At 40.9% G+C, this 72,089-nt stretch overlaps 3 protein-coding genes across 3 annotated transcripts; 2 read left to right on the top strand and 1 right to left on the bottom strand.

The window, feature by feature from the left end:
* The first annotated feature begins 9,593 nt into the window (after nt 1–9,593).
* Nucleotides 9,594–13,103, top strand: LOC120026117 (serine/threonine-protein kinase TAO3-like). The gene is made up of 8 exons (XM_038970938.1): nt 9,594–9,725; nt 10,845–11,081; nt 11,282–11,410; nt 11,528–11,731; nt 11,897–12,136; nt 12,357–12,569; nt 12,675–12,857; nt 12,942–13,103. The coding sequence occupies exons 2-8, from the start codon at nt 10,896–10,898 to the stop codon at nt 13,101–13,103; spliced, it is 1,317 nt and encodes a 438-aa protein (XP_038826866.1). The 5' UTR covers nt 9,594–9,725; nt 10,845–10,895.
* Nucleotides 13,104–24,540: 11,437 nt separating this feature from the next.
* On the top strand, nt 24,541–27,935 carry m17 (IL-6 subfamily cytokine M17). Its single transcript, XM_038971355.1, has 3 exons — nt 24,541–24,646; nt 25,058–25,206; nt 27,062–27,935. The coding sequence occupies exons 1-3, from the start codon at nt 24,589–24,591 to the stop codon at nt 27,536–27,538; spliced, it is 684 nt and encodes a 227-aa protein (XP_038827283.1). The 5' UTR covers nt 24,541–24,588; the 3' UTR covers nt 27,539–27,935.
* Nucleotides 27,936–40,374: 12,439 nt separating this feature from the next.
* Nucleotides 40,375–63,605, bottom strand: tescb (tescalcin b). Its single transcript, XM_038971091.1, has 8 exons — nt 63,335–63,605; nt 57,899–57,968; nt 57,560–57,640; nt 57,007–57,146; nt 41,443–41,504; nt 41,237–41,344; nt 41,081–41,128; nt 40,375–40,756 (listed from the first exon to the last, which is right to left on the bottom strand). Exons 1-8 carry the CDS (start codon nt 63,396–63,398, stop codon nt 40,679–40,681), a joined length of 651 nt encoding a protein of 216 aa, XP_038827019.1. The 5' UTR covers nt 63,399–63,605; the 3' UTR covers nt 40,375–40,678.
* Nucleotides 63,606–72,089: the final 8,484 nt, after the last annotated feature.

Genomic DNA, 72,089 nt, shown 5'->3' with positions numbered 1-72,089 from the left:
GTGTGGGTCCTTCCCCCCCCATTCTCTTCTCTCATTTCCCTCAAACTCTTGCCTACTTGACCCAAATTGACCCTAAAGGACTTGGCAAATGTTTCTGATGGTGGCACTGTTGCCCTGCATTTGCCTTAAGCCTTCAAGTTTGACAGGTTTATGCTAAGAACCCTGTTTAAATACATTAGAGATATACTTGATGTGTGGTCCAAAATCTTATATTCATTGGTGTGGGCGTGTTGACCGATGTCAGAGGCTACAACGTCCAGTCATCCACTAACAGGAGTTGAAACCCTCTCAGCTGGTACACTGTGACAAATCACGTACACAGCATTTGGTCAGTAGAGACAGTGAGCAACATCGATGGATACCTCCAGCCTGAAAACATCTAATGGTACTGTAAAACCTCCGATTTTAGCTGAGGCTGTTAAATGTGTTGATTATGACACCATTTTATTTTTTTCTATTGTATTAATTAATTAATTTGAAAGACAATGCAAGTAATCTACTCTCAGAATTTTGACATGACAGTTTTACAGTGGTCTGCAAACCAAAATATTTAAATGTAATCTATCCTGTACTTGTACTAGGTGTCACATCCTGTCATTGGCCTGTCATGTAATGTTCTGTTGTCTGATATCACTGCAATTCAGAAGAACCTGAAGTGCAGATGAATGGTTTAGTACTTACACTTAGGGAATGTGACGACTTCACCCAAAGCAAGGTGACACAGATACTTTTTCTGCCTTTGATGTCAGTTATCATAGACACTGGCCCATTGTTAAGTCACATGTTAATTGTGGTTCTATACATTAGGCCTAATGTAAATATGACGATTTACCTCAGGTACTGGAAGAAAGAAAACGATGTATGGCTACAAGACTTGTGTCCAGAAGAGCAGAAGAGGAGTGGGGCTTGACCCAGACAATCCTATGTTTGTTGTATCAAAGGAAACTCTTCATAGTGCCTTCAGCCCCATAGGGGTTCTGCTACTGATAGAATGTGCAGTGAAATCAACAAATAGGGATTAACACCCATAAACCACTGGACGCCCCAGGAGTGCAGTCTGTGTCAGCTGAATATCATGTTTGCATTAGTTATCCTTTCCAAATATGACTGACTATTTCTGTCAGTGTAAGAATCCATAAGACCTTTGGAACATTGCCAAGGTGCGGCCGTTTCTCTCTCAGGCTGATACAGAGAGACTCATCCATGCTTTTATTACAAGCATGCTTGACTACTGTAATGCTCTCCTGTCTGGTCTACCTTAGAAAGCCATTGGTCAACTGCAAAACATACAGAATGCTGCAGCACGGGTACTGACCAAGACCAGACGGAGAGCACACATTACACTGGTTTAAAGGTCTCTGCACTGGCTGCCTGTGAGTTTTAGAATTCATTTTCAGATTATTCTATTGGTTGTAAATCAATCCATGATTGTGCACCCCAATAGATGCCAGACATGCTTTTAAAGTTATGTGCCCAGTAGGTCCCTCAGGTATTCTGGCAGTGGCCTTTAACTATCCCAAAGCAAAACTGTTGACATTTTTAAAAGAGATCTTAAAACACACCTTTTTAGCTTGCTTTTCCTTAGGGTGCTTTTTAGTCGTTCAGTTTCTTATTGTTATTCTTTCCTTTTTTAATCCTCTTATGTTTGTTGTGTAGTAAATACTTCAGTTTTTATTTTCATTGTTTTTATTATTTTGTTGCTATGAATTACATTGTGTTCCTGTCTGAAATGTGCTGTATAAATAAAGCTTGATTTGATTTGATAATAACTTGCATTAGGCCTATATTATGAATGAAAATAAATATGTACATTCTCTCTGCTAGACAAGACTAGGCTTACTACATTTGTTATAAACATATGTATGCAAGCACATGTCTTATTAACCAAAAATACATATCCTTTTGGACATGTTCTGCAGCTGATTTTCCAGGTGATTTCCCCAGTGTCAAGTTACTGTAAGTAGAAAAATGCAGGCCTCTTTTGATGGACTAAAGCCAGGGTAACCCAATTTTCAATTACTTTCCTTACTGTGATCCCAGTCAATAAAACTAATATCATATGCTTTAAATGTCCATGCAACCTTGGAGTTGTGGTGTGAGAGATGTATTAAGTGGGGCTGATGGTGTTGGAATTTGGTGCAGCACTACTGGCAAAGCAGTAAATATCAGAGGCATGGGTTGCCTTGTCTTACCCGCTCTAAATTCTAACCCTCATGTCTCACATATATATAACTGATCCCTTGCAGTAGAAAGTTCAAGATCGTATCAGTTATAGAACTAAATAAGCTAGTCATTTACCCCACCCATCATACTTTTCTATCCATAGTATGTGACAAAATGTGTTGGCATGATATTAAAAAGGGAAAATCCAATTATGGTTGATAGTGAGGCATGCTTTCCTCAATTGAATGAATACATCTGTACGAGCCACAATCTGTAAGATTTCCAGTCACTCCTTGATTTTTTAACATGACTTATGTAATGCCACAAGGCATCCATTGGGCTGGATATTTAGTATCATGTGTGTATAAGTGATTTAAATTAGGTAGACCTTGACCTATTTTCCTGGTCTGGGAGTTATAGTGTTCCTTGGTTTGGGATTTGAAATGAGAGAAGCTTGCTGATTATGGTTTAATGAGAAGTTATAAAATGCAATACCCAGGCCAGTGTTTCTGACAGGGGTTTTCATCATGGACAATGAGGGCTGCCAAAAACAAAGGACTAATGTAGCAGATGAGTGATGCTGGGTATATAATGTAAGGATAAAGCTCAGCAAGTAAGGAAGGGTTGACAACTAAATTAGCAGCACACTTTGACCAGGCAGAATAAACTGTTGTTTTTCTTACGGAATTAGTTCCAGTTAAATATACAATATTATAGGTTACAATATTTTCCACAGCTTACGTAGACCTAAGAACCACTACAAACATTAATTCTTTAGTAAAATTATATTTTAAAGACATTTCTATCTTATTATATGGCTTGTTTTTTTTTAAGGCAAATAGCACGGCAACAGAGATCCAACATTGACACCTGCAAATACAGCCTGGTCTCATACACTAGACGTAACATAGTAAACATATGGTTACATGAGACAGATGGTTACCTAAGGCAAAAACTGAAGTAGGGTGGTTGGTCAGGATGGATGGGTGAGCGCAGTGAACGTTTAGCAACCCAAAGGTTTCAACTACTTAGTACTTTTTAGCTTCTTTGCAACTACTTAGCATGTTAGCTAACCCTTCTCATAACCCTAACCTTAACCCTTTTAGTTAACCCTTCCCCTAACCCTAACTCTTTTAGCTAAACATTCCCCTAACCTTAAGCAGCCTGGCAATCTCGAGCGCCAGAGAAGGGAAGCGGGAGCAGGCGTGACACATACTGTACCATACGAAACGAAACATAAACATATTATGCTAAATGGAGTATCTCGGATTTACATACATAATAATACAAAATGCTCTGCGACCAGGTTGGCAAATTATATTTGCACTTTTCACACCAAAGTACATTAATCTCTAGGAGACAGAACACATCTCCTTCCTGAGCAGTATTTACATTTATTTAACTAGGCAAGTCAGTTAAGAACAAAATCTTATTTTCAATAATTGCCTAGGAACAGTGGGTTAACTGTCTGTTCAGGGGCAGAACAACAGATTTGTACCTTGTCAGCTCGGGGATTCGAACTTGCAACCTTTCGGTTAATAGTCCAATGCTCTACTAAGCTACTAACCACTAAGCTACCCTGCCACCCCGGTATAACGGCTGCGTGGTCCCATGGTGTTTATACTTGCATACTATTGTTTGTACAGATGAACGTAGTACCTTCAGGAGTTTGGAAATTGCTCCCAATGATGAATCAGACTTGTGGAGGTCTACAATTTTTTTCTGAGGTCTGGCTGATTTCTTTTGATTTTCCCATGATGTCAAGCAAAGAGGCACTAAGTTTGAAGGTAGGCCTTGAAATACATCCACAGTTACACCTCCAATTGACTCAAATTATGTCAATTAGCCTATCAGAAGCTTCATTTTCTGGAATTTTCCAAGCTGTTTAAAGGCACAGTCAATTTAGTGTATGTAAACGTCTGACCCATTGGAATTGTGATACAGTGAATTATAAGTGAAATAATCTGTTTGTAAACAATTGTTGAAAAATTACTTGTGTCATGCACAAAGTAGATGTCCTAACCGAGTTGCCAAAACTATAGTTTGTTAACAAGAAATTTGTGGAGTGGTTGAAAAATGAGTTTTAATGACTCCAACCTAAGTGTGTGTAAACTTCTGACTTCAACTGTATAAGGAAATATATACAGTATATATTATATATTTGATCTGTTTCCCTTGTCTTTGTGCTTGCCTCCACCTCCCTCCAGGTGTCACCAATCTTCCCCATTATCCCCAGTGTATTTATACGTGTGTTGTCTGTTTGTCTGTTGCCAGTTCGTTTTGTGTCGAGAAACCCACCAGCGTTTTCCCCTTGCTCCTGTCTGTTCTAGTTCCTGTTTTCTAGTTTTTCCCGGTTTTGACAATTCTGCCTGCCCTGCCCTGACCCTGAGCCTGAGCCTGTCTGCCGTTCTGTACCTTGCCACACCACACTGGATTATTGACCCCTGCCTGCTCTGACCCTGAGGCTGCCTGCCATTCTGGACCTTTTGCACCCTTTTTGGATTACTGACCTCTGCCTGCCCTTGACCTGTCATTTTGCCTGCCCCTGCCCCTGTACTAGTACTAAACTTTTGTTACTCCAGCTGCTAATCCACAGTTATTTTGTAAAAAATAACCGTGGATTAAGTTTTATCACAAGCACATACAGGTTAACTGCCAAATAAAGGAAACACCAACATAAAGTGTCATAAAAGGGTGATAGGTCACTACAAACTGCCAGAACAGCTTCAATGCGCCTTGGCATAGATTCTACAAGTGGACCTAAACCATGCCAGGAAAATGCACCCCATGCCATAACATATACTTTGTATTAGGGCTGTCCCCAAAGAAAAAGATTATTGGTCAACTGAGAGTCGTCTGTTCTTTCGACCAATCAAATTTTAAAACGTGTTTTTTTCCATATATAGACACATCCTATGTGTTTTTATCAAATCAACTATATGCACTGAGCTTGTCTGATGCTTTAAGCACACTGCTTGATAAAATAATTAAGACACACAAATGACTACAGGGAGTTTGACTTGCTGCGCCACGTAAAAAAGAAATGACAGCGGGTGACGGTGTGACTAGCACCCGTTGTCTCTCTTTGCTGCAGCGACCACCACAGAACATCAACAGTATTTATCGCACTGTTCGTGTTGCTGAAGATGCAACATAATTACAGCCATTTATGACTGAAAAGTTCCATTACCATAATCCCTGATTTCGTTTTTTGTTTAGGAAAAACATTCCCAATTCCCTCAACCCTTGCTCTCTTCAGGTGAAACATGTATGCATCACGTTCACGGGACCAATATGGCCTGAGCCATAGCCTATCATAATCACATCAATAAATTGGTTATAACAAACTCTGAACACCATAACACACGTGACAGCAAAATGGATGCAGAGGACGTGACAAATATACGCGAAACGGGGGAATGTTGACTGGTTGCTCAGGAGGTAAAGGGGAAGTCAGATGTGTGGAATACATTTGACTAGTTGTGGAAAATACTGGAGATCAAGAAAAATAAGTTAAGGAGCAAGCACTGCGTGCACATTATGTGTGCCAAACAGGTGCTGTCAGATTACAATATAATTTTTCTGACCGTTTGGAACAATGTAAACAACACTAAAGAGTGTGCAAAGCTGTCATCAAGGCAAAGGGTGGCTACTTTGAAGATTCTCAAATATAAAATATATTTTGATTTGTTTAAAACCTTTTCTCAATAGGGGGTGCTGTTTGCACTTTGTAAAAATTTCGTTCCCAAATTAAACTGCCTCGTACTCAATTCTTGCTCGTACAATATGCATATTATTATTACTATTGGATAGAAAACACTCTCTAGTTTCTAAAACCGTTTGAATTATATCTGTGAGTAAAACAGAACTCGAGTTGGAGCAATCTTCCTGTCAGCAAGTGAGAAATCTGAAATCAGCCAGGCTGTTCTGAGGTCAGTTTATTAATTTGCATGTCTTCTATTGGTTGAGATGCACTGCATACGCCTTCCCCTGGATGTCAGCAAATAGTGAGAATTGGAATGGAGTTGCTAGGCAGATCTGAGGCCATATAAATGGACTGGGAACGTGGGGTCCTCTCTTTCCTTCATTCGCCATGACGCAAGACAGACCTCAGGATGGCGTTCTAGAAAGCTCCCGTTATAGCCCTTAGATATATCCGGCTCTGATTTTATTCGATATAGGTGTTAAAGACATCATAATGTTGTTATTTTAAACCGAGTTATATCAGTTTATATCAGTATATTGGGATTTTCGGATATTTATTTGTGCTGCGTTCTAGTGAGTTGGGCACGTCTGGGCCACATGGCTAATGTTTACTGCTAATTCTAAAGTTGAAGGCGACAATCTACAACCGAGCAACGATTCTTTTGGACAAAGGACAACTTGCCCAAGATTCTGATGGGAGCTCATCAAAAAGTAAGAAGTATTTATGATGTTAATTCGTTGTTCTGTTGAAAAATGTAAAACTCATATTCCGCCATTAATTTCGGTGCGGTCTCGCTTTAACGCACGCTGTATGTCGTAGTAACGTTAATTTAAAAAAATCTAACACAGCGGTTGCATTAAGAACTAATGTATCTTTCATTTGCTGTCCAACCTGTATTTTTTAGTCAAGTTTATGATTAGTTACTGATTAGATTAGGTGCCTCTCCCAAGATTTCTCCCGACATATTGTTGGCAGCTTGGCTACTATTCTCATTGTATAACCACGATTTGTGCCGCTAAATATGCACATTTTCGAACAAACTCTATATGTATTGTGTAATATGATGTTATAGGACTGTCATCTGAAGAAGTTTGAGAAGGTTAGTGAAAAAATTAATATCTTTTGCTGGTTTATTCGTTATTGCTATTGTTGGCTTGAATCAATGCTGTTGTGTGGTTGGCTATTGTAGTAAGCTAATATAATGCTATATTGTGTTTTCGCTGTAAAACACTTAAAAAATCTGAAATATTGGCTGGATTCACAAGATCTTTGTCTTTCATTTGCTGTACGCTGTGTATTTTTCATAAATGTTTTATGATGAGTATTTAGGTAATTCACGTTGGTCTCTGTAGTTATTCTAGTTGCTTTGGTGAGAGTTGTGATGGTGGCTGCAATGGTAAACTATGATTTATACCTGAAATATGCACATTTTTCTAACAAAACATATGCTATACAATAAATATGTTATCAGACTGTCATCTGATGAAGTTGTTTCTTGGTTAGTGGCTATTTATATCTTTATTTGGTCGAAATTGTGATAGCTACCTATGCAGGAAAAAAATGGTGGAAAAAAAAGTTGTGTCTTTTGCTATCGTGGTTAGCTAATAGATTTACATATTGTGTCTTCCCTGTAAAACATTTTAAAAATCAGAAATGATGGCTGGATTCACAAGATGTGTATCTTTCATCTGGTGTCTTGGACTTGTGATTTAATGATATTTAGATGCTAGTATTTACTTGTGACGCTATGCTAGGCTATGCTAGTCAGCTTTTTTACTGATGGGGGTGCTCCCGGATCCGGGATTGTGACCAAGTAGAAGTTAACACTTTTTTGGTTACTACATGATTCCATATGTGTTATTTCATAGTTTTGATGTCTTCACTACTATTCTACAATGTAGAAAACAGTAAAAATAAAGAAAAACTCTATATTTTTGACTAAGCTTGCTCAGCCTATTCATGCAAATGTTTTATATATAATGTTTCACAATATTAAAGTATTGGACTCTGTTAAACATATAGGTCATAGAAAGTAGTACCAGCAGTGTGACAGCTTCTTCAGAGGTGGTTGAATAAGCTCAAGCCTGATGTCAGGTAACAAGTTATAGGCATGGAAGAGGAAAGGACTGACTTAAAGAAGATCTAAAGGTCTGGTCAGGGAACACAAACATGAACATGACAGTTAAAATAAATAGTGTTTGAGGTAAGGATGACATTTTACATTTCAGTCATTTAGCAGACGCTCTTTTCCAGAGTGACTTACATTTAACCAGTGCATTCATCTTAAGATAGCTAGGTGACCACATACTGTTCTCCTTGCAGTTCCTATCATGGGCTTTTTCAGGAGCATACCTTATTCTGACATATTAATAGGTTACCCATTTAGATAGAGAATTAGAGGACTGTTTGCTTGGTTCTTAGCTCTACTGCAGTTGACTGAGGATGTTGACTTGAAATGCATTCTCTTTGATCAGTGCTATGATTGTGGGTCACTGAAACCCCCTTTTAGAAACTGTTATCCTACACTTTTGACCCATCCAGTGGTTTGTTGTGACAAGCTTTGTTACTTGGGGCCTTTACATGCTCCCGGTAGTAATTTAATTGGCCATTTATACGACAAACTGAGTCAGTGAGAAACATAATATGAAATTTCAGTATGTAGAGTAATTGGTAACACTGTATAATCATTTAATGAATAAGCATTCATACATATTATACATATTTATAAATTGTGTATCTAAAATGTCATTATTTGCAAACATGTATAATAATTTAGAAACATTATAAGAATCCCAATTCATAAGCAATTATGGCATATGTAATAATTTATGAAACATGTATAAGCTTATTCATGAAAATTATAGTAAAGGGTAATCAAGTAATCTTTACAGTAGTTTACCTATTAGCCAGTCTTCTGAACTAGTATTCATTTTGAATCGTTTTTACAATACTACTATTCTATGACTCTTTTATAATGACCTTGTTGTTTATTCAGACATTTTTACAAATCTGTATCTAGAATCAACAAGATTCGAGCAAATTGATTAATTTAAGGAGGCCACACCAGAAAATGAATGTAATGTTCAGGATTGGTATCATTGTATAGCATCCATCCAGTATTTGAAACGTTGTAGTGTTTGAGAGATTAATGGAAGACACTAGAAACAATTAATTGGAATATACACAAATTATCGAGCTGATTAGTATTGTCATAGGAGAACAATGCCTTGGATGGATCTGTGTTTGATTTGCATATTTTCACAGATCACATAATGTCCTCATGGGAATACAGGAAAATGATCACCGCTCCTAATCATTTTATTTTATTTGGAGGTAGGAGAGAAGGAGTGCAACCATTTCTCTTTAACATTTTCCTCCTCTTCTTCTTGTCTTGATTGTCTGTGATAGGCATGGCATAATTCACCCTTCCCACCGGATCCATTTGGTTCCTCCTCCTCAGGAAGTGGAGACGCCAGAGACAAGGACTGCCTTCAGCTGCTGCCTTTCTGACGGTGCCTGCGATCGCTCTGCGATGCCCTGTTCATTTCTAGCGAGGAGCTGCAGGCAGTAGCGAGAGACCACGCAGGGGAAGGATGCATTTAAAGCAGGATGTGTGCTGGATGCTGGGAGACACGGCAGCGATAGCAGCAGCAGCAGCGAGCACGGAGGGCCTGGGAAGCGCCCACCCCCTCTCTCTTCTCCTTTTCCTCCCCCCCTGCAGGACCATGCTTGCGTGAGGGATGAGGCTGTGCACAGGGACGCCAGGCCAGAGCTGCGGCCTACTTCTTCTCACAAGAGCCGGGCTCTCGACTGCAAGATCTGTGAACGCTTTGCCACCATCAAATCAGCATCTTTGGTAGGCAGGCTCCCTCTCCCGCTGGGAGGGTCTCTCTCTCCATCCTCTCAGCAGCCCATCTGTAGCCATGGCAACCGGATCCCGTTAATAAGTGTCGTTTTTTTCCATCCTCAGGTTCCCCCCTCTGCTTTCATGTGTGTGTAATCGTTTGAATTGATATCAAATCTCTTTCTATATCTATTTATCGTGATGTGTTTTTGGTTATTGATTTACAAGCTGTGTGTGGACGTACCTTTAGCATTTTCATCCCAGAATAGTAGGCCTGCAAAACAGGCTCATACCTATTGAGCTCTCCATTTGTGGCTACATACAGTATGGACGTGACAGATGTATTAGCATGAAGAACACCACATTGACATTCAAGACACCCTTGTTATGTTCATGTATGTAGCTATTATAATTGATGATGCATGTGCTATGTTACTAGCATGAAATCTGAGCTGAGCAGCCATGATCATTTAGTGAAGAGGAGCAATGTGCATTATTTCCTGCCCTGGCTAATACTATCCACAGATACTGTACCTAATAATCCTCAAGAATGTACACCAATTAACAACTGCGCGTGTTTGTGTGTTTGTGTCTGTGTGTGCATGTTTGTATGTGTGAAAGTTATGAAAGAATTTGTGACAGGTGGTCATAGAGGCCATCTTTAGTTATAATTGATTGGACTTTACACATGTTGGACTAAAATGCTAATGAGAATATATTTAGTAAATTCTGGAATGAATTTACTGTAGTTATACTACATCAAGGGTGATATTCAGAGACTGTGATCTAGACTACGCACAACTACATAGAACCAAATGAATACTGCAGTTACCCTTAGGTGTACAGTACATAGTCTTTGTGAGGTCTCTCTTCTCTATTTCACTTAAGGTATTCTTGCAAAGATAATAAAATATGTCAAGTTATGTGTCAGATTCACAAAGGACATTGTTCTACTGTATTTTACAGTCTATTACTGTGAGACTAGGGTACTCGTGTTTCTCCCTTTGTAAGTCCATATTTAACGATATAGTTCAGTACATTTTAATTGTACAGTAGGTATCTCAGGCCCTCTTGCTTTTCACACCTGACTGTTCTCTCTGTACCCTCTGACCCCCTGACCCCTGTGTCCAGGTCACCAGGTAGATCCAGGAGCATGAGCAGGACTCTGCGCTGCGGGAGCAGATGTCTGGGTATAAGCGCATGCGGCGGCAGCACCAGAAGCAGCTGATCGCCCTGGAGAACAGGCTGAAGGCGGAGATGGACGAGCATAGGCTCCGGTTGCAGAAGGAAGTAGAGACCCACGCCAACCACACTTACATTGAACTGGAGAGACTAGCTAAACGGCACACCGTTCACACAGACAAAGAGGTGAATAATGATGTTGCATGGTAGGACAGTAGGTCTTGGTTGCTGTGAATGAAAATGTAAACTGAAGATGTTCCAGCCCCTTGATTAGATTGCATCTGTAGCATTTAGCCCTTTCAGCATAATGTCAGAATTTTAAACAACACATCGAAGGGAGGAAATAAACAAAATAAATCTTGGACATTTCATATGTTCCCGTACAGATAAAGGCAGCTACAGCAGAGGAGAAGAGGATCCAGCAACAGATCATTGCCCAGCAAAAGAAGGAGCTGACCACCTTCGTGGACAACCAGAAAAAAGAGTACAGGCTCTGTAAAGACAAGATCAAAGAAGTAAATGCATAAATCATTTACAAATTTTCTCCCCTTGGTCTGTGATTAAACTGTTTGCATTTTCCATGGATTCCATGCATTACCCATTAAGCCCGGGTTCTTATCTGGATGTTGCAGGAGATGAATGAGGACCCCAGTACGCCCAAGGAGGAGAAGCAGGAGCGTCTTTCCAGGCACAAGGAGATGGTGCAGCACTCACAGGCTGAGGATGAGGCCCACCTTCTGGACCAGCAGAGGCTGGTCTATGACAGGAGCTGCCGTGCTCTGAAACGCAGGACACTGGTCAAGAGGCACGAGTTTGAACAGGAGCAAATGAGAGAGGTACAGTTCCTCTCTGATATTTAGTTTGCCAATGATGCTGATAGAATTGCCTCTAGAATTGTCACCCCAACCTCTTTTGTTAAATGGCCTAATTTGCATTGTAGAAGTCTGAAGTACTGTATATTCAAAATGAAATAAGGAGATGAGGAATATGTCCCACCCCAGGAGCTGAATAAGAAGAAGACCCAGAAGGAGATGGAGCAGGCCCTGATGATCCGACAGGACGAGTCCACTCAGGAGCTGGAGCGCAGGCAGCTGCAGACACTGCAGAGGCTCCGTGTTGAGCTGATCCTCCTACAGCATCAGACCGAGTTGGAGAACCAGGAGGAGTACAACGGCCGGCGGCAGAGAGAGCTGCACAGGAAGCACGCCCTGGAGCAGCGGCAGCAGCCCCGGAACCTCAAGGTGCATAGAATCTATACTGCAGCTGTTGCACTGTACATTTGGTTTAGTAAGAGCCAATGATACATCATTGTGTGTCTGCACATCTAGGCAAAGACCCTTGAATTAAAGTCGCACCCCTGGTCAGACTGAAGCTCAGCCGGTAGTCATAACCGGCAAAATGATTGTTTCTTACTGTATGTTTCTTACGATTGTTTCTTTCTTTCTATTTGTCCTTCTGGAGATGTTGGAGATGCAGATCAAGAAACAGTTCCAGGACACGTGTAAGGTGCAAAACAAGCAGTACAAAGCCCTGAGGAACCATCAGCTTGAGGTCTCTCCTAAGAGCGAGCACAAGGCCATCCTAAAGTCACTGAAGGAGGAGCAGACACGCAAGCTCGCCGTGCTGGCCGAGCAGTACGAGCAGAGCATCAACGAGATGATGGCCTCACAAGCGGTAAGGGCACTACTCACCCTTAACCTCCAAACAGCCACACAATGCTTACTGGTACATGTCTTTTTTAACCCTCTCTCTCTTTCGCTTGTCTCTGTGGTCCCCCAGATGCGTCTGGAGGAGGAGCAGGAAAGGGAGTGCCAGGCGTTGAAGCAGCAGCTGCAGCAGGAGATGGAGCTCCTGGATGCCTACCAGAGCAAGACCAAGGCCCAGACAGAAGGCCAACACGAGAGGGAGCTGCAGATGCTGGAGCAGAAGGTCTCCTTACGCAGGGCCCACTTGGAACAGAAGGTATGTTTTGGTTACGTGGTAACACAAGCTCACCTCTTTAAACTGACCACGTCCCTTATTTGATTATCACTATTGTGGTTTCAGATTGAAGAGGAGCTGGCCTCACTTCAGAAGGAAAGCACTGAAAGGATCAAGCAGCTTTTTGAACGGCAGGAGAGGGAGCTGGACGCTTTCGATGCAGAGAGCGCTAGGCTGGGGTTTGGGAGCTTAGGATCGCTGGACTTCCCCAAGGAGGACGACAGATGAAAATGGATGTGGTTGTGGAGGACTAGACTCTTCCCTTCTGGTGTATGGTGTAGGCATGTGCCTGCATTCTCACTGTCAACTTAACCATGGCCATCTCTACAGTGACAACGCTGGATAACACTCTTTCTCTCTTCCTCTCTAGAGTCTTTTAGATACCACATCACAGCATAGAGCGGTCATTTGCCATGGGAACTACTTTTGTTAAACTTTAGAAAAAGGGGAAAATTTAACAAGATTAATTCACAACACAAGTTCAACCAAGTGTGTGTAACTCAAAAGTCTTGCGTTGGAGATTACAAGAATAGAATACTTATAAAAAATAAGAACTGACTCTTTCCTCCATGCCATCATCCTCCTTTTGGTATGAATTCAGGAAATTCAGGAAATTTTAGTAAAAATTAGCACTTTGATATGTTTAAGTATTAACCCATCATGTTCATATGATGCTTAATGCGTGTGTCACATGGAGGGGCATTGCGATTGTGGAATGTGAAGCTGCGGACGACACCGTGGTGTATAGCTGCTTCTTCTCTTTTCTCTCACAGAATGTGAATAATACTGTATGTGAATAATACTGTATGTGAATACTACTGTATGTGAATACTGTAAGCTAAAAGAAGGTATCGGGACAGTGTCAGATCTTATATGTAAACAGTTTTAAAGAGAGATTTTACTTCATTCCATATTGTGCTAAAGCATATGGTCCTTCACTTTTTAAACAATTCCGGTACTTTATTTTACATTGTTCAGTATTTAGAATTTATTGGCATCAGTTTGATCAAGCTGTGTATTTTATCAGAATGATTCAACTCCGTCAAACTGGTTATTATTGCATGCACTTTAAAGACACATTCAGGTTGTGAAGTGATGCATGACTCTGTCCAGAGATTTTAGCAGTTTGTAAATAAAAGTTTTTTGTTTTTGTTTTAATCCCTATTGATAAGCGCCATATTTGATATGAAAATGTCACAAATGCCTTTATTTAAGTTGTGCCTATGAAGCGGTTTTGATTTGTCGTCGTTGTTCTTTCATGTTTGTTTAGCACGGCCAATACCATTGTTTGTTCCATCCAAATTTTGGAATCATTTAATGTTCACTAATCAAAGGTCTTGTCAAGGATAATGGTGAGAATTGTGCTGTATAACTTTTGATATAAATATTTGTATTTGAGAACATAAATAGGAGATACAGAAGCATTGGTCGATTACTAATGACGGAACTTCACATTATACTTAGAAATATGTTTTTTTCTTGGTAATGCGGTAGATCAAACATACTGAAAACTCGAATCACTGAAGACTTTTATCAGACTGTATAAAAAACACAGTTAAATGGTATCACAGAATTACTGTAAATGCATTGATTTTTATTTTAAAGCTGTCTGGTAATAGTTAACCAGGCGGGTGGTTGCTTTGTTCTGGGTTGCATTCAAGTCGTAGCTGTTTAGTAACCAGATGTACAATGTTTTGCAGTGTTCATTGTTGTTATTGCACATAAGGTTGCAAAATGTGTCCATTACAGTGACTGGGAAGACAATTGTTTGGTGCTTGATTTCTAATATCACCATCAGCCTTTGACACAGACAGAATCCCGGATTGAATGTCTGTTTATGGATGTTACAACTATTTCAACATGTCCAGGTTTAACAGTTTTGAAAGATTGTTTTAAGTTGAGATCTTTAATGCAACACTGATATTTTGACAGTTGCCTCCAAACCCACTCCCTAGTCCTGTTCCTCACACATTGATATCATTTAAGTGATGGAAATCACGCCCTTCCTAGTGGTGGGCTGGGCAAGTGAGATGAAGAATGTTAAAATATCTGACACATAAGTGCAACAAAACTATGAACTTCAAAATACATGAATAAACAACTAATACTTTCAATGTAAGAAACCAAGTATGGCATTATTGATACCTCCAGACTGATGACTTGTGGCATGACTTCAAGTGCCAAAGTTATACAGTAGGCCTCAGTTTTGGAATTATTTGTTGTAAATGACTCCATGGAACGGAGCATATTTTGAGGTTGGAAGGTTTTGGAGAATGTACGTTTTCTTGGCGAATGGTGGATCCATATGCTATTTTCTTTGGGTTGGTTTAACTTGAGACTGGTTCAAACCTGTTATGAACCAAACTGTTCATGTGGACTTATGTTATAAAGAAAGGGGACTTCCCTAAACTAAGCCACACAGCGTTTCCTGTGTGGTACAGAGATTAAATAAAAGAGATTCTCTTGAAACAAGAGGTCGGCATCAACATCCTGCATCCAATGTCAGTGCTCCCCTGAATGAATGTGCAATTATTTTCTTATTTCCTGTATTATTACCGTACATGCTTTACGTAAAGTATACCCCCTGACAATTATGTAAGAAGTACACAAATAGTTAAAGCATATTAGATTCACTAGAAGTGACAGTGTGTGTGTGTGAACCGGTGGTGAGGGAAGTTACTCCTGCAGTACTTCCTGTTTCCTCGATGCCCTGTGGTCTACCATCTTACAATGCAGACTGTGTATCTGTTTGATCTGGCTGTTGGGTAAGGACATTCTCATATGGTAGAGGGGTTGTGGCAAAAGCGGTCTACCCTCACCTGAGTTGTGCTGACAGGGATGTGGCGAGTGAGTTCCCCCTGACATTAAACACTTCTGAGTTGAAAGGAGGAAATGTGGGTCAGAATCATGTAAAGTGAAATGAGTGTACTCTTTATATATAAGTGCATGTATTCTCACAGAGCACAATGACTAGACAGGAACCTAACCAGGATTCATGTTATTCATATTGAGTAAAGCAATGATGTGTAGGTGATTATGACACCCACAGGATGGTCAAGGGAGTAAGTCCACACATCAAAGTCCGAGACAAGCAGAAATGGAGCAACATACATAATTATACATCACGTCTTAGGTTGGCAAAATGTTTCTGTTAAAAATAACTGTTTTCAGTATTGGCTGTTCCGGACCTTAAAACAGGTTAACATCAGTGGAGGCTGCTGAGGGGAGAACGGCTCATGATAATGGCTGGAACGGCGCAATCGGAATGGCATCAAACACCAGGAAACCATGTGCTTGATGTATTTGATACCATTCCATTGATTCCGCTCCAGTTATTACCACGAGCCCGTCCTCCCCAATTCAGGTGGCACCAACCTCCTGTGGTTAACATTCACAAGGCCACGGTGCCAGACAGATTACCAGGACGCGTACTCAGAGAATCTTTGGGTCTGCTGAGCGCAAACTTCAACGATGTGAAAATTCTGTTGAACTTCCACCTTGCGTTTACTGTGAACACTGAGGCTGTACCCGCTTGAAGTTACAGTTTCAGACAGTGGTCAAGTAGGCTACTGTGGCTATTTGATCATAATTTAGGCCTACCAGAGTGGCCTACAATCAAAAACAATGGAGAAAATGCATCCCATAACACTTTAACATGGAAATAGCTGTTTTATCATTCAGCCTACAGTAGCAGCCAATGTGTGGTGTTCAATGTTGGCCTACATTCCATGAGACTTTAAAAAAAAACATGCAGGGCTTGACATTAACCACATGTCCTTCAGACAAGGAGGTGACTGAAAATGTTTTTGTGTTGTTTGATGTAAGAAACCACTTTACAAAATAAAATGCATTATTATTCCCATACCGTTATTACAGAGAATCAGACAAATTATGCTACCCTCTGCCTATTGTCAATTTAGCTTATTCAAGCCTGTCTCAAAATACAACACTGCCTCTTTAAGACAAAAAAAGCTCTTTACCCGACTTGCTTTTCAAAGATGGCCAGCAATGTACACGTTTTGTGCTCTTGTAGGGAACAATCACTCCCCCATCGCTGACTACAAATGATTTATAACTGGGCTAATAACTCACAAACTAGCAAAAGATGTGAATAAATGTGCACACGTCGCTACATGTAGCTCTCGTTTTGATCTCAAAACAAGCACATCTACTCACAACCACTCATGCTTTGAACACAGTTCAGTTCAAAGTAAACGACACAGATCCATATATGGCAATGGTCTATTTGCATATAGGCCTACTGCAGCTCTGATTGGTTATGCTGCACCGGTCTGTGTAGAGTATGGGCTGAGTCCTGTGTGTCAATGCAATTGAATGCTACTCCGATGCATTCTGACTACAACAAAATCTCTTGCATAGTTTGTTTTGTTTCGGTATGTTGCATTGAAAGTGGCTAATATTACGTTGATTCGATCACAATTTCCACAGTAAAGGGTAACGTTGATAGTGTTATAAGTAAGGGGGAAAACTCTAGAAAGTTGAGTGAAGTTCAATCTCATGCCTCTCTGCGTGGGCTGTGTGGCAGTCCCAGGGAGCTGCGCGCCCGTGCATGTGCACAGCTTAGAGGGAACATTGCATACCGCCCCAACAGATCCACAGATGACGCAATCTCTATTGCACTCCCACCTGGATAAGAGGAACACCTTTGTGAGGATGCTGTTCATCAACTACAGCTCAGCGTTCAACACCATAGTGCCCTCCAAGCTCATCACTAAGCTAAGGATCCTGGGACTGAGCACCCCCATCTGCAACTGGATTCTGGACTGACAGGCCGCCCCAGGTGGTGAGGGTAGGCAACAACACATCTGCCACGTTGACCCTTAACACGGGGGCCCCTCAGAGGTGTGTGCTTAGTTCCCTCCTGTACTCTCTGTTCACCCATGACTGCGGGCCTGTGCAGGACTCCAACAATCATTAAGTTCACAGACAACACAACGGTGGTAGGCTTGATCACTGACGACAATGAGACGGCCTATAGGGGGAGGTCAGTGACCTGGCAGTGTAGTGCCGGGACAACAACAACTTCTCTCAACGTCAGCAAGATAAAGGAGCTGATTGTGGACTACAGGAAATGGAGGGTTGAGCATGCCCCCATCCACATTGACAGGGGTGTAGTGGAGCGGGTCGAGAGCTTCAAGTTCCTCGGTGTCCAAATCAATAAGGAATAATATGGTCCAACTTTGATGTTGTTCTACAAACATGTAAAGTGTTTGTTCACAAAATATACACACACCAAAATAGTTGTAAAGGGGGCACGACAACGCTGGATTTTTTTTGCCATGGGTCTTCAGATCCTCAAAAAGTTCTACTGCTGCACCATCGAGAGCATCTTGACTGGCTGCATCACCACTTGGCAACTGCTTGGCATCCGTCTGCAAGATGCTACAGAGGGTAGTGCGTATGGCCCAGTACATCACTGGGGCTGAGCTGTCTGCCATCCAGGACCTCTACAGCAGGCGGTGTCAGAGGAAGGCTATTACGGATACAGGTATCCTGTGTGTGTGTGTATCCTGTGTATTTATTTTCTCTCCTTCTCCCCTCACAGGTGGCAATCATCATTCCCCAATCAGTCACCAATCAGTCATCAATCAGAAGACACACATCCTCCTGTTTCCATTACCCTATCACAACCCCTTTCCCTTGGTTTAAAAACCCTGTCAGTTGTCCTCTCTGGAGCTCAATCTCTCTGTCATGCCATCTCTCTGGAGATCTCTTGTTTGGTTTAGCAACTACATGTCACTTTGTCCGTTACCCTGTGAGTATTGTTTTTGTTATGGTGTTTGACTGTTTGTTTGATGGTGGGAAAAGACAAGACAAGTCGCCCATGGGCATACACTACCCGTAGGAATACTTTGTCTAAGAACACTAGTTAGAGCTGGGCAGACCACCCACTGTATTTTTGGTTAGTTAGCTGTTGTTGAAGTAGGCTAGTCTAGCTTAGTCTAGCTTGATTTTGGATATTTGTTTCTTTCCTTGGGTCCAGCTCAGCCCCTTTTCCTGCCCCCCCCCTTACTGTGTGTTTAGCAAATAAACCATGAGTGTTTGACGGTAATTTAGTTGTCTGTGGTTATTTCGTTCTCACTGTTACTTTTTCACTACTATAATTTGCATGAGTTATGTTACGGGTCTCGTTACCATCCCCCTAGACTGCCGGGCCAAAGGTATTCGTAACAAAAGCCATAAAAATTGTCAGACTCCAGCCACCCAAGTCATTGACTGTTCTCTCTGCTACCAAGCGGCACAGACGTCTGGCACCAGCAGGACTCTGAACAGCTTCTACCTCCAAGCCAAAAGACTGCTAAATAGTTAACCAAATAGCTCCATGGAGCTCCATGACCCTTTTTGCACTAACTCTTTTTGACTCCATGCACACACACTGGACTCTACCCATACACTCACACATACTTACCCTGACACTCCAACACACACACACACTTACACTCACCACATACACTGCTGCTACTGTTTATCTATCATGTTGCCTAGTCACTTTATCCCCAGCTACTGTATATGTACAGTTGAAGTTGGAAGTTTACATACACTTAGGTTGGAGTCATTAAAACTCGTTTTTCAAATTTCTTGTTAACAAACTATAGTTTTGGCAAGTCAGTTACATCTACTTTGTGCATGACACAAGTCATTTTTCCAACAATTGTTTACAGATTATTTCACTTATAATTCACTGTATTACAATTCCAGTGGATCAGAAGTTTACATACACTAAGTTGACTGTACCTTTACACAGCTTGGAAAATGATGTCATGGATTTTGAAGCTTCTGAAAGGCTAATTGACATAATTTAAGTCAATTGGAGGTGTACTTTTGGATGTATTTCAAGGCCTGCCTTCAAACTCAGTGCCTCTTTGCTTGACATCATTGGAAAATCAAAAGAAATCAGCCAAGACCTCAGAAAAAATATTGTAGACCTCCACAAGTCTGGTTCATCCTTGGGAGCAATTTCCAAATGCCTGAAAGTACCACGTTCATCTGTACAAACAATAGTACGCAAGTCTAAACACCACGGGACCACGCAGCTGTCATACCGCTCAGGAAGGAGACGCGTTTTGTCTCCTAGAGATGAACGTACCTTGGTGCGAAAAGTGCAACTCAATCCCAGAACAACAGCAAAGGACGCTGTGAAGATGCTGGAGGAAACAGGTACAAATGTATCTATATCCACAGTAAAACGAGTCCTATATCGACATAACCTGAAAGGCCGCTCAGCAAGGAAGAAGCCACTGCTCCAAAACCACCATAAAAAAGCCAGACTACAGTTTGCAACTGCACATGGGGACAAAGACTGTACTTTTTGGAGAAATGTCCTATGGTCTGATGAATAAAAAATAGAACTGTTTGGCCATAATGACCATCGTTATGTTTGGAGGAAAAAGTGGGACGCTTGCAACCCGAAGAACACCATCCCAACCGTGAAGCACGAGGGTGGCAGCATCATGTTGTGAGGGTGCTTTGCTGCAGGAGGGACTGGTGCACTTCACAAAATAGATGGCATCATGAGGCAGGAAAATTATGTGGATATATTGAAGCAACATCTCAAGACATCAGCAAGGAAGTTAAAGCTTGGTCGCAAATGGGTCTTCCAAATGGACAATGACCCCAAGCATACTTCCAAAGTTGTGGCAAAATTGCTTAAGGACAACAAAGTCAAGGTATTGGAGTGGCCATCACAAAGCCTGATCTCAATTCCAAAGAAAATTTGTGGGCAGAACTGAAAAAGCGTGTGCTAGCAAACCTGACTCAGTTACACCAGCTCTGTCAGGAGGAATGGGCCAACATTCACCCAATTTATTGTGGGAAGCTTGTGGAAGGCTACCTGAAACATTTGACCCAAGTTAAACAATTTAAAGGCAATGCTACCAAATACTAAGTGAGTGTATGTAAACTTCTGACCCAGTGGGAATGTGATGAAAGAAATAAAAGCTGAAATAAATCATTCTCTCTACTATTATTCTGACATTTCACATTCTTAAAATAAAGTGGTGATCCTAACTGACCTGAAACAGGGAATTTTTACTAGGATTAAACATCAGGAATTGTGAAAAACTGATTTTAAATGTATTTGGCTTAGGTGTATGTAAACTTCTGACTTCAACTGTACATATCTAACTCAATTACCTCTTATCCCTGCACATAGACTCGGTACTGGTACCCTGTGTATATAGCTAAGTTATCATTACTCATTGAGTATTTATTCCATGTGTTATTATTTTTCTATGTATTCTTCTTGTTACTATTTTTATTATTTTATTTCATTTCATTCTGCATTGTTGGGAATGGGCCGTAAGTAAGTATTTCACTTTTAGTCTACACTTGTTGTTTACGAAGCATGTGACAAATACAATTTGATTTGATTTGGCTCCACCTTGGTAATTAATTTCACAAATGTCATCACTGATCATTCATCATTGTTTTGGTCATGGTTGGTTCAATCAAAAATGGAGTAGCCGGTTTATTAGTTATAAACAACATCATAGTTGGACCGTCATCATCTGATGAAAAGTGGGCTTCTCTGAAACACAGATGAACCAAACAGGAGTTTCCTGACAAAATCAACTTTTGTGGGTTTCAAGAGATTTGAGGTGTGTCTTGGTTTGGTGTTGGGGACAGAGAGACACTACAGGGTGTGGTACTGTTGTTTCCTGACCAACTTTGGTGACTCTGACCCTTTCTTTACACTGTCTTTTACACACTGGGGAAAGTCTCTTGAGAAACTCTCGTCCTGTGCGTTGAAAAGTTCCCGTGAGCCCACATGCAAGGGTTTCTCTTGAACCTGAAAATGGGTACAGGGTCTTAACTGACATACACTGGGAGTTCACTCTGTTTTGTTTCCTCTATATACAAGAACACAGTTATACAGTATTTTCTTTACTGAACAAAATATAAACACAACATGTAAAGTGTTGGTCCAATGTTTCATGGGCTGAAATAAAAGATCCCAGAAATGTTCCATACTTTTTGTGCCCAAATGTTTATATTCATGTTAGTGAGCATTTCTCTTTTGCCAAGATAATCCATCCACTTGACAGGTGTAGTATATAAAGAAGCTGATTAAACAGCATGATCATTAAACAGGTGCACCTTGTGCTGGGGACAATAAAAGGCCACTCTAAAATGTGCAGTTTTGTCACACAATACAATGCCACAGATGTCTCAAGTTTTGAGGCAGCATGCAATTGGCGTGCTGACTGCAGGAATGTCCACCAGAGTTTTTGCCAGAGAATTGAATGTTAATTTCTCGACCATAAGCCACCTCCAACGTTGTTTTAGAAAATTTGGCAGTACATCCAACCAGCCTCACAACCGCAGACCACGTGTAACCTCGCCAGCCCAGGACCTCCACAACCGGCTTCTTCCTTTGCGGGATCGTCTGAGACCAGCCACCCGGACAGATGATGAAACAGGAGTATTTCTGTATGTAATAAAGCACTTTTGTGGAGAAAAACTTATTCTGATTGGCTGGGCCTGGCTCCCCAGTGGTTGGGCCCAGTCATGTGAAATTCATAGATTAGGGCCTAATGAATATATTTCAATTGACTGATTTCCTTATATAAACTGTAACTCAGTAAACTCATTGACATTATTGCATGTTGCGTTTATATTGTTGTTCAGTATATATTCCATGCAACTACTATGTGTAACTATGTGGGTTGCTCATCTTTTCCGGTCGCTGCAGCTAGCGACTGGAACGAGCTGCAACAAACACTCAAACTGGACAGTTTTATCTCCATCTCTTCATTCAAAGACTCAATCAGGAACACACTTTCTGACAGTTGTGGCTGCTTTGCGTGATGTGTTGTTTCCTCCACCTTCTTGCCCTTTGTGTTGTTGTCTGTGCCCAACAATGTTGTGTTGCTGCTGCCATGTTGTGTTGCTACCATGTTGTTGTCATGTTGTGTTGCTACCATCCTGTGTTGTCATGTGTTGCTGCCATGCTATGTTGTTGTCTTAGGTCTCTCTTTACATAGTGTTGTGTTGTCTCTCTTGTCGTGATGTGTGTTTTGTCCTATATTTTTAATCCCAGCCCCCATCCCCGCAGGAGGCCTTTATCCTTCTGGTAGGCCGTCATTGTAAATAAGAATTTGTTCTTAACTGACTTGCCTAGTTAAATAAAGGTTAAATAAAATAAAAATGTTAAATTGATGTTGTTCTCTAAAGCGCATAAAAATAACTCTGATTTAACCATATGTACTTTGGATGGTGTGCATACTGATCGTGTCCATGCTTACAAATATCTGGGCATCTGGATAGATGAAAACTGTCTTTTAAAAAGCATATTGATAAGTTAGTAAAGACGCTGGGAATACAAATGGGCTTCTTCTATAGAAATAGGTCCTGCCTCTCGCTAAATAGTAGAAAGCAGATTATTCAGTTGACGTTCCTATCAGTCCTAGATTATGGTGACATCCTCTATATGAACACAGCTGCCATCTCATTAAAGCCGTTAGATGCAGTTTATCATAGCGCACTGCGCTTTATTACGGGCGACAATTTTAGTACTCATCACTGCATTCTCTACCAGAAAGTTGGTTGGCCCTCTTTGATGTCACGTAGGTTGATACATTGCTATGTTTTCATGTATAAAGCCCTTTTACAAAAAGTCCCACTGTATCTAACATCATTACTAAACTTTAGACATTCGAGTCATCGCACCAGATCTCACGGATGGCTAACTCTGGACATTCCTTTGGTCTCTACTGAGTTAGGTAAATCAGCTTTTCGTTTTCTTACACCTTATTTGTGGAACAATATTCAAAATGTTGTTACATTTGATGTTCTGGTGCCTATAAGGCAATTCAGAAAGCTCATTGAGGACCTTATTACTGATGAATGTGTTTTGATTACCGTTTTTTTCTTTCTGCTTGCATTCTATATTTTGATGTCTCTATTTTATGTAATTCAGGGCTAATCTGTAAAAGAGACCTTGGTCTCAGTAAAATAAAGGTTAAATAAACAATTTATAAAAACTATAAGGAATTTAAAACGATATCATATGATACCCAAACTGAACAGATTGCAACACTGCATTCACTTCTTTTAAAACTTCACAACCACTTACTCTAGGAGGCGACAGCACTACTACAATGAATTGTGTCAGAGTGGGTTGACCTCTTGTGACTGGTATAAAACAAATGACCTCACACATGCATAGGTTATTATATGAATTTGTTAGCACAGCTTTTACAGTACACTACCTCAACTCAAATATTGTAATCCATTGACAGTTATAGTGTTTGTAAATGTATGTGCTCAATCCTGAACAAGGCAGGTAACCCACTGTTCCTAGGCCGTCATTGCAAATAAGAATTTGTTCTTAACTGACTTGCCTAGTTAAAAAAAGATAAATAAAATGTTTTAAAAAATTATATACAAATTAATATACCTGCAATGCTGTAATATATACTGTAGATACATCTGGTATCTGTGAACCCTGTGGGAGTGAGCTCAGACCACAGACAATGCTGAACATACACATACATTTAGATTTGGTACATCAAATAAAGCAATTCAGGTCTGAAAAACAAATCTGGGAAATGCAGTTGCTTCACAAAGAAAGAGCTGAGCACGTCATTTCCTCCAATGACAAATGCGTGGTTTCAGTCTTTTAAAACGTTTTTCAGGGGAGTGATCATGACTAGTCTGTGTCTAACACTTGGCCTGTGTCATTGTATGGGAAATGAGTGGTCATGTAAAGAATATGTGTCCTCAGCTGACCATATCACAAGCAGCAAGAAGTAAGTAAAATTACATTATAAAACCATTATTGCTATATTTCATATACGGTGAATAACTATATATTCAACCATGTGGATACTGTACTGTACTTGCTGTAATGTCACATGTATTTATGGAACATCAATGTGCCGACATTAAATGAAGGATGATGTGCAAATGTTGAATATTTATGTTTCTTGTGTGTATGAATGATTGTACTCATATGCATAGGTACAAACTTAGTATGTGTCCTCTCAACTTTTATTGTGTCCTTTGCTCATTATATAGACATTTTAAATACTGTAACTGTTACCACAGCTACTTATCGCAATATATTTCATACTTCTAATTTAGATTGTCATGTAACTATGCTAAAGTCTGTGATATAGGTGTTAGTGTGGTGTTTTTAATTGTCTCACCTTGCTCCTCAGCATTGCTCTCTCTGTTACTGGTTGCTGCCATTGATTCAGTGAGTGCTGCAGTAGTATGTAGGAAGCAACCGTGTGGGAGTTCCCTACAAAGAAGTTTGAAGCTAACCAAACTCATACACAAGGAATCTGTGGACCTCTTAAAAACATACGTAAGTCAAGGCATAATATTTGTCCAGTATTTTAACTGGGTAGTTCGAGCCTTGAATGCTGATTGGCTGACAGCCGTGGTATATCAGACTGTATACCACGGAAATGACAAAACATGTATGTTTACTGCTCTAATTACGTTGGTAACCAGTTTGAATGCTGATTGGCTGATTGGCTGATTGGCTTAATTATAGTCTCGGGTAACATGTACAGTTGAAATCGGAAGTTTACATACACTTAGGTTGGAGTCATTAAAATTCGTTTTTCAACCACTCCACAAATTTCTTGTAAGCAAACTATAGTTTTGGCAAGTCGGTTGGGACATCTACTTTGTGCAAGACACAAGTAATTTTTCCAACAATTGTTTACAGACAGATTATTTCACTTTATCACAATTCACTGTATTAATTCACTGTATCACAATTCCAGTGGGTCGGAAGTTTACATACACTAAGTTGACTGTGCCTTTAAACAGCTTGGAAAATTCCAGAAAATTATGTCATGGCTTTAGAAGCTTCTGATGGGCTGATTTACATCATTTGAGCCAATTGGAGGTGTACCTGTGGAAGTATTTCAAGTCCTACCTTCAAACTCAGTGCCTCTTTGCTTGACATCATGGGAAAATGAAAAGAAATCAGCCATGACCTCAGAAAAAAATTTGTAGACCTCCACAAGTCTGGTTCATCCTCATCAACAGCAAAGGACCCTGTGAAGATGCTGGAGGAAACAGGTGCAAATGTATCTATATCCACAGTAAAACGAGTCCTATATCGACATAACCTGAAAGGACGCTCAGCAAGGAAGAAGCCACTGCTCCAAAACCACCATAAAAAAGCCAGACTACAGTTTGCAACTGCACATGGGGACAAAGATTGTACTTTTTGGAGAAATGTCCTCTGGTCTGATGAATAAAAAATAGAACTGTTTGGCCATAATGACCATCGTTATGTTTGGAGGAAAAAGTGGGACGCTTGCAACCCGAAGAACACCATCCCAACCGTGAAGCACGAGGGAGGCAGCATCATGTTGTGAGGGTGCTTTGCTGCAGGAGGGACTGGTGCACTTCACAAAATAGATGGCATCATGAGGCAGGAAAATTATGTGGATATATTGAAGCAACATCTCAAGACATCAGCAAGGAAGTTAAAGCTTGGTCGCAAATGGGTCTTCCAAATGGACAATGACCCCAAGCATACTACCAAAGTTGTGGCAAAATGGCTTAAGGACAACAAAGTCAAGTTATTGGAGTGGCCATCACAAAGCCCTGACATCAATCCTATAGATGATTTGTGGGCAGAACTGAAAAAGCGTGTGCGAGCAAGGAGGCCTACAAACCTGACTCAATTACTACAGCTCTGTCAGAAGGAATGGACCAACATTCACCCAAATTATTGTGGGAAGCTTGTGGAAGGCTACCCGAAACGTTTGACCCAAGTTAAACAATTTAAAGGCAATGCTACCAAATACTAATTGAGTGTATGTAAACTTCTGACCCACTGGGAATGTGATGAAAGAAATAAAAGCTGAAATAAATCATTCTCTCTACTATTATTCTGACATTTCACATTCTTAAAATAAAGTGGTGATCCTAACTGACCTAAAACAGGGAATTTTTACTAGGATTAAATGTCAGGAATTTCTGAAAAACTGAGTTTGAATGTATTTGGCTAAGGTGTATGTAAACTTCCGACTTCAACTGTATATGATGGAATCATCCACAGTCTAATGGGAAATGTAAAACTACTTTTAAGCTATTTTATGGCCAAATCATAATGGATTAAAGGCTACCTGTTGGATTTTGTAAAAGTGTTTCCAAGAACTTCCACTCATTTGATATTTTTTTTCATTGATCTCCAGAAGGTCAGTCAAGGAGACATGTCAGAGCTGTTCTGCCAGATGTCAATCAACAACGTTCCTGACCCAAACATCTCTGGCCTTGACCCCTCAGAGCGGATGTTGAGCATCTACTCCCACTGTAAGGCTTTCCTACCACACCTGAAGAGAGTCACTGAGCAACAGACAGACTTACAGCCACCATCCAGCTCACTGCTGAGCAAACTCTCTACTGCCCATAACCGCACCAATGGTCTGGCCAACCAAATAAACTGCATTTACCAAACCCTCTTTCCAAACCTGCCCATCCCACCTGAACCTGTAGACGGACCGACCTCAGTACCCCCGTCCCAGAACGTGTTCCAGCAGAAGGTCTATGGCTGTGTGGTTCTAAAGAGATTCAAGGAGTTCCTGTCACGGGTCACACGTGAACTAAGGACCCTAAAGAGCCAAGTGTGCACTAGGAGGACAACATTTGCAGACACAAATGCACTGTTCTGAGGCTGATCTTCTATTTATTTTATTTATTATTTATTGTACACTTGAAGGTATGGAGGCTTATTGCTGCCACTGAAAGATAAAATGGCCGGCCAATATTTTTCAGTGGCAGCAATAATCCCCTGCGCATACCACATCATTTGAACATCGTCATTTCTGTAATATTTGGTTGAGATGTTAACCAATGAGATTTCAATCTTCATTCATCCACTCAAAAAGACAGCCAGAATTTTGTTGAATTCCCAATGTGTTATCGATATGCTTTCAACCATCTAAAAGCACAACCAAATTCCATTGAAAAACAATGTCAGATTATAATTTTTTTTTGTCATGTAAATGTATTATCGCTGCACTTTCAACCTTAGCACAACAAAGTTCAAATAGGAATAAAATGTCAGATATTTTGTATTTATGCAACAACTTAATGTGTTATCACTGTGCTTCATCTAATAGCACAACCAAATGACGTGTATTGCAGCTGAGATTACATTAAAAGTACATAGCGCAAGCGATCAATGCTGTTCAAGATTTTGTGCAGATTCAAATAGCAATTGTGAAGATCTCCACTGACCTGGGACCTTTGCATGCTATCTTGAACATGAATGCTTTCGATGATTATAGAAGACATTTATAGTTACAGTAACCTCAATGTGGCAGTGGATGTGTTGCTCATTTTAAGTTTGTATAAATACTGTTACATTCGTTTGGATAGTTCCATCTGTTCCACTGACTTAGTATAGCTTTAATTCCACTTTGTCTACAAATTCATAATTGATACACTACCGGTCAAAAGTTTTAGAACACCTACTCATTCAAGGGTTTTTCTGTATTTTTTACTATTTTCTACATTGTAGAATAATAGTGAAGACATCAAAACTATGAATTAACACATATGGAATCATGTAGTAACCAAAAAAGTGTTAAACAAATCAAAATACATTTTATATTTGAGATTTTTCAAATAGCCACCCTTTGCATTGATGACAGCTTTGCACATTCTTGGCATTCTCTCATCCAGCTTCATGAGGTAGTCACCTCCAATGCATTTAAAATTAACAGGTGTGCCTTCTTAAAAGTAAATTTGTGGAATTTCTTTCCTTCTTAATGCGTTTGAGGTAATTAGTTGTGTTGTGACAATGTAGGGTGGTATACAGAAGATAGCCCTATTTGGTAAAAGACCAAGTCAATATTATGGAAAGAACAGCTCAAATAAGCAAAGAGAAACGACAGTCCATCATTACTTTAAGACATGAAGGTCAGTCAATCTGGAACATTTCAAGTGCAGTCGCAAAAACCATCAAGCTCTGTGATGAAACTGGCTCTCATGAGGACCGCCACAGGAATGGAAGACCCAGAGATACCTCTGCTGCAGAGGATAAGTTCATTAGAGTTACCAGCCTCAGAAATTGCAGCCCAAATTAATGCTTCATAGAGTTCAAGTAACAGACGCATCTTAACATCCACTGTTCAGAGGAGACTGTGTGAATCAGGCCTTCATGGTCGAATTGCTGCAAAGAAACCACTACTAAAGGACACCAATAAGAAAAAGAGACTTGCTTGGGCCAAGAAACACCAGCAAAGGACATTAGACCAGTGGAAATTTGTCCTTTGGTCTGGAGTCCAAATTGGAGATTTTTGTTTCCAATCGCCGTGTCTTTGTGAGACACAGTGTGGGTGAAAGGATAATCTCCACATGTGTATTTCTCACCGTAAAGCATAGAGGAGGAGGTGTTACGGTGTGGGTTGCTTTGCTGGTGACACTGTCTGTGATTTATTTAGAATTCAAGGCACACTTAACCAGCATGGCTACCACAGCATTCTGCAGCGATACGCCATCCCATCTGGTTTGGGCTTAGTGGGACTATCATTTGTTTTTCAACAGGACAATAATCCAACATACCTCCAGGCTGTGTAAGGGCTATTTTACCAAGAAGGAGAGTGATGGTGCTGCATCAGATGACCTGGCCTCCACAATCCCCCGACCTCAACCAAATTTAGATGGACCACAGAGTGAAATAAAAGCAGCAAGCAAGTGCTCAGCATATGTGGGAACTCCTTCAAGACTATTGGAAAAGCATTCCAGGTGAAGCTGGTTGAGAAAATACCAAGAGTGTGCCAAGCTGTCATCAAGGCAAAGGGTGGCTATTTGAAGAATCTCAAATATAAAATATATTTTGATTTGTTTAACACTTTTTTGGTTACAACATGATTCCATATGTGTTATTTAATAGTTTGATGTCTTCACTATTATTCTACATGTAGAAAATAGTTTTAAAAAATTAAGAAAAACCCTTGAATGAGTAGGTGTTCTAAAACTTTTGACCGGTAGTGAATGTTGGATTCACATCTCCATTTTAACCAAAAATCTAAGTTAAAGAATAGGACTAAATAACATCAAACTACACAGATGGAGCTATCCAAGCAGAAGATACATCTCCTTAAAATGTTGATATTTTGTGGCACTGACAGCTAAACATAATTCAATATCCAGTTTGTCTACAAATTAAAAAATGATATGTTGGATTCACGTCTCCATCGCAATCACAAATCTAAGTTAAAGAATAGGATTAAATCAAATCAAACTTCAAATGCATTTCAAATCAAGTTTGACCTGATTAAGTCCTATTCTTTAACTTAGAGTTTTGGTTGAGCTGGAGACGTGAATCCAACATATGAATTATTGACTTTAAGATTCAATTTTAAATCAGCCAAAGCTTGAAACTCTAGGTGTATTTCTATTGTCTATTTTTAGCTGAACCCTGGGTTAAATTTAAGCAATAGCTGTTGAAGACTTGGCACATGTTACACTGAGTGTACAAAACATTAAGAACACTTTCTAGTCACCGGGGCATGGACTCTAAAACGTTCTTAATGTTTTGCAAATAGTGTCATTAGTGATATACACTAAATGTAAAAAAAACCATTAGGAACACCACATGACATAGACTGACCAGGTGAATCCAGATTAAAACTATGATCCCTTATTGATGTCACTTGTTAAATCCATTTCAATCAGTGTAGACTAAGGGGAGGAGACAGGTTAAAGAAGGAGTTTTAAGCCTTGAGACAATTGAGACATGGATTGTGTGTATGTAACATTCAGAGGGGGAATGGGCAAGACAAAATATTTAAGAGTCTTTGAACGGAGTGTGGTAGTAGGTGCCAGGCACACCGGTTGGAGTGTGTCAAGAACTGCAGCGCTGCTGGGTTTTTCACACTCAACAGTTTCCCGTGTGTATCAAGAATGGTCCACCACCCAAATGACATCCAGCCAACTTGACACAACTGTGGGAAGCATTGGAGTCAACATGGGCTAGCATCCCTGTGGAGCGCTTTCGACACCGTGTGGAGTCCATGCCCTGACAAATTGAGCCTGTTCTGAGGGCAAAATGAGGTGAAACTCAATATTACGAAGGTGTTCCTAATGTTTCGTGCACTCAGTGTATAACAAAGTACGGTTACATTTCATTTGCTCTGTTAAACCTACCCTTTGGAATGACTTCAAGCAACAGTGAATCTATTTAGTTGTTAAGAGATCTCTTAATAATAATTCTCATGATAGCACATTGGTAATAGTCAGTGACAAATATCGAAAGCTAAGCAGGGATGGCCTAAGTTAGAACCCTGGAAGGGAGACCAGATTGATAGCTGTAGATAAATCAACTACTATGTGCTGCCCAGATGTATTATTTAATTCTGATAGTGGATATAACGTTGAAGATCTGACATTGTTTCAAAGGTACAAATTCAACATATTTTATACAAGGTTGTCTATGTTGAAAATTGGTTACCATGATGACATAATCCTGTGGTTGAAATTTCACCCTCAAAACAACAGTTTATGTTGATTATTTTTTTTAAATCTAATGTAGATCCCACGTCACCATACGTTGACAAATTATGTTAGACAAAGTTGATTCAATCAGTTTGTGCCAAGTAGGAAACTTCCGTTGGGAGTATAATTAACGTACGTAGTTATATTATGTTCGTGTGGAGAATGTATTAACTTGTGTTAATATTGCCCTGCAGTATTTTTGTACAATAGGGTCATAAATACTGTGAGATTTTTTTGTCAAATCTGAGTCACTTTTATAGTTTTGTAAGCTAATTTCACATAATGCTTTTCACAGGATGTGCTCAAGTAAAGTCTATGATGTTAACCTTACACTGCAAAAATTCAACCCAGTGGTCCAAACATGAGAGATTATTCAAAACCAGGAAGCAATTGAGACACTGAGTCTGTGAGTCTGTGATCTCATCTCACAATGACGCATGTCTTGAAGACAGCACAGCATCTGATTGGAAAGATTTTGTGAAACTGGCGGGCTTCTGTCTGGCCAGTCACAAGGTGTGGGTGTGTATGGGTCAGATTATCTGTGTGTTCCTGGGTGATGTGTTCATATAGATGTAATGGTAATCTGCATTACACCATATAAGGCAGATCTGTACTGGCACGCAATACAAGAGTTCCATGATTATTCAAACATTCTATGTCAAACTAATTATCAATGGACTATCAGTTTACATGATCAGGTGCCAATTACAACCAAAGTATGTTGTGTGAGTGTTACTTGGGTGGATAACGGTTGTTAAGTAAACGTGTTGGCAGTTGACATGAATGAATGAATGAATGTAACTGATAGCTTGGTAACAGTGAGCATCTGTCGAAAACAATCCAAATAAGCAGTACAGACAAATACCATCAGAAATATTCTAGGCTTTCCTTAGATCACGAGCTCATGCAAAACTGGAAGTTGAGGAGGGATACACTCTAGGTCATGAATCAAGTTCCCTGTTTTAACCCAGAACTTTACTTAAAGAGACAAGTGGGTAAGTCTGGGCAACATCTGAAATCCTAAAACATCACTGGAATAAAAGGTCATTAACACAGATTCCCTTTGGGATTGAAACATATGTGATAATCATCCTTTTTAGGTGAACCTAAGCTTTCTATTGATCATGTTATTTTCTATATCCAAGATGAGGCGAAAGGTCATATATATATACAGGGAAAATGGGAGGATGATGAAAGCTGCTACAGTCAGCTAAAAGTCAGTCAGCTCACAAAGAACAGACAGAGAAAAACTCCCTTCAGATAAATTTGGCAAATAATGGGAGAACCAGGAAGTCTGCAGGAGTATTCTCCTTTGGGAGTTGTTCATGTAAATGTAATGCACTGTGCTGAAAACTACAAATAAAACCAAATTACAGTCAACTATGGTAAATCATTGTTCATTTACAAGAATGCACGCACAATACATTTAGGTCAGTATGTTCAAGTTCAAGTTTCAACTTTATTGTCCCAGAGGGAAATTGGTTTTGCAGCAAAGGAGGATTAAAAATAACATTGAACACACAGTATAAAATCCACATGGATTACAATGACACACAGTTCTAGTGAATACAATGGTCTAGTTGGTCCATCAATACTAATAGCCATCAATACTAATATATACAGTAGGCCTACTAGTGACCGACATTAGCAGAAGCACAAAAGTACAGTGAGCCAAAGTTGTCTAATAAGTAAAGTGTTCTGTGCAATCTTAGGTCATCTTGTCAACAACATATCATCAATGTGCTGACAAAACCCCAAAAACAACGGCAACATCACCTTCATCATCATCAACAACATTTTACCATCATCATCCTCAAAATCACCCCTAGCCTACCTCATTATCTTCCCTATATTCAAAAGGGCAATGGCTATAGTGGTGACAGAGTGCTTGTACCTATTAGTATTAACAGTGGGGAATCTACATCGGGAAGCAGAGGGTAGGACCTGGAACTCAAGGTGTAGGGGATGGGCACAGTCAGACAGAATGGATTCTGCCTTCTTCACCACTTATCTGTTATCTTGTACAGGTCAGACAGACTACTCTGCTGGACTTCTGTGATCTCACTGCCCACTTTCACTATTCTAGCTATCATTGTGCCAAGATACTTGTAGTTGTCTACACTGTCTATCACCTGTCCTTTGATGATAATGCTCTCAAGGTATGGGGGTGATGCCTGAAATCCACACATATCTTTGGTTTTTGTCACATTCAGTTGTAAGAATCCACTTCCACACCAATGTACAAAATCCTCAACAACAGGGCCATGGGGCAGTTTCATTGGACTGAAGGAGGCTAACTACTACAGTCGTCTCCAAACTTCAGTGTCGGTTCTCGTACTGGCTACGACAATCACCAGTGTACAGGATACAGAGGAGGGATGAGAAGACAGACCCCTGGGGTGAGCCTGTTGATGATGACAGCTCCCCTGACAGGCATCCATTCACCCTCACGCTCTGGGTTCTGCTGGTTAGAAAGTCGAGGATCCAACCCACTACACGAGAGTCTACACCAAAAGCATTAGTGAGTTGGTTCACAAACAGATGGGGTTGAATGGTGTTAAAAGCAGATGACAAATCAACAAATAAAAACTTGCCATGAGTTTTTTTGCTACCCTAGATGTTTGAAGCGCTTTCTTAATCAGTTTCTCAAAGGACGTAATGACCAAGGAAGTCAAGGTGACTGGTCTGTAGTCATTAAAAACCTTTGGGTGGTTGTTCTTGGCGACTGGTATCACAGTAGACTGTTTCCATAGATTTGGCACCCTCTGCTGGCTGAGCGACTTAAAGACGTAATTAAAGATGGGGCCTAGTTTCTCTGCACAGGAGGTGAGCAGGCGGCTACCTATATTGTCTGGTCCCGGGTAAAACTCCTGTGCCAGTTGATTGTCAGAATTAAAGCCATCTAGTGACACCTTAAAAAAAAAAAAAAAAAGTATCCCCACAATAGTTTTCATACCATCCCAGGCCGAGACTAAATTGTTACCGAGATCTCTTTCAATTGTGTCCTTGTACACCTGTTTAGCTCTCCTGATTTCACCTCTTTCTGCAGCCTATTTAACTCAGTAAGGTTTCCATCTTAACATTTATCTTACTGTTTAACAGCACCCTGAGAGACTTGCTAATCCAGGGCTTAATATTTGGGTACGTAAACCTTCACAACATTATCTGGGATGACTACATCTTCACAATACGAAACCCAGGAGCTAACAGCATCAGTGAGATCGTCAATATCAGCACAACTCTTTAAACATGTCCCAGTCAGTACAGTCATTCAATACACCCCTGAAGGGTCAGGGAGGAATCTCAGTCCAGTTCTTAATCCGCTATGTAAGCACTTTACCCCTCCACAGGGCTGTGCGATACACCGGGATAAGGGCCATGCAGTTGTTGTCAGCTGTGCCCATTTCGGAGGTAGGGGGGGATTTATACGCTCCCTTAAAAGAACCGTAACACAAGACCAGGATCTTGTTATTTCTGGTGGGCATGTGACGTACTGATGAAATTTCCTCAACGTTTTTGACAAAGTACGGTGGTTAAAGTCCCCAAGGATGATGTTCGGGGCATCTGGAAATTTTGTTTGTAATTTCTGCGTCGCCTGGAGTATTAACTACGCGGCATTACTCTCATTTGCCTTCGGGTGAATGCAAACCATGGTGTGGAATATTTAAGGAAATTCCTGGGGCAGATGGTGGGGGCTCAATGACACGTATAGCAGTTCAACATCCTTCGTGCATAGTTTTTCCCTAAACAGTAGGCTACAGTTTTTTACCAGCGCTCATTCACATAAAAACACTCCACCACCCAGTGTCTTACCGGTAACCTCGGGCCTCTCGGTCCATATATGTGTATATAGGTGCCCCAAACCAGTCAATCACCAACTCACAGTCCAAGTCCATATTCTTAAACCATGTCTTTGTAAGAGACAGAATACAGGCATTTCTGAATTCATGTTGGAAACGAACATGGGCTTGCAGTTCATCAGTTTTACGAAGAGACTGGGCATTTTCTAGAATGATAGAAGGCAGGAGAATGCTTGACAGAGATTGGCGCTTTGCCCTTTCCCAGACTCCACTCTTCCCCTGCTTTCTCATCTTGCGGTGTAGCCCGCCAGCAGCCCGCTGGTAGAATCCCATTGACCATTATTATAATCAAATGCATCAAGGTTTGGGTAGATTAGATCCAAGGGAAGGATTGGCATTCTGGGGATTATTCCATTTGAGAAGAACACTTCCTGCTGTACTAGATCCATTGATTATGAATGGGGAAGTTCTTGCAAACTTTGTGCCAGGTGAAACACCGTCCACTATAAAAACAACGCTGCTAACGCCATGTTACCGAAAGGAAATAGAGGAAGAGTTCAACACTGCTCTTTCTATTTCATTGATCTACGAGATCATTGTATTCAGTGATTTAAAACAGATGATCTAAAACTGGTAAAATACAAAATAACAAACACAGACTGAGAAACACTATGCGGCTGGTCGCTGCAACAGCATGCGGACCATGAGAGTACAACCTGAGTTGAATGGAAACTAGTTTAGATGGGCAGTGAGGTCTGTGGTGTGTTTGTCATGTTTGGCTAAGGTAAGGGTGACCACCCTCACCACAGCATAAACACTATGACTGAGGGAGTAATGATTTAACTGATGTCTGGGGGAAACAGTATATGAGGTGTGTGGAAGTTGAAGGTTTTTGAGAAGGTTAATTACATAAATGCACTTTGATGTTGATTAAGCTCAAAGCAAATTCAAGTTTCACTCTAGATCTCTCTCCAAGGCTGTACGAGTTTTAAAAAATGCTGCAATTCCTACATCATCAATCAAATTAATACCAAAATCATACACATGTTCTATTTTAATGTTATCCCAATAAAAAGAGAAGGTCACATCATTTACATTATTCCTCGCTACAATAACATCCCAAAAAAGGAATGAAAATATTTTATTTTACAGTACAAACATACAGTATATGGATATATGTATATTCAAATATAAAGACAGCTAACATGCGTAGCTAACATTCATATATGAGGGGATAACATTGTTCCCATTTCTAACAGTCAACAAATGCTTGTCTGCGAAAGTTTCATTCTTTGTAAAAGTCGGATGCACATTTGACTTGAAAGAACAATCTTCAATATCAGGAGGGTGTTGCCATAGCTCAAGTACATTTGCAGTATGCTATACTGTATACCAGTACCAGTATGCTAGGCTGGTCAGTCAAACATCGCAACGGCAATAAGTACTTTGTTTCTATTGGTCAGTAACTTGTTAATGCACATGGAAATCTAACTTTTGATTCCAAATTGATGGCAGTGGCAGCACAACAATTTTGGTGTGCAGGATGGTATAGATAGAAGACGCATGCTCTTGGTTTTCCTTGTGCAAGTTTTTTTTAGCTCATTCCACACAGTGCCATAGATACAGTATAATAGGAGATGAATTGCATGCACTTTAATCATAGCGCTGCATGATTGGCTATTGCTTTATTGCGATATTATTACTGGTTTATTGCTTTGCTATTGAATTGATTATTGATTGATAACATTTAGTGCATTGTTTATATTCTTGCATAAAAAAGTATGTATTGACAGATACAGGTTGTCATCAAAACTGCATGCTAAATTCATAACATACCAACTGTTAATCTGTGTATATTTGCATAGTTACTCATTCATATTTTCAATGCAGTCCATTTGTAAAAACATAACAGTGTCAGAAGCTACTAGACAGTAGAAGCTTAAACCTTCCCCTGATCAAAAGCTCATAACAACCCAAAACCAAACCATAAACAGAGCTTTCTAATAGTTTGTCAGTGTACTTAGTCAGTGACGTGCAGTCAGGGTAGGCCCTGTTGACCCTGTGATAATGTAATAAAAAAAGCTGTTATGAAAAGACAAAAAAACAAAAAAAATTGTATAAAACATTTTCATAATTTTTTTGTTCATGTTTTTTCTCAGTGAATCTGGTGTTTTTTTTATGCAAAACCTCAGGAAAGGCGCTAGGGTATTCATGCCTTCCTTTCCAGCCATTCAAATCGTTGACACTGCGGCCGTTCCTGACTCCAGTCACTGTTAATAGACAGGGTCAGCTTAGGCATCGCTGCTTTGCCTAGCTTGAAGTATCTTCATGTGTTGTATTGAGCCGATTTCATATAGGCATGCGTATTGCCTAAACATGTTGTGTGGGTATTGCCTGGGGTAAACTGTGCATATTTGGACATGTCTACATGATTTCACGCTTGCACCGCTTGAACTGAACAAAGCTAGCTAGCTAGCAAAAATAACCTGACAAATTGCACCTCAAACAACCTCAAATAATTTTCCAAGTTGACATAATGGAACGCACTGTTTAGAGGGTTCAAAGAGTGGAATGTCAACTAAAATTAAAGTTAAGACCATAGAGAGGCAGCATACAGGATCTCTACAAGACGTGGCATGACAGGTGTCATGTGTCAGGCAGGTGAAAAGTGAGTACTGGGCTGTCCAATTGTTTGAAACATCATTACCAATTAAGACTTTTTACCCCGACTTTTAGACATCTTGGACATTTGCTTTAGCTTTGTGGACGTAATGGGAATGGGAATTACTTTTTGAGTCAATGTGAAAATGGAACCGAAGGAGACCTTGGAGATCTGTATCCCACACGACCGTTTGAATGCATTTTTCAGTAATTTCGATTGTTGATATGAACATTTTGTTAGAACCTTATTTATTATATACGTGTGTGTGTAATAATATTTCACATGATAATATTATTATGTGTGTGTGTGTGTTTACGCGAGAAGCGCATTGGAAGAATTGTAAATCCACTGTGAAAGGCTATGGAGTTAGTGTTGCAAATTATTCGGATGAAATGTGTTCATATATTAGTCTTTTAGTGCCACCTACCAGTTGTAATTGTGGATGCTAGATTTGTCTATTGCTGAGTTGAACAGTGCATCATTTTGTAAGATGATATGAAATATGTCGCAATCGTATCTTGGCTACATAGGTATTTACATTTGTGACTCGTTTCAGTTAACTAGGCGTATGTTGTGCGTCACTACTTGTGAAAATGTAAACATTTTTAAAATCAAAATGTGTTTTTGGGCAGAAATGCCTTCTGGGACATGTGAAATTTCATGTGCCTTAATAACAAACTTGTATGCAATCTGTAAATACGAATACAATTGTTAAATTACGAGCTTAGTTGGTTTAGCCACGGAAAAAGTCAGGAACCTTCCCGCTAGCCAGGATTGGCTGACATAATGGATGGACTGGACATGCCAAGAGATGAGTTCAGATTGTTCTGCCATGTAGCACCCTTCTGTCTATAACATAAGCTGCTCAGTATGTGTAGGTAATCCTTTCTAACGCAGCTTTTTTTTTTTAAAGATATCACGAAGAACTACAAAAGTGTTGTTAATGCGCTCCACTTTCTGGAGGACCACGTTTTGAAATCAGTGGAATGTCCGGTGAAAGCAGAGTATGATAGCTAAGGAGATGGAGAAAATTCTGCCGTTTGATAGCAAATATGCGGAGGGAGTCAAAAATAGAACACACTGTTCTATCTAGGCTGTTGTATAAAACACCAGTCTCCGGATTACATCTTCAAACTAAGAGAAACTATGGTATCCGTGAGAGGGAGAAGCATTCATCCATGTACACGGGTCAGAGAGTCTAGCTAGCTACATTTTCAGAAATTAACTGTTTCTAATTTTGTCAGAAAGTAATTTTCATTGCAAGTTAAAGCGTACTGTTAGCTAGCTAGCTAACGTTAGCTGGCTGGCTCGCTAGCTTACGTTACATGTATGATCTGTGTAGTAATAGTATTTGTATCTAAGAGCCATTTGCATTGCTAGTTATAGCCTAATGTTAGCGAGCTAGCTAATATTGAACCTAGTTGGCTAGTTTTTAGCTACCAGCAGATTCATGCAGGGTAGTAACGTTATGAGTTGGGATTATGGTTTATTGTTTAACTAGCTAGCTACATGTCTAAACAAAAAACTCCACTATGCAAGTAATCATTTCACTGTACCGTTTACACCTTCTGTATCCTGTGCATGTGACAAATAAACTTTGATTTTATTTGATAAAGTGTGTGTTTACCAGAGACGGTAAGGTGAAGAACAAAATGACCTGCACCAAAGTCAAATTAGGATATAACATTAGGCCAATGAGACAGTGTTCAAGTTCTAAAATTCTCCAGTAGAATGCCCTGCTTTTATTTTGTCACACTCACAACCTTAAGCTATTTTCTGTAATTAGCTCACCATTAACTTGTAAATAATGATCTTGTTGTGAGTTTATTTTCCTGTAATAAAGACTATAAATTAGTTAAAGTAAAGACATTGTCAGCAATATGATATGGTCATTATTTGAACTGGCTAGCCAGCTAACTCAACATTAGATAGCTGGCTAACAAGCAAGAAATGAACCACAACATTGTTTAGAAAGTTGGTTGGTTTAAGTTGCCTAGTTTGCTAGATTGACATATACTAAATACATTTTTAAACAGATGGATTTATTGGTGTTAAAATACACCAGTTATGCTATTTTGGACCACCAGGCTGCTGATTACATGCAGCCTGTCAGTTTTGTGTTTATACTTTTTCATAACAACAACGACAAGTTTGTTGTCGGACGACAATAGAATGTCCATGATGTCACTGCGACAACTGTCTACAGACATGACGCTAGACGTAGTGTAAACCAGCCTTAAGTCTTGAAAGCTTTGGTTGTTTAGCACACTACAGTACTCACTCTGCTTAGCACATGGCCTCACATGTGAATCCTTAAAGAGATGGGTGGGGCTAAGGCTTAAGAGGGTGTGAACGATTCTGAATTGGTGTATACAAAGATGAGCTCTCCAGTAGGTGTACCGAAACATTCAAGGGACATTTTCTCAAAAGTGGGGTTATAAGTTTATCAACGTTCTAAGCAGAATTACTTTCCCATTGTTCCTCAACTGTAGTGTATGATATACCATTTTGTAGATCTCTGAGTCTCTACTTTTATCCAATGTAAAAAACACCATTTCAAATTTTGATACATAAGACCGAATCGAGCCGGTTGGTCACATTTGGTGAACATTGTTGTCAATTTTGGTTAATAGCCTGTGTCATTCTGGTTGTTGGAGCTATCTGTTGTATGGTGAACTTGGGCTTCATGAAGGTTTATTTGTGAGTAAATCTGGCTTTGATAACAGCCAGTGCTTACCCAGACACCAACCACACGTCACTGCTTAAAGTGTGCCCTAACTGGCCACTAAATAAAATACCATAAAAGAGTGCTGGTGCTGCATAGTAATAAAAAAGGTGGAAGATCCTCACTTGCACAGGTTCGTCGTGTCCATATTCAAAAAGCGAATGTTCATTCTTGTCTCGATCTCAATATCTTTCAGTATCTGAAAATAAATTGTTTTACTACCAGTATATTACATAGTTACTAAACTCTGATGATGCCTTCAACTATGTGTACTCTAATAACAAGACAACAATTGTGCTGCTATTGGCAAACAGCAAACAGCAGAGGGATGGGGCTGGAGAAATGTAACCACTTTAAAATTCTAAGACAGAGCAATGGATGCAAGGACAGACCATCCATCATATCAAAATGATAGTTTTAACCATATTTTGAAGCTATACAGTGTTTGTTTGCAAAACCATTGAAAAAGAAAAGCTAAAGCCATGACTTTTTTTTAGACACAAAATTATGTTTTATTACAAACCTTTAGGAAATGTTCAAAAGTGATCCCCTCGTAAAACTCATCTGGTTCCTGAGAATGAAGAATGAGATTATTGAATATAATTTAAAAAAAAACTAATAATAGGCTCCAGGTCTAACACTCAGAGTGAGGAATATAATGTTTATAAAGCATCCGTACCATGTGACCCATGGAGATACTGGCTACCTCCAGCATGGCAGCGTCTGCTATGCCTTTAGCCGTTTCCTTCCCCAGGGCTCCACTCCGAGACAGCAGCTCCTCCACTACCTACAGTACATACAGAGGCAAGGCAGTCACGGTTACAACAGTGATAGGCCGATAGTGTATTTTTGTATTTCGAAAGATAGGCCTAGGCAGTGGCTTACATGTCGGTACTCCTCCAGAGTGATTGTTCCATCATTGTCTGTGTCGTGCATGTTAAACAGGACTGGGGAAAAAATAAGAAAGTGTTAAACTCTTTTCTGTTGGTCTGTCTTTACAAATATTTCCTTAACAAAAGGTCTGCAAGTGTCACGAGGCATTACTGTAATGCATTTGCTGAGTAATGCTGTATATTATGGGATATTTTTGTTATTGTTTGTTTATTTATCTTTTGCAGAAGCAGCAGCTAATCTTCCTGGGATCCACAAAAAACACAAAACATGACAAGTAACAAAACACTGATACACTGTGTGGAGGAAAAATGTATAGTCTGGAGGGACAGCCTTGAATTGTACGTCTTGTCTCATACAATCATTGGTTCCTGTAGGTGCTGGGTAGAGATATGAGGGGGAGACTGTCATGACCCCCCCCCCCCCCCTCTGCCCTTTTGGAAGAATGCCCAGAATATGTTCTATAAGTTAAGATATGAGACGGTGCCAGACACACGCAGGAACCAACCCTATGAACCATGCCTATGTAGCTTGTCTGTGTAAGCAGTACATAAGAGAAGTAATGGGACTGCCCGGCAGAGCTCACTTCAGACCGGTACTTTATGCATCTATGTTTGACTGTGACCTCTCCAGCTTGCTGACAATAAATAGTGATTCATTTAAAATTGACTTCGAGTGTCCCTGTGTTGAATTTCGATGACAATTTGATCAGTGATTCCACCTGTGGAGCATCCCAGTGAAGGTCTGCAAGGGAGACATAGTGAGAAAGCGTAAGTGAATTTCCCGTCTGACCAAAGACAACGTGGACCCGCCCAGACCAGACTTTTACTAAGAGCTGCCCGGGAGAAGATACCTGATCTGTGAACCTCTGAGGGACATGTCATCTCAATTTTAGTAAGTCAATTTAAATTAATTTGTATAATTAAAACTAAAATAAAACTAAACATAAAATGGTACTACTAGTCTTGAGGCTAGAACTAGTCTTAAGAGAAGACTAGAGTGAGAGCAAGTAACGGTACCTTGGTAAAGCCCCGCTGACACCTGTCTGTAGGCATTTATAAGAGAAGTGTCTACGTGGTCTGCAGCCACTACTAATAGCACGAGGTGTTATTGAGCATGTGGTGTAATTTGTTTATGTATAGGAAGTAGTGGCAAGAAAAATGTTGAAGATACATATTGTGCATAGGAAATAACAACGAGAATCATTCAAGATGCAAATGGAGTAATAAGGGACATTACTGAGTGTGTTTGGGAATAGTACTAAGTGAATGTGAGAGTTGTGCGAGTGTGGAAAGGATGTGTTAAGCTGATTGAAATGTGGATAATAAGAGAAATTATTAGTGTTAAGAGAAGAGAAAATGTGGATAATCAGTGGTAAACTGAGTTCAACAAAGGATTTACATTTGGGATAATAAGAAGGTTTAACTTTGGATAGTAAGAGGATTGAAATTTGGATATTAAGCTGATTGGAATTTAGATAATAACAGGATTGAAATTTGGATAATAAGAGATATTATTATTACTATTAAGTACTGAGTGAATGAGAGTGTCAGGGGACTAGCTCCGGTGTGAAAAATGTGTGTGTTTGAATGAATATTTTCTGTGCTTTGACCTCTTTCTCCCCTCTCTCTCCAGATGAAATCTCGCGTCTTGTGACGGCCGGCCGCCCAACAACCTGCCCGCTTGACCCTATCCCCTCCTCTCTTCTCCAGACCATTTCCGGAGACCTTCTCCCTTACCTCACCTCGCTCATCAACTCATCCTTGACCGCTGGCTACGTCCCTTCCGTCTTCAAGAGAGCGAGAGTTGCACCCCTTCTGAAAAAACCTACACTCGATCCCTCTGATGTCAATAACTACAGACCAGTATCCCTTCTTTCTTTTCTCTCCAAAACTCTTGAACGTGCCGTCCTTGGCCAGCTCTCCTGCTATCTCTCTCAGAATGACCTTCTTGATCCAAATCAGTCAGGTTTCAAGACTAGTCATTCAACTGAGACTGCTCTTCTCTGTGTCACGGAGGCGCTCCGCACTGCTAAAGCTAACTCTCTCTCCTCTGCTCTCATCCTTCTAGACCTATCGGCTGCCTTTGATACTGTGAACCATCAGATCCTCCTCTCCACCCTCTCCGAGCTGGGCATCTCCGGCAAGGTCCACGCTTGGATTGCGTCCTACCTGACAGGTCGCTCCTACCAGGTGGCGTGGCGAGAATCTGTCTCCGCACCACGTGCTCTCACCACTGGTGTCCCCCAGGGCTCTGTTCTAGGCCCTCTCCTATTCTCGCTATACACCAAGTCACTTGGCTCTGTCATATCCTCACATGGTCTCTCCTATCATTGCTATGCAGACGACACACAATTAATCTTCTCCTTTCCCCCCTCTGATAACCAGGTGGTGAATCGCATCTCTGCATGTCTGGCAGACATATCAGTGTGGATGACGGATCACCACCTCAAGCTGAACCTCGGCAAGACGGAGCTGCTCTTCCTCCCGGGGAAGGACTGCCCGTTCCATGATCTCGCCATCACGGTTGACAACTCCATTGTGTCCTCCTCCCAGAGTGCTAAGAACCTTGGCGTGATCCTGGACAACACCCTGTCGTTCTCAACTAACATCAAGGCGGTGACCCGTTCCTGTAGGTTCATGCTCTACAACATTCGCAGAGTACGACCCTGCCTCACGCAGGAAGCGGCGCAGGTCCTAATCCAGGCACTTGTCATCTCCCGTCTGGATTACTGCAACTCGCTGTTGGCTGGGCTCCCTGCCTGTGCCATTAAACCCCTACAACTCATCCAGAACGCCGCAGCCCGTCTGGTGTTCAACTTTCCCAAGTTCTCTCACGTCACCCCGCTCCTCCGCTCTCTCCACTGGCTTCCAGTTGAAGCTCGCATCCGCTACAAGACCATGGTGCTTGCCTACGGAGCTGTGAGGGGAACGGCACCTCCGTACCTTCAGGCTCTGATCAGGCCCTACACCCAAACAAGGGCACTGCGTTCATCCACCTCTGGCCTGCTCGCCTCCCTACCTCTGAGGAAGTACAGTTCCCGCTCAGCCCAGTCAAAACTGTTCGCTGCTCTGGCACCCCAATGGTGGAACAAACTCCCTCACGACGCCAGGTCAGCGGAGTCAATCACCACCTTCCGGAGACACCTGAAACCCCACCTCTTTAAGGAATACCTAGGATAGGATAAAGTAATCCTTCTAACCCCCCCCTCCCCCCCCTTAAAAGAGTTAGATGCACTATTGTAAAGTGGTTGTTCCACTGGATATCATAAGGTGAATGCACCAATTTGTAAGTCGCTCTGGATAAGAGCGTCTGCTAAATGACTTAAATGTAAATGTAAATGAATAACCCACCCAGTTCCGTGTGAGCTGAGTTTTCCAGCTCTGTGTGAGCTGAGTTTTCCAGTTCCGTGTGAGCTGAGTTTTCCAGTTCCGTGTGAGCTGAGTTTTCCAGTTCCGTGTGAGCTGAGTTTTCCAGTTCCGTGTGAGCTGAGTTTTCCAGTTCAGTGTGAGCTGAGTTTTCCAGTTCCGTGTGAGCTGAGTTTTCCAGTTCTGTGTGAGCTGAGTTTTTCGATCTATAACGTTATCTAGGGGTTCTGTCCACCACCGCCCGTCGATCTACAGGTAGTGAGCACTGTCAGGAGAAGCCATTGAAAAGTTTAAGAGGGTAACAGCTGAGATGGGAAAGGGCTGTTCATTTATGCCCCCGGACACTGAGATTTCCTCGAGAACATGATATGTGTACCTCTCGGGCTAGCTGCGCTGTGATCGTTGCTGGTGGTGTGGATGCAAATACCTAAGTTGATTTATAACCATATATAGGGATTCTGTGTATGTGAAGAGATGAAAGGAGAGAGTACTATTCATGAATATGCTGTTAAATAGAACACTAGTGTAAATTTAAATGTTATTTAAATGTTATTAAATGTTATTTGTCACATGCGCCGAATACAATACACCTTACAGTGAAATGCTTACTTACAAACCCTAAACCAACAATGCAGTTTAAGACAAAAAGTGTAAAGAAAGTATGTACAAAAATAAACTGAAGTAAATAAAAAATAAATAAATAAGAAAAATAACAAATAATTAAGGAGCAACAATAAAATAACAGTAGCGAGGCTATATACAGGGGGTACCGGTACAGAATCAATGTGTGGGGGCACCGGTTAGTTGTGGTAATTGAGGTAATATGCACATGTATGTAGAGGTAAAGTGACTATGCATGGATAATAAACAGAGAGTAGCAGCAGCATAAAAATGGGTTTGTGGGGGGGCAATTTAAATAGTCCGGGTAGCCATTTGATTAGCTGTTCAGGAGTATTACAGCTTGAGGGTAGAAGCTGTTAAGAAGTCTTTTGGACCTAGAATTGGCACTCTGGTACTGCTTAATGTGGCACATTTTTGGGCCTTCCTCTGACACGGCCTGGTATAGAGGTCCTGGATGGCAGGAAGCTCGGCCACAGTGATGTCCTGAGCCGTACGCACTACCCTCTGTAGTGCCTTGTGGTCGGAGGCTGAGTAGTTGCCAAACCAGGCGGTGATGCAACAGGCCAGAATGCTCTCGATGGTACAGCTGTAGAATGTTTTGAGGATCTGAAGACCCATGCCACATCTTTTCAGTCTCCTGAGGGGGAATAGGCATTGTCATGCTCTCTTCACAACTGTCTTGGTGTGCTTGGACCATGATAGTTTGTTGGTGATGTGGACACCAAGGAACTTGAAGCTCTCAACCTAGTCCACTACAGCCCCGTCGATGAGAATGGGGGCATGTTTGGTCCTCTTTTTTCTGTAGTCCACAATCATCTCCCTTGTCTTGATCAATTTGAGGGAGAGGTTGTTATCTTGGCACCACACTGCCAGGTCTCTGACTTCCTCCCTATAGGCTGTCTCATCGTTGTCGGTGATCAGGCCAAACACTGTTGTGCCGTCGGCAAACTCAATGATGGTGTTGGAGTCATGCTTGGCCATGCAGTCATGGGTAAACAGAGAGTACAGGAGGGGACTGAGCACGCACCCCTGAGGGGCCCCCATGTTGAGGATCAGCGTGGTAGATGTGCTGTTACCTACCCTTACCACCTGGGGGTGGCCCGTCAGCAAGTCCAGGATCCAGTTGCAAAGGAAGGTGTGTAGTCCCAGGGTCCTTAGCTTAGTGATGAACTTTGAGGGCACTATGGTGTTGAACGCTGAGCTGTAGTCAATGAATAGCATTCTCATGTAGGTGTTCCTTTTGTCCAGGTGGGAAAGGGCAGTGTGGATTGCAATAGAGATTGTATCATCTCTGGATCTGTTGGGGCGGTATGCAAATTGGAGTGGGTCTAGGGATTCTGGCATAATGGTGTTGATGTGAGCCATGATCAGTTTTTCAAAGCACTTCATGGCTACAGATGTGAGTGCTACGGATCGGTAGTCATTTAGGCAAGATACCTTGGTGTTCTTGGGCACAGGGACTATGGTGGTCTGCTTGAAACATGTTGGTATTACAGACTCGGTCAGGGACAGGTTGAAAATATCAGTGAAGACATTTGCCAGTTGGTCAGCGCATGCTCAGAGTACACATCCTGGCCTTGTGAATGTTGACCTGCTGAAAGGTATTACTCACATCGGCTACGGAGAGCATGATCACACAGTCGTCCAGAACAGTTGATCTTCTCATGCATGCTTCAGTGTTGGTTGCCTCGAAGCAAGCATAGAAGTTATTTAGCTCGTCTGGTAGGCTTGTGTTACTGGGCAGCTCTTGGCTGGGCTTCCCTTTGTAGTCCGTAATAGTTTGTAAGCCCTGCCACATCCGACAAGCGTCGCAGCCAGTGTAGTACGATTCGATCTTAGTCCTGTATTGACAATTTGCCTGTTTAATGGTTCATCGGAGGGCATAGCAGGATTTCTTACAAGCGTCCAGGTTAGAGTCCCACTCCTTGAAAGCGGCAGCTCTACCCTTTAGCCCAGTGAGGATGTTGCCTGTAATCCATGGCTTCTGGTTTGGTTTTTTAAAGTATTGTCACTGTGAGGACGATGTCATCGATGCACTTATTGATGAAGCCAGTGACTGATGTGGTGTACTCCTCAATTCCATCGAAAGAATTCCGGAACATATTCCAGTTTGTGCTAGCAAAATAGTCCTTTAGCTTAGCATCTGCGTCATCTGAACAGTTCCTTATTGAGCGAGTCACTGGTACTTCCTGCTTTCGTTTTGGCTTGTAAGCAGGAATCAGGAGGGTAGAGTTATGATCAGATTTGCCAAATGGAGGGCGAGGCAGAGCTTTATACGCGTCTCTGTGTGTGGAGTAAAGGTGGTCACGACTCAGTGAAACATACGATATTACAGTTTTTAATATCCCATTGGTAGGATAGTCATGATCGGAGATAATCCATTTTGTTATCCAATGATTGCACGTTGGCTAATAGGACTGATGGTAGAGGGGGATTACTCACTCGCCGTCGGATCCTTACAAGGCACACCGACCTATGTCCCCGTCGGGTGTCTGAAGTAAATACTTTGCGTCCGACTCATTCAAGATAAAATCTTTGTCCAGTACAAGGTGAGTAATCGCTGTCCTGATATCCATAAGCTCTTTTAGGTCATAAGAGACGGTGGCAGAAACATTATGTACAAAATGAGTTACAAATAACGTGAAAAAACACACACAATAGAACAATTGGTTAGGAGCCCCTAAAACGGCAGCCAACTCCTCCGGCGCCATCATCATCAGATATTTAATATTTAAACCCCTGTATGAATAGAACACTAGTGTAAAGGAGGAATTTGTGAAGAAGAGTATAATGGGTTACTAGAAATTTGATAAAGTAACAATGGAAATAATAATAATAATAATAATATACAACTTGCACACCCACACATAGACGTACGCAAGTGGTGTAAAAAGTATTAAGATAAATGTTCAGAGTTGGCCCTTTATGGATCATTTGATGAAGATAAGGTTAAAGCATTGTATGACTGTCTAAAGGGTCTGGGAAATAAAGTCTCGGGCAAAGATTGACTCGACTTACCCCTAACCAATAAAACTATGAACGCTTATGGGACTTCCTCAACCCCGGTAATACATGCCCTGTTGAAAGCAACCAATGAATGTTGAACATGATTTTCTGTATTCACCTACTCAACCGTTTAACTTGCTAGGTAGAGACCTATTATGGACAGAGCATGCCATCGATAGAGGACTGATAGACAGTGCCAGCCTAGTTATAGTGAAAGTTGATGCCAGATGCAGACTCTAGTCTCGAGAGCTACCTTAAAAAAGGAAGCTACTTCCAAAGTTTATTTCTTCCCTTCTGAATTGGCTGATGTATTTTATAAATTTGGTGCATTACATGTTCATCTTAAAATAATGAACATTTATAAGCGTGAAGCAGAAAGTGAATATCCAACAGAAATTGGTGATAAATATAAAGAGTAACATTGTTAGGGTAGACTAAAATGAAAACAATGCCTTCCAATATGGAGAAAGTTATAATCTTTTTTGTTTTGTTTTTAAACTTTACAATAGAGGTAAAAGCAGAACATTGTTTGAGAGTGATCCATGTGTATTAGCAGTAGTGATTGGGAGGGTCTTGAGAGTCCATGTTGAAGGAAACAGATATGGAGACTAGTGAAAGTAACAAAGTGAATGGTAATATTAGTGGCTTTCAGATAGCACACTAATAATGCAATGTCTTAGTAATTTGAAGAAGTAAATGTTTCAATACAAGGTCACATGATGAACAGATTATTAAGGTCACAATTTCCAATTATTATTCCTCAATTCTATAGTTTGGGTTGCAGCAGTGATTTAAGTAAGAAGGTAATGTCATCTAAAACAATAATCTGTTTCCATTACGTGGAACTGTGTCTAGAATTGAAGTAGATCCAAGTAAATGTTTTTAGTACCGAATATTGAGCTGATAAGCCAGCACCAAAGTTTGAATGTCCTAGCAGATTTGTTAAACAACAGGTTTCATATTTTGACTAGTTGATGTTACAGGGACAGTCAGAACAGGACATATGTCAATGCAACAGGTCAACATTATGAGATTACAAGAAAAGGGGCTTTTGGATTGTTTACTTTAGAAGGTGTCTATTCAGCTTAACAGGACACTGTATCATCTGATGTGTCTGAAGTATAATTCTGTACACACATGGTTTTATCACGACTTCCTGCCCAAGATGCAGTAAACTTGATTAAGACTAAGAATTTTTTGGACTGATTAAAATGTAGCATAGTGAAAACTAAGTAAATGTTTATTTTCTTTCTTCCAGGACTGATGGAATGTGCGCTACCAAGTTTTTTATATACATGTTTACCAATGATTCTGTATCTCTCCCTTTGAAAGGCTTCCTGAGGCAGGTGCCTTACGAGAGCTGTTATTGAGACTGTGTACTATACAATATAAAGGTACACGGATCTGGCTGTTAAGGGAGCTCTCAAATTAAGTAAGGCCTGGACATTTTGTTTGTTTTTACCCTACATTTTACCACACACCAGCACCCACACACAGCCCACCTGTTATGAATATTTGTTAGTGGCGTTAACACTGTGTTTGATTTATTGTGTGGGGTCTTTATATTTTGGTTTTAGTGGGTTTTTCATTGGTTAGAAAGGATGCACCTTAAAGGGTACACAAATAACATTTTCTGAGGTATCTATTGTCCGATTTTTGTTTGCACACATGTAAATTCTCTTGATAAGAAATGCCTTTAAATAATGAGTCTGAAGTACACAAAATGTTTGAAACGAAACACTCACTTAAATGGGGTTTAATGACCTTTGACCTCTGTTCTGATTTTCTGGTGAGGCCTGATCACGCTCACTAGAAAGGCTAGAGACATTGGGCGAGATTTAAATGTAATATGTAAAAACTGATAATTACAAAGAAGTTTAGAATTTATCAATAGTCTTATGTGTGATTCGGAGCACGATATAGAGAGAGAGAGATAGAGCGAGAGCGCTGCCCCTGAACGAGGGAAACCTTTCTCTAGTCTATTTTACTATTCCTTGAATTACCTTATGGGATACAATTATTTTAAGATGGAGTTATCAAGGGTTGTAATTCTAAGTTTATTTGTTATTTTGATTTAACCGGCATTGTTGTTGTTTTTTTGAGACGCATGAATCATGATGTGAGTCATGTGTCAAAAGGGAAGAAGTGTATTGTTGTTGTTGTTTTGTTTGTTTTGTGTGTATTGTTGTTATTGTTTTGTTTATTTGTTTTTTTCTTGCTTCAACACAAATCTCACCAGATTGGGTCTGCTGGATGGTTGGGACTTCTCCCTAAGGATTAGCCCTCTAACTCCTTGACAATGTAACTCTGCGGAGAGATCGGTAAGATGATATGGGAGTATAAGCCAATTTGCAAAAATGGATTCAACTGTGTGCTGTTATTCTCTTTGACATTTGTCTTCACATTTGCATGAAGAATATTGGTAGAAGTAATACAGTTCATTCAGAAAGTATTCAGACCCCTGAACATTTTGTTACGTTACAGCCTCATCAATCCTCATCAATCTACACACAATAGCCTATAATGACAAAGCAAAAACAGGGGTTTAAAAATGTAGCAAATGTATTAAAACTAGAAAACAGAAATACCTTATTTACATAAGTATTCAGACCCTTTGATATGAGACTTGAAATTGAGCTCAGGTGGATCCTGTTTCCATTGATCATCAATCAATCAATCAAATGTATTTATAAAGCCCTTCTAACATCAGCTGATGTCACAAAGTGCTGTACAGAAACCCAGCCTAAAACCCCAAACAGCAAGCAATGCAGGTGTAGAAGCATGGTGGCTAGGAAAAACTCCCTAGAAAGGCCGGAACCTAGGAAGAAACCTAGAGAGGAACCAGGCTATGAGGGGTGTCCAGTCCTATTCTGGCTGTGCTGGGTGGAGATTATAACAGAACATGGCCAAGATGTTCAAATGTCCTTGAGATGTTTCTACAACTTGATTGGAGTCCACCTGTCATAAATTCAATTGATTGGACATAATTTGGAAAGGCACACACCTGTCTATATAAGGTCCAACAGTTGACAGTGCATGTTAGAGCAAAATCCAAGCCATGAGGTTGAAGGAATTGTCTGTAGAGCTCCGAGACAGGATTATGTCGAGGCACAGATCTGGGGAAGGGTACCAAAAAATGTCAGCAGCATTGAAGGTTCCCAAGAACACAGTGGCCTCCATCATTCTTAAATGGAAGAAGTTTGGAACCACCAAGACTCTTCCTAGAGCTGGCCACCCGGCCAAACTGATCAATCGGGGGAGAAGGGCCTTGGTCAGAGAGGTGACCAAGAACCCGATGGTCACTCTGACAGAGCTCCAGAGTTCCTCTGTGGAGATGGGAGAATCTTCCAGAAGGACAACCATTTCTGCAGCACTCCATCAATCAGGCCTTTATGGTAGAGTTGCCAGACGGAAGTCACTTCTCAGTAAAAGGCACATGACAGCCCGCTTGGAGTTTGCCAAAAGGCACCTAAAGACTATCAGACCATGAGAAAGAAGATTCTCTGGTCTGATGAAACCAAGATTGAACTCTTTGGCCTGAATGGCAAGCGTCACGTCTGGAGGAAACCTGGCACTATCCCTACGGTGAAGCATGGTGGTGGCAGCATCAAGCTGTGGGATTTCTTTTTGGCGGCAGTTACTGGGAACCTAGTCAGGATCGAAGAGAAAGATGAACAGAGCAAAGCACAGAGAGATCTTTGTTGAAAACCTGCTCCAGAGCGCTCAGGACCTCTGACTGGGGCGAAAGTTCACCTTCCAACAGGACAACGAACTTAAGCACACAGCCAGGAGGGACAAGTCTAAAAATCTGTTTGTCTTGTCATTATTGTGGGTAGATTGTTGAGGGGGAAAAAACGATTCAATTAATTTTAGAATACGGCTGTAACGTAACAGAATGTGGAAAAAGTCAAGGGCTCTGAATACTTTCCGAATTCACTGTGTACTGCATGTCAATTTAAACGTACATACAGTGTAGGTGTGGGCCTGTCTCTAAGACAGAATGTTTCTATAAGGCTGAGATAAGTCCCGAGCCAAAGGGACCAACGCAGGCCTGGAGTAGTGGCCCAGAAGATGGTAATCGTAAAAGGAGTCCTGAGCCAAAGGGACCAACACAGGCCTGGAGTGGCCCAGAAGTGATAGAAGTGCAGATGGTGATGATGTGCAAGTAGAGATACTGGGGTGCAAAAGTGAAAGAAGATAAATAACAATATGGGGATGAGGTAGTTGGGTGTGCTATTTACATATTGGCTGTGTACAGGTACAGTGATGGGTAAGCTGCTCTGACAGCTGATGCTTAAAGTTAGAGAGGGAGATATAAGTCTCCAGCTTCAGTGATTTTTGCAATTTGTTCCAGTCATTGGCAGCAGAGAATTGGAAGGAAAGGCGGCCAAAGGAAGTGTTGGCTTTGGGGATGACCAGTGAAATATATCTGCTGGAGCGAGTGCTACGGGTGGGTGTTGCTATGGTGACCAGTGGGCTGAGATAAGGCAGGGCTTTATCTAGCAAAGACTTATAGATGACCTGGAGCCAGTGGGTTTGGCGACGAATCTGTAGCGAGGGCCAGCCAACGAGAGCATACAGGTCGCAGTGGTGGGTAGTATATGGGGCTTTGGTAACAAAACGAATGGCACTGTGATAGACTACATCCAGTTTGCTGAGTAGAGTGCTGGAGGCTATTTTGTAAATGACATCGCCGAAGTCAAGGAGCGGTAGGATAGTCAGTTTTACAAGGATATGTTTGGCAGCATGAGTGAAGGAGGCTTTGTTGCGAAGAGAGATAGAGGAAGCCGATTCTAGATTTAATTTAGGATTGGAGATGCCTAATGTGAGTCTGGAAGGAGAGTTTACAGTCTAACCAGACACCTAGGTATTTGCAGTTGTCCACATATTCTAAGTCAACCGTCCAGAGTAGTGATGCTAGACGGGCGGGCGGGTGCGGGCAGCAATCGGTTGAAGAGCATGCATTTAGTTTTACTAGCATTTCAAAGAAAATGATGTGGTGATTGACAGAGTCGAAAGCCTTGGCCAGGTCGATGAAGACTGCTGCACAGTACTGTCTTTTATCGATGGCGGTTATGATATCGTTTAGGACCTTGAGCGTGGCTGAGGTGCACCCATGACCAGCTCAGAAACCAGATTGCATAGTGGAGAAGGTACGGTGGGATTCGAAATGGTCGGTTATCTGTTTGTTAATTTGGCTTTTAGAAAGATTTTAGAAAGGCAGTGTAGGATGGATATAGGTCTGTAGCAGTTTGGGTCTAGAGTGTCTCCCCCTTTGAAGAGGGAGATGACCGCGGCAGCTTTCCAATCTTTGGGGATCTCAGACGATACGAAAGAGATGTTGAACAGGCTAGTAATTGGGGTTGCAACAATTTTGGTTGATAATTTTAGAAAGAGAGGGTCCAGATTGTCTAGCTCAGCTGATTTGTTGGGATCCAGATTTTGCAGCTCTTTCAGAACATCAGCTGTCTGTCTTTATTTGGGTGAAGGAGAAGCGGGGGGGGGGGGGGGGGGGGGGGGGGCTTGGGAAAGTTGCTGCAGGGGGCTACCCCTACCCCGGCTATTGGCTATTGGCCGGGGTAGGGGTAGCCAGATGGAAAGCATGGCCGGCCGTAGAAAAATGCTTATTGAAATGATTGATTATCGTAGATTTATTGGTGGTGCCAGTATTTCCTAGTCTCAGTGCAGTGGGCAGCTGGGAGGAGGTGCTCTTATTCTCCATGGACTTTACAGTGTCCCAAAACCTTTTGGAATTAGTGCTACAGGATGCAAATTTATTTTTGAAAAAGCTAACCTTAGCTTTCCTAACTGACTGTGTATATTGGTTCCTGACTTCCCTGAAAAGTTGCATATCGCGGGGGCTATTCGATGCTAATGCCACAGGATGTTTTTGTGCTGGTCAAGGACAGTCAAGTCTGGGGTGAACCAGGGGCTATATATGTTCTTAGTTCTACATTTTTTTAATGGGGCATGCTTATTTAAGATGGTGAGGAGAGCATTTTTAAAGAGCAACCAGGCATCCTCTACCGATGGGATGAGGTCAATATCCTTCCAGGATACCCGGGCCAGGTCGATTAGAAAGGCCTGCTCGCTGAAGTGTTTTAGGGAGCGTTTGACAGTGATGAGGGGTGGTCGTTTGATCGTAGAACCATTACGGACGCAGGCAATGAGGCAGTGATTGCTGAGATCCTTGTTGAAGACAGCAGAGGTGTATTTAGAGGGCAAGTTGGTCAGGATGATATCTAAGAGGGTGCCTATGGTTACAGATTTAGGGTTGTACCTGGTAGGTTCCTTGATAATTTGTGTGAGAATGAGGGCATCTAGCTTAGATTGTAGGATGGCCGGGGTGTTTAAGCATATCCCAGTTTAGGTCACCTAACAGTACGAACTCTGAAGATAGATGGGGGGGGGGCAATCAATTCACCTATGGTGTCCAGGGCACAGCTGGGGGCTGAAGGGAGTCTATAACAAGCGGCAACGGTGAGAGACTTATTTCTAGAAAAGTGGATTTTTAAAAGTAGAAGCTCAAATTTTTTGGTCACAGACCTGGATAGTATGACAGAACTCTGCAGGCTATCTCTGCAGTAGATTGCAACTCCGCCCCCTTTGGCAGTTCTATCTTGAAGGAAAATGTTGTAGTTGGGGATGGAAATGTCAGGATTTTTGGCCGCCTTCCTAAGCCAGGATTCAGACACGGCTAGGACATCCGGGTTGGTGGAGTGTGCTAAAGCAGTGAATAAAACAAACTTAGGGAGGAGGCTTCTAATGTTAACATGCATGAAACCAAGGCTTTTACAGATACAGAAGTCAACAAATGAGAGCGCCTGGGGAATGGGAGTGGTGCTGAGGGCTGCAGGGCCTGGGTTAACCTCTACATCACCAGAGGAACAGAGGAGGAGGAGAATAAGGGTACAGCTAAAGGCTATAAGAACTGGTCGTCTAGTGCGTTCGGAACAGAGAGTAAAAGGAGCAGATTTCTGGGTGTGGAAGAATAGATTCAAGGCATAATGTACAGACAAGGGTATGGTAGGATGTGAGTACAGTGGAGATAAACCTAGGCATTGAGTGATGATGAGAGAGGTTTTGTCTCTAGAGGCATCAGTTAAGCCAGGTGAGGTCACCGCATGTGTGGGGGGTGGAACAAAAGGGCTATCTAAGGCATATTTGGCAGGGCTGGGGGTTCTACAGTGAAATAAGACAATAATCACTAACCAAAACAGCAATAGACAAGGCATACTGACATTAGGGAGAGGCATGTGTAGCAATAGGTGAGTCAGGGAGCCATTTCGTAGTTGCTACTACGCTAGGCGAGCTGGAGAAACAGCGATTCAGACCGCTAGCGGGCCGGCGACGTCGCAATGGAAGGGCCTGTTGAAACCACCTCGGACGATTACGTCGGCAGACCAGTCGTGATGGATCTAGGGATGACCAAATTGCTCTGGAACAATTGAATGGGGAACTAAAAGAATTGCGTAAATTGGCTCTGAAAAACAGAGAGGCTCTTGACTATCTTTTGGCAGGTCAAGGGGGCACTCGTCCAATCATTTACGATGAATGCTGTACTTTTGTCCCAGATCACTCTTCTAATATGACTGATCTCGCCGAATACATTGCCACTGTGGCTAAGAATAATTCCCCACAACCAGAGTGGTAGCTTGCAACTTGGTTGGAATCCCTGTTTGGAAGTTGAGGATCCCAAATTGCAAAAAAGTTTGCATAATTGTGTTATTAACATGGTGTGTATGTGTGTGTATTTTTGATAAATTCACTCCTGTTAATAAAAGTATAACCTTTATTATGATGATACTAATTAGATTGTATAACCCAGAATGAAGGGTTTGAAAGTGTCTCTCATTACATTTTTAACAATTATTATCATAGAAGTGATAAAAGTAGGGAATGTGGTGGAAGAATGTATAGACTGGGGGGACAGCCTTGAATTGTACATCTTGTCTCACTCAATCATTGGTTCCTATACGTGCTGGGTAGAGATAAGAGGGGGAGACAGTCATGACCCCCTCAGACCTTTTGGCATAACGCCCAGCTCGCTAACAATAAAGAGTGATTCGTTTAATATTGACTTTGAGTGTCCCTGTGTTGAATTTCCACGACAACTGATAGACAAGGAGAGTCACACAAATGTAAAATACAACGCTATACAAACAATACAACAACAAAATGACACCAACAATACAACTATAAAATAATGTGCGCGTTCGAGTGTGTCTGTGTGTGTGTGTATGCCCTCACAGTCCCTATTGTTCCATGAGAAGTTGCTGAATCCATTTTGTAAAGGTCACTTTAATATAGATCTGTTGTATCCCAGCAGAAAGTTGACAGATTATTGAGCCCATTATTGATTCCAGTCACAGTGTGAGCCATAGTACACCTCAAACGTGCACAGTATCTTGTACAACCAATGTTTTCAATGTCATTGTACACACGCTAACAATAATGTTGGGTATCCATTTCAATGTAGTGTAACACTTGCCAGTGATACTGAACTGCAATACATCTATCTTAACACCACTCCATTCAGTAACATTTTAATGATGGCACTCACAGCGGAGTTTTTCCCTCCTGATAATCTCTCTCTGTTCCTCTGTCATGTCCAGTGCTGGAGGTCTGAAGTGGGACATGACCACCAGGAACTCCTCAAAGCTGATCTCCTGGACAGTCCCCTCACCATTCTGATGGAAGTTTCTATAGAGGCATACGAGCAAGGAACATAAATATCTTCATTGTGTGAACATATATTTTCTGTATTGCTCATTAGAAAGTAACCTTCTAGGCACTTCACATAAATGTCAAAGAAATGGATACCGTATACAATATGGTAATAGATCCAACTTGCATATTGATATCTTAGGTTGTATGACTGCCATATAGATTATACATATTCAACCCTTTCCGAACTACACAAATATAGTGGGTAGGGGTAGCTAGGGGTTGTTTTTGGACCAGGCTCACATTTGACTAATCCTGTGCGGTACCACCAAACCTACTGTATAATGAAAATCATACTATGTAGGTTAAAGCTGGGGGCATATTGAGAGCAGTTAACCTTAAGTCTTGTTCTTGTTGAGGTACTTAACATAAACATGATAAACACCAACCTTTTGTCAAAGAAGGCCTCTATAATTTGGGTTCGGATCGGATTGCATGACAGGTCTGGAATTGTGTTGAGGTCATCTCGTCTACAAGTGAAAAGACAAGAAGATAATTAGGTTTGCAGCAGGAAGCTGGTCAATTATAAAACCTGCTAAACAAAAGGCAAAACAAAACCTGTTAGGCTGGTTTATGCTAAAGAGATGGGATGAACCACTTAATCAGAAATGCATTATGCCAGGATTACACCCATGTGTGTCTAAAACCCCCAAAGTAACAACAGCACAAGTTAAAAATAAAGTGTATTAGGATGTGTATGAATGCCAAAAATGATTAGAGAGTCCTACCTCAGCGTGTCTTCATTGTGGCTCAACTGCTTGAATCTTTTATGCAGGATTCCAATCTGCTCGAAGGAAACTGAGGAACAAAAAAGGGACTGTCATGAGTCCAAGACAGAGAGGTACATCCTGCCAAACTACCACAGCAGGTTAGAGGCCTAGATGGATGGAGCGGAAATGATGTGCATCTTCAAGAGGCATCTCCAATTAGCAAAATGCCAGGCAGCACATCAGTTACCACTGAATGGGCAGGAAACCATGACAAACTGCAGAGTAATGCTGTTAATGGAACACAATTGTTTTTTAATCTTTGCAAATACAATTTATGTTTGTGTCCTGTTCTTATCTCTAATGTATCATTCAGGCTGCCTGATTTGACATCCCCAGGCCTAACACATTATACACACGGTGTAAGCAGAGAGCAGTGCTGAATGTTTATTCAGCATCTATTTTCAGTTGATGCCATCTTTCCTCATGTGAAAAGTGTATATTTGTATATTCAGATGTAAAACTATTTCAAACTATTTCAGATGTAAAAACTATTTCACACTGCATTCTTTCATTGTCATTGTCTATGTGAGTGCATAGAGTATAGAGAAATACATTGTTTTTAAATGTATATTTCTAATGTAACTTAAATAAACTGTAAATTACATGTAGTCTGAAAGAGAAAAAAAGTGTTCTGGCTGAACAACAGGGATAAGCTCAAAGTATTGAAATTCATTCAAACAAGGACTGATGTCTAACAATCGCCACAATATTTGAATTGAGAGCGAGTGAGTGTTTATGAGTGAGTGAGTGATTGTGTGAGTGAGACAAAGTGAGTGAGTGTTTTTCAGTGTGTACAAACAATACATTCCTCAGGTTATTGTATGGACAAACTAGTATGAGCTAATATTGGATTACCAGTGGTATGAGGAAACTCACTGAGGGTGGGGATTTCAGACAATGTTAGAGACAGTGAAAAAAAAGCCTCTTTGTTCATGGCCTCATTGCTTGCATTCTTTCTGAAGCTATAAACACAATATCTAATCTATTATTCATGGTGGTTCAATCAAGCCTACACTGTAAACGTACATAAGATACCCAGAGAAAATAGTTGCTACTCCACATGCAATTTGCAGGTTGAATATTTTATAGCCACTGCATGGAAATACAGTACCTGGCCTACACTAGTGTCTTTCTATCATCATGTCAGAATACAGCCCTTAAATAAATATAGGAGATTCATCTGGTCTAATACTATTACCAAGTTTCATTTCTTTCATCTGACTTTAGTCACAAGGACATTCCATAGTTGCTCAAACTGTAAAGGGGTGCGTAACTGGTGGCAGGGAAGTCAGACGCAGGAGAGCAGAACTAGGTAGTAGCCGGAGCAGTTTAATCCAAAAACCAACGGCATAAAAATACAACAGAATATGGGTACAAAAAACCCGACGCGCACCAGTAAACAAGTGCACAAGCACTTACAACAAACAATTCCACACACAAACATGGGGGGAACAGAGGGTTAAATACACAACAAATAATGAGGGAAATTGAAACCAGGTGTGTAGGAAAACAAGACAAAACAAATGGAAAATGAAAAGTGGATCGACGATGGCTAGAAGACCGGTGACGCCGACCGCCGAACGCCACCCAAACAAGGAGAGGAAACGACTTCGGTGGAAGTCGTGACACAAACAGTCTTCTCCTTGTTCTGCTTTTATTTTAGACATGGTAGTGTGATAGAATGAAATGTGCCTGAGTGCCATAATGAAAATAATAATACAGTATCATAATGTGTACCAGCAAGCAATATGCTAATCATGGTATATGAATGTTGATAATACGATCTGTGTGCTCAGTGATGTCTGTTTTTGCTGTGTTTGATTGGTTATGCCTAGGAATTCCTATAGTGGGTTGGAGAGGCTATATTGACACGCCTGGTGCCAAAATTGATGATGACATACACTGAGTGTACTAAACATTAGGAACACCTGACTTTCCATGACAGACTGACCAAGTGAATCCAGGTGAAATCTATGATCCCTTAGTGATGTCACCTGTGAAATCCACTTCAATCAGTGTAGATGAAGGGGAGGAGACATGTTAAAGAATGGTTTTTAAGCCTTGAAAGAGGGTGAATGGGCAAGAGAAAAGATTTAAGCCCCTTTGAACAGGGTATGGTAGTACAGTAGGTGCCAGGCGCACCGGTTTGAGTGTGTCAATAACGACAATGGTGATGGGGTTTTCACGCTCAACAGTTTCCTGTGTGTATCAAAAAATGGTCCACCACCCAAAGGTCATCCAGCCAACTGTGGGAAGCATTGGAATCAACATTGGCCAGCATCCCTGTGGAACGCTTTCAACACCTTTTCTGAATGTTTATATACTCAAAGTATGTTGCTCAGCTGAGAGTCGAGTGGAGATGAATGGATTAATTTCACTAGTCCTGATGAGCCCTTCCCTGATAGCTACACTGAACAAAAATATAAACGCAACATAAAGTAAAGTGTTGGTCCCATGTTTCATGAGCTGAAATAAAAGATCCCAGAAATGTTCCATACGCACAAAAAAAATATTTCTGTTTACATCCCTGTTAGTGAGCTGTTCTCCTTTGTCAAGAAGATCCATCCACCTGACAGGTGTGGCATATCAAAAAGCTGATTAAACAGCATGATCATTACACAAGTGCACCTTGTGCTGGGTAAAATGTGCAGTTGTGTCGCAGAACACAATGTCACAGATGTATAAAGTTTTGAGGGAGCATGCAATTGGCATGCTGACTGCAGGCATGTCCACACGAGCTGTTGCCAGATAATTTAATGTTAATTTCTCTACCATAAGCCGCCTGTAAGGGGTGCGTAACTGGTGGCAGGGAAGTCAGACGCAGGAGAGCCGGAGCAGTTTAATTGCAAAACCAATGGCATAAAGAAATAACATGGGTACAAATCTCGACACGCACCAGTAAACATGTGCACCAGCACTTACAACAAACAATTCCACACAAAGACATGGGGGGAACAGAGGGTTAAATACACAACAATAAATGAGGGAAATGAAAACCAGGTGTGTAGGAAAACAAGACAAAACAAATGGAAAATGAAAAGTGGATCGACGATGGCTAGAAGACCGGTGACGCCGACCGCCGCCCGAACAAAGAGAGGAACCGACTACGGTGGAAGTTGTGACACCGCCTCCAACACAGTTTTAGAGAATTTGACAGTACATTCAACCAGCCTCAACCACAGATCATGTGTATCGCATTGTGTGGGCAAGTGGTTTGCTGATGTCAACATTGCGACCAGAGTGCCCCATGAAGGCGATGGGGTTATGGTATGGGCAGGCATAAGCTACGGACAACGAACACAATTCAATTTTATCTATGGAAATTGTAATGCACAGAGATACCGTGACAAGAGCTTGAGACCCATTGTCGTGCCATTCATTCGCCGCCATCACCTCATGTTTCAGCATGATAATGCACAGCCCCATGTCACAAGGATCTGTACACAATTCCTGGAAGCTGAAAATGTCCCTGTTCTTCCATGGTCTGCATACTCACCAGACATGTCACCCCACCCATTGACTCTGAATCGACGTGTACGAAAGCGTGTTCCAGTTCCCGCCAATATCCAGCAACTTCGCACAGCCACTGAAGAGGAGTGGGACAACATTCCACAGGCCACAATCAACAGCCTGATCAACTCTATGCAAAGGAGATGTGGTGCGCTGCATGAGGCAAATTGTGGTCACACCAGATACTGACTGGTTGTCTAATCTACGCCCCTACCTTTTTTTAAGGTATCTGTGACCTATAGATGCATATCTGTATTTCCAGTCATGTGAAATCCATAGATTAGGGCCAAAGTCATTTATTTCAATTGACTGATTTCCTCATATGTACTGTAACTCAATAAAATATTTGAAATTGTTCCATGTTGCATTTATATTTTTGTTCAGTATAGTTTATGCTGGCAAGAACAGCAGCATGGCACTAGTTAAAATGAAATTATGCTTATTTCAATGGGAGAAATAACTGGTAGTATTTGTCACCTTGACCTGCCAATTAGCTAACGTAACAACAAGCCGATGAGAATGACCAGTGCAGTATCAAGGTACTTGCCAACGTGAGTTGCTTCTCACTGGGCAACTGTATCACATGTTGCCGGCAGTAGCTAACGTGGCCAATTTGTCCATCCCACTTGATTTTATTTAGAATAGGATAGCAGCCTACACAATAAATAATTTGTAACCATCTCGATGTCACCGTGATACAGTCTAACTACAATGGGGAGAGTTTGTGCTGCAAGCCGGCACCACAACAACACAGGCACGGTGTTCTTCACTTCCACTTGTTCAAGAACTGCTGTCCGGCAGTAAAGAGAGGGAAGTAGCTAGATAGAGTAGCCAATATAAGGCCAGGGTGACAGCTAAAGCACATTTATTGCAGTGATGCATGCACATTTGTGGCCCGCTGGAGGTCATTTTGCAGGGCTCTGGCAGTGCTCCTCCTTGCACAAAGGCGGAGGTAGCGGTCCTGCTGCTGGGTTGTTGCCCTCCTACGGCCTCCTCCACGTCTCCTGATGTACTGGCCTGTCTCCTGGTAGCGCCTCCATGCTCTGGACACTACGCTGACAGACACAGCAAACCTTCTTGCCACAGCTCGCATTGATGTGCCATCCTGGATGAGCTGCACTACCTGAGCCACTTGTGTGGGTTGTAGACTCCGTCTCATGCTACCACTAGAGTGAAAGCACCGCCAGCATTCAAAAGTGACCAAAACATCAGCCAGGAAGCATAGGAACTGAGAAGTGGTCTGTGGTCACCACCTGCAGAACCACTCCTTTATTGGGGGTGTCTTGCTAATTGCCTATAATTTCCACCTTTTGTCTATTCCATTTGCACAACAGCATGTGAAATTTATTGTCAATCAGTGTTGCTTCCTAAGTGGACAGTTTGATTTCACAGAAGTGTGATTGACTTGGAGTTACATTGTGTTGTTTAAGTGTTCCCTTAATTTTTTTGAGCAGTGTATTTATTTGTGCACTTGAGAAATGTATGTAAATTGTAAATTGTTGATGATTTTATGCAAAAGATGAATTACACTGATGTGAAGCTGAAGCAACCTCTGTGTCATTTCTATATCCCCCCCTTTCAGGGTTATAACAGTAGCTCTTCTCCTTGCAAGGCATCCGGGAAAACACTGCTATAGACTACTTGTAAAGATTCTCATCCAGTAGTGCTGTCGCCCACAGCAATCTATAACTCATGCTGTTTTGCTCTGTAAATAGCCCCCAGAACACCTACCACACAAGATGACGTTGTTATGGGGATCCTGTATTGTGGGGCGTTTCATTTCACAATAATGATACACTTTAGCGCAGGATTACATAAGCCCAGAAATATGATTATTCTCAACAATTATAATCGTATCCTACAGGAAAAAAACGTAATACTCACAGCCGGTCTTCTCTGATAGATCTCTGTATTCGAATTCATCAGGTAACGACTGTAATGCACCCATAACTCTGTAAACACGCCAGGCGACCAATCCAGACGCATGAAAATAACGATTGGTCTCGCTCAAGACAACGCAGGTAGGATACTGAACTCGAAACGGTGTCAGTTCAGTGGAACAGATATTCTTTCATTATCATATCCCCAAAAACAAATCATGTTACAGGTCGATATGTACTGTAGGCTGCAAGGTCCTAATGTAAATGCATTTCAAGCTGCCAGCCTCTGCTGAGCGCGCACTTCCGCAACTTGGCTATCCAACGACACAACACTTTCTTCAACAGTGCATTATTTAGGTTCCTGTGATCTAGTTCTCATACTGCAGTCAGCAGTGTTCTACTTAGGCTACATTGTAGTACAGTACGACATTCAATGTTGAACGCTTTATTACATGAGCTGCATTCATATCACTTGCCCTGAAGTCCTCTGTAATGTAACCCAGTCATATAAAAGACCCTGCAATATTCCATATTTTTCCATATTCCAAACGTTTGTTGAAATTGACCAATGTTGTGCCTCCAAAGTCTACCTTGAAGCCAAACCTTCCTAAAACAAATATATAGCAGTTCTGTTTTCTTGGGGAGAAGACTCGGAGCATTTCGTATTATTCTGTAAGTAAATCTGAGACATTCCATTTAGTATGATAAGTTATGTTTTGTGTAGTTACATAAGGAAGATGGTTACTTAAGACAAAAATGAAAGTAGGGTGGTTGGTCAGGGTGGATGGGTAGGCATATAATGCGAACGTCTAGCAACTCAAATTTTGCGAGTTCGAATCTCATCACTGACAACTTTAGCATTTTAGCTAATTAGCTACTTTTCTACTACTTACTACTATTTAGCTACTTATCAACTACTCAGCATGTTAGCTAATCCTTCCCCTTCCCCTAACCCTTTTGGCTAACCCTTCCCCTAACTCTAACCTTAATAACCCTTTAACCTAACTCCTAAACGTAACTGTAACCCCTAGCCTAGTTAACGTTAGCGAGCTAGCTAATGTTAGCCACCTAGCTAGAATTCGACATATCATACGATTTGCAAATTCGTAACATATTGTACATTTTGCAAATTCTTATTATATTGCACATTTAGCAAATTCGTAACATATACATTACCAGTCAAAAATTTGGACACACCTACTCGTTCAAGGGGTTTTCTTTATTTTACTATTTTCTACATTGTAGAATAATAGTGAAGACATCAAAACTATGAAATAACACATATGGAATAATGTAGTAACCAAAAGAGTTAACAAATCAAAATATATTTTAAATTTGAGAATATTCAAAGTGGCCGCAGTAGAAGCCTTTATGACAGATTTGACAATCTTGGCATTCTCTCAACCAGTTTCACCTGGAATGATTTTCCAACGGTCTTGAAGGACTTCCAACATATGATGAGCACTTGTTGACTGCTTTTTCTTCACTCTGTGGTGCAACTCATCCCAAATCATTTCAATTGGGTTGAGGTCGGGTGATTGTGGAGGCCAGCCCATCTGATGCAGCACTCTTTCACTCTCCTTCTTGGTTAAATTGTCCTGTTGAAAAAGTGCAAACCAGATGGGATGGCGTATCACTGCAGAATTCTGTGGTAGCCATGCTGGTTAAGTGTGCCTTGAATTCTAACTAAATCATTGACAGTGTCACCAGCAAAGCACCATCAAACCTCCTCCATGCTTCACGCTGGGAACCACACATGCAGAGATCATCTGTTCACCTACTCAGCGTCTCACAAAGACACGGCGGTTGGAAACAAAAATGCCAAATTTGGACTCATCAGACCAAAGGACAGATTTCCACCAGTCTAATTTCCATTGGCCGTGTTTCTTGGCCCAAGCAAGTCTGTTCTTATTATTTGTGTCCTTTAGTAGTAGTTTATTTGCAGCAAGTCGACCATGAAGGCCTGATTGACGCAGTCCCCTTTGAACAGTTGATGTTGAGATGTGTCTGTTACTTGAACTCTGTGAAACATTTATTTGGGCTGCAATCTGAGGTGCAGTTATTCTAATGAATGTATCCGTATCAGTTTCATCGTAGCGCTTGATGGTTTTTGCGACTGCACTTGAAGAAACTTTAAAAGTTCTTGAAATGTTCCAGATTGACTGACCTTCATGTCTTAAAGTAATGATGGAATGTCGTTTCTCTTTGCCTATTTGAGCTGTTCTGTCCATAATATGGACTTGGCATTTTACCAAATAGGGCTATCTTCTGTATACCTTGTCACAATACTAGAGGTCGAACGATTAATTAGGGCCGATTAATTAGGGCCGATTTCAAGTTTTCATAACAATCGGAAATCGGTATTTTTGGACACCGATTTGACCGATAGTTTTTTAAAATATATATATATATATATTTTTTTTTTACACCTTTATTTAATCTTTATTTAACTAGGCAAGTCAGTTAAGAACACATTCTTATTTTCAATGACGGCCTAGGCACGGTGGGTTAACTGCCTCGTTCAGGGGCAGAACGACAGATTTTTACCTTGTCAGCTCGGGGGATTCAATTTGCAACCTTACAGTTAACTAGTCCAACGCTCTAACCACTTGATTACATTGCACTCCACAAGGAGCCTGCCTGTTACGCGAATGCAGTAGAAGCCAAGGTAAGTTGCTAGCTAGCATTAAACTTATCTCATAAAAAACAATCAATCAATCATAATCACTAGTTAACTACACATGGTTGATGATATTACTCGTTTTTCTAGCGTGTCCTGCATTGCATATAATCGATGCGGTGCGTATCGTTGCTCCAATGTGTACCTAACCATAAACATCAATGCCTTTCTTAAAATCAATACACAGAGGTATATATTTTTAAACCTGCATATTTAGCTAAAAGAAATCCAGGTTAGCAGGCAATATTAACCAGGTGAAATTGTGTCACTTCTCTTGCGTTCATTGCACGCAGAGTCAGTGTATATGCAACAGTTTGGGCCGCCTAATTTGCCAGAATTTTACGTAATTATGACATAACATTGAAGGTTGTGCAATGTAACAGGAATATTTTGATTTATGGATGCCACCCGTTAGATAAAATATGGAACGGTTCCGTATTTCACTGAAAGAATAAACATCCTGTTTTCGAGATGATAGTTTCCGGATTCAACCATATTAATGACCTAATTCTCATATTTCTGTGTGTTATTATGTTATAACTAAGTCTATGATTTGATAGAGCAGTCTGACTGAGCGGTGGTAGGCAGCAGCAGGCTCATAAGCATTCATTCAAAGAGCACTTTCCTGCGTTTTGCCAGAAGCTCTTCGCTGTGCTTCAAGCCTATCAACTACCGAGATTAGGCTGGTGTAACCGATGTGAAATGGCTAGCTAGTTAGCGGGGTGCGCGTTAATAGCGTTTCAAACGTCACTCGCTCTGAGACTTGGAGTAGTTATTCCCCTTGCTCTGCATGGGTAACGCTGCTTCGAGGGTGGCTGTTGTCGTTGTGTTCCTGGTTCGAGCCCAGGTAGGAGCGAGGAGAGGGATGGAAGCTATACTGTTACACTGGCAATACTAAAGTGCCTATAAGAACATCCAATAGTCAAAGGTTAATGAAATACAAATGGTATAGAGAGAAATAGTCCTATAATTCCTATAATAACTACAACCTAAAACGTCTTACCTGGGAATATTGAAGACTCATGTTAAAAGGAACCACCAGCTTTCATATGTTCTCATGTTCTGAGCAAGGAACTTAAACGTTAGCTTTCTTACATGGCACATATTGCACTTTTACTTTCTTCTCCAACACTTAGTTTTTGCATTATTTAAACCTAATTGAACATGTTTCATTATTTATTTGAGGCTAAATTGATTTTATTGATGTATTATATTAAGTTAAAATAAGTGTTCATTCAGTATTGTTGTAATTGTCATTATTACAAATAAATAAATACAAATCGGCCGATTAATCGGTATTGGCTTTTTTTGGGTTCTCCAATAATCGGTATCGGTATCGGCGTTGAAAAATCATAATCGGTCGACCTCTACACAATACAACTGATTGGCTCAAATGCATTAGGAAGGAAAGAAATTCCACAAATTAACTTTTAACAAAGCACACCTGTTAATTGAAATGCATTGGAGTTGACTACCTCATGAAGCTGGTTGAGAGAATGCCAAGACTGGGGCAAAGCTGTCATCAAGGCAAAGGGTGGCTACTTTGAAGAATCTCAAATATACAATATATTTTGATTTGTTTAACACTTTTTGGGTAACTACATGATTCCATATGTGTTATTTCTTATTTTTGATGTCTTCACTATTATTCTGTAATGTAGAAAATAGTAAAAATAAAGAAAAACCCTTGAATGAGTAGGTGTGTCCAAACTTTTGACTGGTACTGTATTACGAGTTGTAATTTGTAACATATCATACGTAATAGGTCATGGACATCCACAAATTAATAACATATCATACTATATGAAGTATCTCGGATTTACATACAGAATAATACAAAATGCTCTGAGACCAGGTTGAAACCAGGAAACTAGAAAGCAGAAAAAATAAAGAAACTGAAAATAGAAGAAAAAGAGGACCATGGGGGATTACAGAGGAAGTACTAATAAAGTTAAAGCCTTTTTTAATTGCCAAAAATAACGTCATGAGTAAAGAAAACATAAGTAGGACCCAATTGAAGGATTCATGAGTAAAACAATATTTAGCTCCTCACATTGTTATGTAGACAGAGTAGGCTATTGGGGTGGTTGAGACTTGGACTGACTGATTACTTGTACTTGACTATTTGGGGTGAAATAGGCAATAGCCATTATGGCCTATAGCCTACATAAACTTATGCTACCACTATTGAACAAAATCTGATGAGTTGGTTTTTTCAAGTGAAACCACAATGTTTTCTATTACTCAAGCTTCACGCCACAAAATGCACTGTCACAGTGAACGAGGGAACTGTGGTGACCTTGACATGCTGCAGTCATCATTCACAATGTATCATCTTTGGAACAGATACAAGATGCACTTGTAGGATAGTTTATAAAATAAACTATTAACCCCCTTATAACATAATCTTTTATTTTAGAAGGATTTACAATAGATGTGAAGTGTTTCACAAAATTAATTCGTTTTTTATTCTTTAATAATAGGGAGAACAAAAATATACCACACTTTTCTCTGTATTCTGTTTCAACTTGTATTTATTGAAGGATACCACACGGTGGCAGCAGTTATTTAACTATAGAAAGCATTTTCTGGAACCCATCTCACCAAATGACTGAAAAGTAATTACATGTACAGTAGATGGCATTGTTGGACCCTCAGACCATTTTCACAGAGGCACACCGGGTTTTGTGTATGTATTTTATGCTTTATAAAGACATAATGTTTATTATACAAGAGCACTATACATACAGTATGTTGCGTTATAAGCATGTTGTGGGCTATAGTTATACTGTTGTAACACGCCTCTATGTTAGTGTCAAATAGAAAGCAGTGTGTGGGTTTTACATAATGGCTACTGATGCTGATGGTTTTAGTCACTGACTCATCCATGATCATTCATGGCAGTTTAAACAGACACTTTTTTCTTATGCACATTAACAAATATTAAATTAATGAGTCTAGCTGCCACTTAACTAAGGAACAGGTGCACACTAAGTGCCATGTTGTGTCTAGCTTAATTGGCAACAGTTTGCCCACAGGGAAAGGTAAGATTGTAATTCTGTATGAAGGAGATTATGAACTCTTTTTAAAAATACATATCCATTGCTGTTGTGTGCATGTTGAATGTAGATGGGGAAATGTTGTACAAACAGCAAATAACCAATCCAAACCTGCCACAGACAGCGTGAGTGCATTGTAAATGTTGTGCTTCTGACAAGATAACTCTGCCTGCTCGCTATCTAGAATCTCATACACTTGCATTTACTTGAAATTAAAAAGCCAATCTGAAAATCTGAAAGCTCAATAGTGGGAGCTATTACACAATGTCACGGTTCTGAGATTACAGCCTGGCTCAAGACTGCAATCTCCTCAGCTGACAGGCACCCAACACTGACACCTCCGTGGTTGCTTAACAGAAAGTTTACAAATCCAAATTTTCACCATCTCCCATCTCATTCTGAGACAGAGGCGGATGTCTTGTTATGCACACATGGTACATAATAATAAAATGCAGGACGACAGGATCTTTATAAACTCGCTATACTTTATTAGCTAGACTCAGGCATGTTCCTGTCTCTGGCCATGAAGAACTGCAATGACCTCATGATTGGTCTTAACCAATCATAGCACAGTATGTTATGCAGGACAGTGTAACCAATAGTAATTCAGTATGCAAGCACATATGAATTTTACAGTGGGTTACCGTTGAAATATTTAGCTCCTATGTCCGTTTGAACAGGTTCTTTATTATATTCCTCAGTCATTTATGGATGGCCCCCTGTTGGCAAATGGCTTTTTAAATTAGCCTGTACTCTCAGTGGAACAGAGAGCACATTAGAGGGGGCAGGTCAAAGAGGGGAGAGTATCACTGCATGAAAAGGCACATTTACGGGTCGAACAATCCAGTGCACATTTCCAAAAACATGCAATCTCTGGAAATTTGTGGCAAGTGTCCAGCCGTGTACGGCCCTGCACACGTCCCGTATGTCTCCGATAACGGACCACTTTTGTGCGCGGACATGCATGGGCGTGTATATATCCGGAAACAGTTTTTGGGCTAGACGTGCCGCTAGCGCCCCACCTCGACAACATCTGGTGAAATTGCAGAGCGCGAAATTCAAAATACAAAAATCGTAATATTTAACATTCATGAAAATACAATTGTCTTACATCGTTTAAAAGCTTAACTTCTTGTTAATTCAGCCACTTTGTCAGATTTCAAAAAGGCTTTACGGCGAAAGCATACCATGCGATTATCTGAGGACAGCGCCCCGCGTACAAAAGCATTAAAAACATTTTCCAAACCAGCAGAGGCGTCACAAAAGTCAGAAATAACGATAAAATAAATCACTTACCTTTGAAGATCCTCCTCTGTTTGCAATCCCAAGGGTTCCAGCTACATAACAAATGGTCGTTTTGCTCGATAAAGTCCTTCTTTATATCCCAAAAAAGTCAGTTTTGTTGGCGCTCATGATTCAGTAATCCACCTGTTCCTTTCGTTCAAAATGCTTACAAAGGAATCCCAAAAGTTACCAATAAACTTCGTCCAAACAAGTCAAACAACGTTTCTAATCAATCCGCAGGTACCCTAATATGTAAATAAACGATCAAATTTAAGACGGAGAATAGTGTGTTCAATACCGGAGATAAATAACGAAGTGCGCACCCTCATCCACGCGCGCCACAAGACTAGAGTCAAAATGAGAGCCACCTAGAAAAACTACAAATTCTAGCTCATTTTTCAAAAAACAAGCCTGAAACCCTTTCTTAAGACTGTTGACATCTAGTGGAAGCCATAGGAACTGCAATCTGGGAGGATTTCCTTTGATTTTCCAATGGCAGGCAGCCATTTCAATGGGTGGTCATCTCAACAAAAAAAAACATTCCGGATGGATTCTCCTCGGGTTTTTGCCTGCCATATCAGTTCTGTTATACTCACAGACATTATTTTAACAGTTTTAGAAACTTCAGAGTGTTTTATATCCAATACTACCAATTATATGCATATCCTAGCTTCTGGGCCTGAGTAACAGGCAGTTTACTTTGGGCACATCAGTCATCCGAACTTCCGAGTACTGCCCCCTATCTCTAAGAAGTTGAGTAAATCTCTGAAACGACCACACACGTCCACCCACTACCAGGACATATCTTGAAATTCCAGTGCACGTTTTAACGTCAGTTGCATTACATCTCCGTCCACGTCCGCCCACATCTCTCCAATAAATGTCAGTCAATTACTGTGCACTTGCTCAAGGCTGCGCATGCTTATTCACCCCCTTAGTGGCTGTCACTGGTATATTAAATACACAATTAATTATTGAATGCATTAATTACAGTGAATTATGAATAAAGGAATAATTGTTCTTTTATTTTAATATTATTAATATCACATATCAGGGTTCCTACACCTTTTCAGAATTTTTTCCCCACCACTATCAAGGTTTTCCCAGCATCTCACGACATCGCTATACTATGCTATCGCTAAACATCTCTTATTTCCTTGAATAAAACATACAAATCCACTTAATCACTTCTTGAAGGATGATAATTTAGGCTAAGCAGGGCCTGAAACTAAAGTATCCAACATGGAGACATGACCTGGGCCAAGCTGGACGACTTCTGCCAGTACTCTGCTTTAGGACTGACCCCAATTAGTTGACTGGTCGATTGTTTGGTCGTTAGGCTGTTGGTCGACCGAGATTATATTATATTATATTATATTATTATATTTGCGCCCATCTCAGTGAACTAATCCATTGCGGAGGCCTAGACTAAATGCCAATTTATGCTTGATCCGAAAATGTGGTCGGAGGCTCCATATGAAGGTTGTGACGCAATTGTGGAGCCTCCAGAGGCATGAAGAGACCAAATCGAGCTCTGTACCACATTGCCATGTGCCTCCCAAATGTTGTAACAATGCGGAGGGCTCTGTATAGCTTCGCATTAACATGCTTGTTTGACGGTAGGTGGGAGCGTAGGGGTTGGTAATGTTCTCTAGTTGCGCCGTGATTGGCTGTGTTCTGTCACTCATGGGGATACTACATCACCGCCAAATCTAAGGGTAGAGCTCGAAACATGA

Source organism: Salvelinus namaycush, chromosome 31, assembly GCF_016432855.1.
Source record: "Salvelinus namaycush isolate Seneca chromosome 31, SaNama_1.0, whole genome shotgun sequence".
NCBI classification, from domain to species: domain Eukaryota; kingdom Metazoa; phylum Chordata; class Actinopteri; order Salmoniformes; family Salmonidae; genus Salvelinus; species Salvelinus namaycush.
This window is presented reverse-complemented; position numbering and strand designations above follow the sequence as displayed.

What these genes read in the sequence shown, in the direction of transcription:
- m17 (XM_038971355.1), top strand. Translation starts at nt 24,589, where the DNA reads ATGAGTGGTCATGTAAAGAATATGTGTCCTCAGCTGACCATATCACAA. An exon ending in CATATCACAAGCAGCAAGAA is followed by an intron (nt 24,647 to 25,057) that starts GTAAGTAAAATT and finishes CTTGCTCCTCAG; the next exon opens with CATTGCTCTCTCTGTTACTG. An exon ending in TGGACCTCTTAAAAACATAC is followed by an intron (nt 25,207 to 27,061) that starts GTAAGTCAAGGC and finishes ATTGATCTCCAG; the next exon opens with AAGGTCAGTCAAGGAGACAT.
- LOC120026117 (XM_038970938.1), top strand. Translation starts at nt 10,896, where the DNA reads ATGTCTGGGTATAAGCGCATGCGGCGGCAGCACCAGAAGCAGCTGATC. An exon ending in CCGTTCACACAGACAAAGAG is followed by an intron (nt 11,082 to 11,281) that starts GTGAATAATGAT and finishes GTTCCCGTACAG; the next exon opens with ATAAAGGCAGCTACAGCAGA. An exon ending in GTAAAGACAAGATCAAAGAA is followed by an intron (nt 11,411 to 11,527) that starts GTAAATGCATAA and finishes TGGATGTTGCAG; the next exon opens with GAGATGAATGAGGACCCCAG.
- tescb (XM_038971091.1), bottom strand. Translation starts at nt 63,398, where the DNA reads ATGGGTGCATTACAGTCGTTACCTGATGAATTCGAATACAGAGATCTA. An exon ending in CTCTGGAGGAGTACCGACAT is followed by an intron (nt 41,345 to 41,442) that starts GTAAGCCACTGC and finishes TATGTACTGTAG; the next exon opens with GTAGTGGAGGAGCTGCTGTC. An exon ending in GTATCTCCATGGGTCACATG is followed by an intron (nt 41,129 to 41,236) that starts GTACGGATGCTT and finishes CTTCATTCTCAG; the next exon opens with GAACCAGATGAGTTTTACGA.